The sequence below is a fragment of the Lepisosteus platostomus genome, chromosome 1 (assembly GCF_059453375.1).
Source record: "Lepisosteus platostomus isolate fLepPlt1 chromosome 1, fLepPlt1.hap1, whole genome shotgun sequence".
NCBI classification, from domain to species: domain Eukaryota; kingdom Metazoa; phylum Chordata; class Actinopteri; order Semionotiformes; family Lepisosteidae; genus Lepisosteus; species Lepisosteus platostomus.
Genome location: NC_142611.1, coordinates 12,071,363 through 12,143,451, shown reverse-complemented (window position 1 = coordinate 12,143,451; position 72,089 = coordinate 12,071,363). Strand labels below are relative to the sequence as shown.

The 72,089-nt window shown below is 39.8% G+C and overlaps 2 protein-coding genes, 2 long non-coding RNA genes and 1 pseudogene across 6 annotated transcripts in view; 3 read left to right on the top strand and 2 right to left on the bottom strand.

Moving 5' to 3' along the window:
* Positions 1-9,044, bottom strand: part of LOC148677713 (uncharacterized) — a 13,013-nt gene extending 3,969 nt beyond the window's left edge. Inside the window, exons 1-2 of the long non-coding RNA XR_015935304.1 lie at positions 8,909-9,044; positions 7,352-7,451 (exon numbers count right to left, since the gene is read on the bottom strand). This is a non-coding gene — a long non-coding RNA (uncharacterized LOC148677713). The remainder of the gene's footprint in view (positions 1-7,351; positions 7,452-8,908) is intronic.
* LOC148677714 (U2 spliceosomal RNA) lies at positions 1,489-1,657 on the top strand (annotated as a pseudogene).
* LOC148677712 (cysteine-rich protein 1) lies at positions 8,966-18,678 on the top strand. Its single transcript, XM_088624471.1, has 4 exons — positions 8,966-9,182; positions 14,048-14,142; positions 15,244-15,298; positions 17,261-18,678. The coding sequence occupies exons 1-4, from the start codon at positions 9,140-9,142 to the stop codon at positions 17,305-17,307; spliced, it is 240 nt and encodes a 79-aa protein (XP_088480597.1). The 5' UTR covers positions 8,966-9,139; the 3' UTR covers positions 17,308-18,678.
* A 14,950-nt stretch (positions 18,679-33,628) lies between these two features.
* On the top strand, positions 33,629-58,259 carry melk (maternal embryonic leucine zipper kinase). 2 transcript variants are annotated; one of them, XM_088624437.1, is made up of 19 exons: positions 33,629-33,944; positions 35,452-35,551; positions 36,585-36,670; positions 40,866-40,982; positions 41,632-41,775; positions 42,309-42,377; positions 43,432-43,524; positions 44,928-45,026; positions 46,236-46,304; positions 46,967-47,065; positions 47,540-47,626; positions 49,355-49,483; positions 50,023-50,157; positions 50,465-50,705; positions 52,612-52,650; positions 53,397-53,496; positions 54,998-55,163; positions 57,028-57,131; positions 57,824-58,259. In XM_088624437.1, the coding sequence occupies exons 2-19, from the start codon at positions 35,488-35,490 to the stop codon at positions 57,999-58,001; spliced, it is 2,019 nt and encodes a 672-aa protein (XP_088480563.1). In that variant the 5' UTR covers positions 33,629-33,944; positions 35,452-35,487; the 3' UTR covers positions 58,002-58,259. The 2 variants fall into 2 exon arrangements, with proteins under 2 accessions (XP_088480563.1, XP_088480572.1); XM_088624446.1 differs by lacking the exon at positions 52,612-52,650.
* On the bottom strand, positions 53,394-63,509 carry LOC148677710 (uncharacterized). 2 transcript variants are annotated; one of them, XR_015935301.1, is made up of 4 exons: positions 63,379-63,509; positions 62,745-62,846; positions 54,943-57,637; positions 53,394-53,520 (listed from the first exon to the last, which is right to left on the bottom strand). It is a non-coding gene; the product is annotated as an uncharacterized LOC148677710 (long non-coding RNA). The 2 variants fall into 2 exon arrangements; XR_015935302.1 differs by lacking the exon at positions 53,394-53,520 and adding an exon at positions 54,316-54,551.
* Positions 63,510-72,089: the final 8,580 nt, after the last annotated feature.

Genomic DNA, 72,089 nt, shown 5'->3' with positions numbered 1-72,089 from the left:
GTACCCTGCTGCATTAGTGCAGCGAACTTCTGTGACCCCAGCTGAAATGACTGACACAGCGGGATACGTTATCAATTGTCACGAGGCAAAACTAGAGGCAACTTTTCCATTAGGCCTTTCCATCACAAGCCTAAGAGAAATAATTTTCTTTTAACCACTTCGGGTACAAAGCTCAGGGCTGCAACCTAGTTACCGAATTTTACATTTATTATTGAATCCAGAAGAGGTCAGGTGTGATTCTCAACCTTTCTGGTTGGTCTGGAGATTATCATAGCATTTTTGGCGGGATCCTGACTTTACATTAATTAGTACCATTATAAAGCATTAGTTTAGACTTCAAGCACAAATGAAATAAAGTCAAACAAATTAATAACATTATAGCAGCGGCTTTACAATTGCATTTTAACCCAGGTGCTGTGCCCTATGCGGCTTGCATTCAGCTCCATCCACCAGAGGAGTCGTAAAGAGACAAGACCTGCAAAGCATTTCACTGTCTGTCTTGGCGTTTGGTCCATGACATGCTGTGACTTGCACACTCGCTTTGTCAGACAGGATTCTCACAGCCATCACTGCACTCTGGGAGATGATGAGTGACTGATGTCGAAACAACCCGAGCTTGTATTCCGTAAGCATGCAGTTGGTTTCAGATGCTTGAGGCTTTGTTTTAAAAACAGTAAAAATGAAATGAATCACCTGGCAGACAGGTTGGGCACATGATTTGATGGATTTCGCAAACAACACATTAGCCTTGGGATCTCAGAATCCTGCTTCAGTCCATTAATAGTGTCCAGCACAGTCTCCCTGATTTCTTGCAAGCTTCTCTCTCTCCTGCTGTATTAATCGTCCTTTGCATTGTGGGATAGATTGCAATGGCGTTAAACGAACTGAACTAGCGGAAAGCTGGAAAACGAAAGATCAGAAACATCTGTGTTGGCTGATGCCGGCGTCTTCAGGTTTTCAATTCTCCTTAATTACAAAACTATTTACAATTTCATAATGAATCTTGCATTCAACGATTTAAAAGTTCCTGGAATTCATTGACTCCCTGTGAGGTAAAGTATCTATAAAATCTCAGTTTCTAAATTCATTAAGAAACTGAAAGCTCAGCTGCACCCTAAACCCGAAAGCAATGCAACCTATTTTTCAAGTTAGGAATCAGTATTTTTTTCCACACAACCTTCTCCAAGCATTTGCAAATTAGCAGTTGTTAGCTGATTGGTCGATGGGTTGATGCTAGGTCCATCTCACTAAGGATGTTGAAAACATTTACACCTTTCTCCAAAACATACAGCATAGGGCCACCTGCCATTTTTCACACTGTGAGCCCCATAGCTCTTACAGCACAGTTAACGTAAGGAGGCAACTGCAAATCTCACTGAAAACACCATAAACCCACAGGCTTCTGTCGAGACACCTGGCCAGCAGCTGCATGACAAATTGAACATACCAAATCAGTCTTGAACTGAAATTGGACAATTATACCTCTTCATTGTTCTCTGCCTTTTGGCTAAGCTCAAGTGTAGTACCTGTTCATATCAGTTAAATATCTGATACGTCTTCATTGCTGACTACTGGCATTTACAAGATTCAACCAAGAATTCTTAGGTCTACAGCAATCTACTGTATCTGCACTCAATACTGTGTGTTTACTGGCTGAGTCACTCACAGTCCCAAAAGCCATTGGCTTTCAATGATTTTTGAAATTTTGTTCAAGCAGACGCAGACTGGCAATGCTTGGGTAGCAGCCCATTTATTTTATGACCGCGAAAAATGTAACATGAAATCCATTTAACATCAGGAAATCCAGCCTTTGTTGCATCACGTTAAAAACACCACATCAGGAGAAGACAGGATATTACCTGAGTTACAGTTTTGGTGTTCAGCGCCTGTCACTAACAGAATTAGTTCAACACAGCCTGTCAGGGCTGACACACTCTCTGTCTGCAGAGAGAGCTGTCTGATTAACATGGGCAGGCTTTTGCATCACAGTGACAAGGTGACAATCGGGACACAAGTACAGAACATTCCATTCTTATTTCTGTCCAGTCACTTCTAGGAAAACGCGTAACCTACTAAACCAAAAAAATTAAAACACATTAAAATTAAGAGCTGTATTTATTTAAATTAAATGTTGGTTTGCTTGTGAGCAAATATGTGCTACAAAGAAAAAAAATAAATTTCTACATGAATTTGTTGGACATCATCTATCTAAAGATGAAAGTAAATATCGGATTTACTCTAGTGAATGTGTGTTGTCAATTAGGTAACACATGCAACCATCAGTGAGATTTTTCAAACTGAAATGGTTTTAGAGATTCTTAGTATTTAGTTTGCTGCTTGCATGTTTTTTTATTTAAAAATCTATTTATGTTTAAGATTTATTTAAGCTTTATTTTTAAGCTGTTATATACGATTTCAGAAAGGTTTCAAAACAACACAGGGCATTCAGCCTCCACAGTTATTTTGGTTGCTTGTAGCTAATAGGTAGAAGGAATTTATCCGGCTGTTTCTTGAAGGAAGTCAGAGTATCATCCTTTATCCTTCGCCTTCCATGAAAGGGAATGATAACTTAATCTGCTTCCTGTTTCCCTTAGTTTCTGCTTCTGTTGAAGCTCATTATTGAATCTGAACATTGGGTTGGCTTTGCTTATATGTTTGAAGATTCTGAATACCTGAATCAGGCCCACTTGCAAGATTTGGTCAGGACAACAGCGATTTAGTTCATTAACCTGTCAGCATACCGTAGGTCATTTCTTCAGGCCCGGAAATGTCTGTGAATGATCTATTCTGGATGGATACCAGAGCCACAATGTCTTTTTTGAAACATGGTGACCAAAGCTGTATAACATTCTAAATGAGGTCTCATGCAGTACTTAAGGCATTGTATAATTTCCAAAATAATTTGATTTATCTTGTTCACTTTTATCGATTCTAACATTTTGTTTATGTTTCTTATCCCTTTACATCTTTAAGATTGAGAACAATTACGTCAACATCAACATCTGAATCTTTTTCATAGTTTCTTCACACTCAGTGTTTCCCACTTTATAATTATAGCTTACATGTTTGATACCTGCATGTGATATTGTGCACCTGTCTACATTAAATGTCATCTATCATGTAATGTCTGAGTCTTTTCAAATTTCATTTGCATGTTTTGTATCATTTGCTGGTTCTCCTTTTTTGTTATAATTTGCTAATTTGACCGGTTTACTAACTATACCAGAAACTATATCTCGGATTTTAAATTAGGAAAACTAATTCAGTTGTACTCATACACATGTCTGTAGTAGTCTATATGAGCATTAACGTCTGAATTGCTTTACATGTATTACCATAATTACGGTTTTAAATCTGAGAATTAATCTTTTATGTGTAACTTTAAAAGTCTTTTCAAAACCTAAATATACATAATTATATATAACATATGTAAAGCATAATATTCTTGGGGTGTATCCATTGGTGCTGTTATTTGTTCATTAAAAATAAAAATGTAAATAGCCCCAAACTTCAAATTTCATAAAACATTATGAATATGAAATGTCTTAAATTAGATTTCAGGGATTCAGATGCAATGTGTTAAAAATAGTAAGGTATTAACATTAGCAAGGAAAGTCATATTCAAGACAAAGTTTTAACAATTGCCTTCAACAATTTAGACACATTTTTGTGTTTCTGACGGCTGAAATGTTAAGATTTAATTCCCTGAGATTTTATCGTCAGATACATTTAGGAAGAGGGTTTCTTTGCTTCAGAGAAGCACGGCTCTCTCACCACAAGCTTACTGAACTAGCAGCCACTCAGGGCTCCTAATGGAACATCAATGTTTTGTTTGTCATACCAGTCTATCAACACGTTAAAAGGGATTGAATTTAGTTCCCCTGCACACCAGAGAAATTAGCCGAAACACACTTTACTGGACATGCTCCAAGATACTAACACTGTTAAATGAACAATCTGTGTCTCTGAAGTCATGATAAATTTGCATTTATCAAATTTTGATAAATAACTCAGATATTTGTACTGGTATTGATATTGTACTGTACTGATATTGAAAGTGGTTCAGGTGATCAATAATTGTTCCTAGGAGAGAGAGAAATGCTCTATACAAGAAGTAATTGAAGCACTCTTCCAAGATAAGCGTAGAAACCTAATTTTGCTCAAATGTACTGTTAATGAGTATACTAAAGGATAATAATGGTCTGTGTATGTGATTTAGCATCATATCTTAATATGTTTAAATGTTTGTTTTATATATGTATAAATCCAACACTTTCTCATGCAACTATTTTATAAACCAAAACACTTCAAAGTGAAACGAGAGGAACCATTTGTAGAGAAGTAGCATGAAATAGGTTGGAACTCAGCTACAAATCTAATTTAAAGTTAAAGCTAGTTAAAGTCTGCAGCCAGGAACATTGGAATAAGACAGCATTATAGATATGGCTCAAGATCTATTATATTCCATATCTGAAGGGTTTGCTGAGCAGTGAAGTTTTAAAGTTTGTAAAATATAACCACTCAAGGAGACCGTCACAGATTAAAACTTTTCTAATAAAAGGCAAGGAGTTACTGCTATCTGCATCATAAAACTTTAATCCTTTTCTACTTGAATGCATCATTACAAAAATAAAGCACCTTGTCATAGATTTTCATCTGAACAAGAAGCACCTCTGCAAAAGAGCAATTTTCTGGTTTTCATCTTAAGATACTGGCATGCTATAGTCCTAACCCTGATCAACACTGATAATATTTCTTGTATGAATGATTTTTCATACATTTTTTTATATCATATTATATTTTAACAGATTTAGGTTTCAGTGAGGTGCTGAGGCATTAAGAGAGCAATTTTTATATTTTTTTTTATTGTGAGCATAGGTTTAAGACAAATGAGGAAAAGCAATTATTGTTGCATGTAGAGCAACTTGCCTTCTGAAATGGACTACTGTCAGCTGAGATAAAACACTCCACTTTTAATAAATTGAACACAGCCCACAGGGCATGGAATAGTCCACTGTGCTTAGAATATGTCCTGCATTCTGTGCAGATAACCACTCCCCAGTATCAGAAAGAGTCTGGCAGCTACAGAAGAAATAAAATAATTCAACCACTTTAGTTCATAGCAGAGAAGATTGGTGTGTATTAGATTCAGCTCCAACAAAAATGCTAAAGCAGGCTATTTGAGTCAATACCTGTGGACACATTATAGGCACAGCGAAATAAATAAATTTTTTTCAATATGCTCGATCTTACATACAGCCCATAAGCCAACACCATGGATCTTACTTTGCCTAACTTTTTACTTTATTTCAATTAAATTTGTACCGACAGATATAGTCACTGGCACTTGTGAAAATGCTTCTGGGTGAGGTCTTTTAAACAGCGAGCTAGTAGGAATAAGGTGAAAGAATCAGTTTGGTCAATTAATATATTATGCAGTGCCTGTTCATTTACTTGATGTGCTATAATTCTTGTTTTAATTTCTGTTTCTGTTATTTAAAAGACTGAAACTTGATTTATGTTTGAGAGAGAGCCAGGAGAGACATTAAAGAAAGACCATCATCAGTAACATCAGACTCTAAAACCATTCTTTATCAGATTAATCTTTTACCACACATTGCTCCTTCCAGCTCCTAATACTTTCTTACGATCTGTTAAAAATAAATCAGGCACTTCTGACTTCACTTAAATTGGCTGCATTACGATATACCATTCTGTCCACAAACAATTTTGTACTATGAATCTTTCGATCCTTCCTGTGGCATATTTTCTCAGTCTTTGTAAATATAAAAATTTGCTTCATTCTGCAAAACGCATACATAGAACAAAAATGGTCTAAAATTGATGAAGGCATGAGGCAGTAGTGTATAGAGAAAATTAAATGTGGTTTATCTTGACATCTATGCTGACCAATTTGATCTTTCTTTCTAGTCTTTCTGATGCTTGCTTACCTTTAAATCTTCTCTCTCATGGGTCAGCATTTCACATCTTTGTTATTTATTTAGATTGCATCTACCTTCAATATAATTTAACAAGGGCCTCAATTCAAGAACAGTGCAATTCATTTTATGAAAAATCATAAAGGTCTAATAATTACGTTAGGTAAAAAACATACAGTTCACTTAAGGATTTTACACACTACAGATACTCATGGAGAAATACACTAAAAGGAGTGTAACACAAATTCAACACAATAGACAGGGCCATAGAGAACAGGAGAGACAAGTACAGCAGTCATTGGATGAGCAGAGTTTGCGATTTGTAGGTCTGTAGGTAAAATCTGAGCAGGCTGTTTGAATACTGTTTCAAATTCTTTCCTTCTAAATAGTTCATTTGAAAAGCACGTGGTTTGATTAGCAAGCAGGTGAGCTTAGATGGGCTGAACGACTTTGGTAATTGTTACAAACGAGAGAAAACTATTTGGCCCATCTAGCCTGTTTAGTAGTTGGTAGCTATGCGGTCCAAGAATCCATCTGTTTCTTGAAAGAACCCAGGGATTCAGTTCAAGAACATTGCTGGGTATCTTGTTCCATTGTCCCAGCTATAGCTCCAAACTGTTTTCTGTACTTCTCACTACAGTTTTTACAGAAGCTGTCATTTTACAAAGAGCAATCTAAACAACAAACCTGCTTATGTGTCGATTGCTAAGGTCTTATTTAAAAAACAAAACCCTACAACTGTTCACAGATTTCTGTAGGATAAAAAGCCTTTTATCAAACACAAAGACACTAGCTGGTATAGTCTGCGTTTGGTGGAAAGGTCAGGATCAGGTTTCATTCAGGCCTAAGTTAATTACAAGAATTTATACTTGTCAAAATCAAACATTAATCATGAAAATAGTGTGTATATACACACTTTACATGTATATATGTATATCTAGAAAAATCATATATTGTATATAGACTATGGAACCTTACTGTAGTTATTCTTAGGAAATTGTATTTTTTAATTCTATTTAATTCCTGGGTTTGGCCCTAAAACAAGTGTCCTCTTATAGTCCAAAGGTTTGTTGCTGCTCCAGTTTATTATTTTTCAAATGCACCACATATGTAATTACAAATAAATATGCATGGCATGGACATTTCTAGCTTGGGCTAGAACAGCCTTCCCCCCTGTTCTATAAACAGTTTGTTGTCTCATAGCCCCGCATTGTGCAGAACGCTCAATAGACACCTCAGTGCTATGTGAACCTGCACCACTCCCTTGTATGCATAATGGTAGCTCTGGCACAGACCGATTATGGGGGGGAATCTGTCTTCAATATTGAGTTTCTGCTCTTTCACTGCTATACAATCATACAGAATTTTATCTCTCGGAAACACCTGAAATCTGAGCAAGACCCATCTGTTACCTGGCCTTGGTCATCTTCCTGCCACAAGAATAGGCTTCAGTCCCTAGTGAGGAGGCACTGCCTGGTTAGCCAGCTCAGCCTGGGTCAAGGATGGTGCCAGCTGTCAGGAGAGGAGACAGGAGGGGTTCTGAGAGTTCCAGAGAGACAAAAGGTGAAGTGTTCCGAGCTGTAATTCGGTGCGATTCCCAGAGCTGACTGTTTACTTCTAACTGTGCGGTGATTTTTCTTTTTCGATCTATGAATTTAATCTTCCTATATAACACCACACTTAACTCACTAGTGTCTAGCATCCTGTGTACATGAGTGATGAAGGGATGGGGGCTTGAAGATGTTTGTGTGTGTGTGTGTCCTTGTTTCTGTGTGTATTGAAAGGGAACAATGAAAAGGCGCCACTGAAACCTGTCTCACAGGTTGTTGCTCCTTCTAAAACATGGAAGCAGGATCCTTTTGTCTTTTCAACACTAAAACTCCACATTTTCTTTCACGTTAACTTTTACAACTAAACGGAAGCTGGGTCATTAATTCTGACGTCACTTTATTTCTTTGTTATTTCATTTACCTTTCTGGTTATTCTTGCAAGAATATATGTGAGCAATTGACCAACTTAACTACAGGTAATCTCTTTTTCCAAGAATCCAACCATTTCTCGAAAGAATCCTGGGTTTTGGCTTCAGGAACATGGTTGGGTAGCTTGTTCCATTATCCCAGGATTCCTTCCATTTGGAATAAGATGTTTAAGGAGCTGTTATTGAAGAATAAGTCAGTTTCCACAGATGTTATTATTTAACTGTTGTATACCCTGTTTTGCCTGCAAAATAATATGTCAGTTTTTAATTACTTAAAATATAAAAGAGCCTCTGTTTTAAAAGCTACAATCAAGTACGACACTCGAGACACCAGCAGAACCTTTTGAATCATTTCTGCTCTGGCCTGTTTTGTCTCTGCAAGGGCCATTCCTGAATGATCAGCACAGGCGCTTGCACACTGACAACGCACATTACAACAGCAGAGGGGCCTTGAGGTAATGGTAGGCAATAAAATACAGTAACAGTAGAGCCATCCAGAGCCATATTGTCATTGCACTGTCCAGTTCAATAATAACACAGAACGCCATTTTTTGTAAGAAAAGGCCAATTAAGGAGACGGTGTCATAGTGTTTCTGCAATTCATTCGGCACCAGGGATATACTGGAATAATGGGGGCCAAACAGGATTTTAATATTTTCGCACTGTCCTGAAAGCAATCGGCCTATGTTTACAGATAATACTAAATCCTTTCCTCCTCCTTCTGCTCTTAACCAAATAATCAGTAGAAGATTATAAATCATAATGAATGAGCTCCAATTTAAAAAGCTACCGTGTGACCCAAAGTCCCTAGTCGTCTGGTAGGTAGTTTCAGTTCTAAGAACACTTGTGAGCAATATTCTAGTTCCTGTTTGTATGTCACCACCAAAGCCACTTACAAAGCTGTAAATTGCCTACGTCAGGCTGGAGCACACTTTTATCTCTTCAGTAGAATCACAGCTACATTTTTTACCGACAACACCCTTGAATTTACCCAGCAGTCTTCCTTTTTTCTGCCTGATTTTGTGATGAATCCGAAGTAAACGTGAGTCTCGCGAAGATTTCTCTCTCTTCTATTTCAAAGCTGCAGAGACTCCTGAGCAGCTGCCTACACCATACCACATCCTGGCTGTTGAGCCGAACACATCAGCAAGCTGTCTATGGGGTAACGTCTTTCCTGTTCATTAGCAAACCTGTACAGACACAGAGACAAGACCGAAAAAAGATGGTGGCTTACTGTCCGATTTGTGGGAAGCCTGTCTATTTTGGTGAGTCCAGGCCTTTGTTATTTATAGGAATAGTTATTCAGGAGGTAAGCTGGAAACACAAAACTTTCATTCATCGTCTCCTTCTTTCTGCTTGTCGCTACTAAATATGTTATAGCTTTGCAATGTATGCAAAGGGCATAATTTCCCTTATCTGACAATCAAAATGAGCACTTGTGTTTTTAGTGCTCAGTGTTAAAAAAACAAATTTGAAAACAGTTTGGCCGAACATATTACAATTAAAAAATAGGACACGTGTTGGGAAAATGAGGGCAAAAGGTCTTAATCACATTTATTGTGTGGTTTACTGCTTCAACTGCTAATCTCATAATGCAAGGCTCACGGTTCTCTTACATGAAGGTGCACATAGCAAGAAAGAAGCAGAGAAACTGGTCAGAAGGCTCTTGATGAGATTATCAAAACCATTCAAAATACCCCAGCCTCCTGTGTCAGAGTATTTTTTTCATATTTCTGTTAGTCCAGAAATGTTTTATTTAACAGAACAGTGTTTTCACCGCAGAGTCAAGACAAAAGAATCACAGACCGTTACTTCACTACATTTTTTTACAGAGTGCAGTCTCAATCTTACAATCAATAAAATATGGCTTTTAAAGCAGAGAATAAACATCAACATATAACAGGGGACTCCAGACCTGGTCCTGGAGAGCCCAATCTAGTTATTCCCTATAGTTCTCCTTTGACATGCCTTATTTAAAGATCAGGAACAGTTGTTTAAGTAGCTGTCTAGTTAAGTGAGTAATGTTTTAATGAAGGAAGTAATGTTTGAATGAAGGGAACACTGGTCCAGAAGGGCAGAAGGACATGCTGACTGTTGTCAAAAAGATCTCTAAATGACTTTAAAAGATCATAATTAAATTGTTCCAGGTTTACTTATAAAACCTGCTGGACTGGGAACTCCAGGACCAGAATTAGAAACCTGATATATGATGCATGAAGACCAGTCAACATTCTGAAGTACAGACGAATTCCATGCTTTTCTCTTACTCATTTTAACTCAAGATAACTGGTCAGGACACCTCCAGGATAACTCTGCTGTTCTGTATTTCTGTGGAAAAAATCTGAATTTCAGACAAATGTCTGTACAAAACAAAAAGGCACAAAGCTTTGAACGATACTGTCGTCACATTTATATCTAAATTAAAAGAAAATAAGCCGATTGGCAGTCCGATATATCCTGAAGAGCCAAGCAGTTCATGCTGAGGAACCAGTGGCTGTATCTGTCATATAAACAGGCCTGAGGTGAAAAAAAATCATACATCCTCTTTCTCTCTTCTTGCGTGGCCTGTGTGTTATCTGGAGATGCTTTTAGAACAACTGAAAGGCAGAAGGATTTGCCTTCTTGCCGTTACAATTTCACAGCTTCGTAGTGAATTAGTGTGCATAGGTGTCAATTTACACATTTATAAACTACACGGAGACAGCTCTAAAATTGTATGCAAGGGGAGAAAACAGATTTTATTTAATCTTGAGGAACAAATGTGACATAAAAAGGAGATATCCTTTTAAATGTAACATGTGTCGCAAATGTTTCATGTCATATTACATGAAGTCAGTTAAGAAGGAAGGCTTCGAAATAGGATGTCCACAATGTTTTCTACTAAGACTGTAGTCCAGCAGGTTGTAAGAACACAAGAACAGTTACAAATGAGAGGAGGCCATTCGATCTGACGAGTCAGTGTGGTAGTTCGTAACTAAGTGATCCCAGGACTCTTGAAAGAAGCTGGGTTATTAGTTTCGACAACATGGCAGGATAGTTTGTTCCATATTCCTACAACCCGTTGTTTAAAGAAGTGCCTCCTGTTTTTGGTTTTAAAATGCTCTTTCACATGTGTCCTCTGGTTCATTCTTCACTTCCTTATTCTGGAGAGGTCTACCAGGTTGATGCTTTCAATGCCCTTGAAGATTCTGAGTTCTTGTAACAAGTTCCCTCCCGATGCTCTCTGGTCAAGGCTAGAAAGGTTCAGTTTCTTCAGCTTGGTAGTGTAGGACACTCCCATTTCTCCCAGAATGTATCAGGTTGGTCCCCACTGGACTGATACCAGAGCAACAGCATCTTTTCTAAAACATGGTGACCAAAATTCTACACAGTATTCTAAGTGAAACCTTATTATCGCATTATTCAATTAGACCATAATATCCCTTGATAGAAATTCTATGGTTTCAGCATAGAATATCCTAACATTTAAATTGCTTCCCCACATTATCGAGAAAATGTAAATGATTTTTTTATAAGTAGCCTCTCATTTTTACATTTTGTATTTATATTGCTGCCTGTACCAAAAACCCTGTATTTGTCTACAGAAAGTGCCATCTTCCAGGTGTTTGTCCAGTCTTGTATTTGGTCTAAATATTTTTTTTAAGTGAATTTGCTGCTTTTACGATGTTTGCCAATCCTTTTCTAGTTAGAAATAGGCCAGCATGGACAGGCTAGTGCCACCCCAGTGCCTTATCTCTTGGTGAACGACAGCTAGCACAGTAATAAGCTGTGCTGAACAATGTTGAAATCTGAGGAGACTGATGACAAACAGGAAGTGGCTAGGGTAAATTGAACAGGAAGGAAGTGCTTGCCTGAAGCTGCCTTAAACCAATAACCAAACTGCAGCTGAAGTCTGTCACTTTCCGCCAAGCAAGAGTATAGAAATTGTTCATTTAAAAGGTTAAAAACTAGAGTGTCGTTTTACAGTTCTAGGCAATTTCGCTATGGGAAAACATACCATTGAAATAAAATTACCCAGAGTTTATTAGGTTTGCCTGGTTCAGTTTCAATTAATTGAATCGAAGGTTCCAGAGCAAAAATATAATGCATCACAACCTACAGTATAGAAGAAAAGGGAGAATTTTATAGCTGAATTCAAGACCAGTTTTATAATAAAGAAGAATATTCTTGTATCATCCTCTCAAGGCATATTCAGTTAGGATAGATTCTGGTGTTATCTGGCCTCCTAAATAAAGATTGCATAGTCTGGTTTACCCTGAAAGTCTTTCCTGTAGATTTTTTTGCTTCATTTTTCCTTGCAATCAGCTAATAGTTTTTCCTCCAGCCCTTGTAACTAACAGCCTGGTCCTCCCTACAGCGCTACAGTGGGATTTAGGTGCAGTGATTGTAATGGCCAAAAATGACCTTTTTTCCTCTTTAATAAGTTCTTGGTTGTCTGCTTATGATCACTGTCAGGCTGAAATGTGAAGCTACATCCAAAGACTCACGGAACACTGTATAGTTTCAGGCAATAGTGTCTCTATGTTTCCTTCAGTTCCACTAAGGTATCTAAACCCCAAAATACTGAAGAAGGCCCACATGCAGACGAAACTTCCACATTGCTTGACAGCAAGACCTTATAATGACCTTTTCCTTGTAGACCTCTCATGTTCAGTTTGCACCTACAAACTATGGTCCCTAGCTCACATATTTTACTTATTAATATGATATACAGTATATACAGTACTTGTTTATGTATACTTTTGCACACTGAGTGTGTCTCCCGGGTGTGGTTGAGATCTATGAAGTACGATAACTAGATTTTCTTTCCTTGTAACTTATCTTGCTGCTAATTGCCCGTGCTTTTTGTATCCAGTAATGTATAGCTTTGTTATGTAACTTGATTTCATACTCAGTATTATACTCTTTCTTTGTGCCCCAATTTGAAAGTTTGGTTTCCACAGAATTGTTTGTGCTTAAACACTCTATGTGGTAATTAATGAACAATGTTTGTATTACAGTTGCATGTACATTATGTGTAGTGGTAAACTATATTACTGTGAAAATGCATTTGTTCATATAGAGTGTCTAGTTGGGCCCCAGACTTAAATCTCTATCACTGGCATATTCCCAAGCCTCTGATTTGCACTGCCCATGCTGGAAACATACCCTCTACTCCTGGTGACAAGATCTGGCATTGTCACAGACTTATTACACCCATAGTACTGTACGTGCATAGTTTCAGCTTCTGCAATTCACCTTTGCTAAAACAATGTTGAAAATATCGTATCTGTTATTTGGTGTTGATCTGTTTCCAGTTACGCAAAAATAATAGCGTGTATCTGAACCGGTTACTTGTGTGTATTCCTTATTTATTCATGTTTCCACAAGAGAGCATTCTTGTACTTTCATGTATTCATGTAGTTTATCACCCCGAGACTGAAAAGTGCTCAGCGCTGTGCGTGTGGAATGCCCCTTCCAGTGCAACTGTTACAAAACAATCACTCTCCAATCACAATGGAAACTCATACCACAAGAGTCACGCCGCTAGTTTCCGTTCTGTAGTGCTTTAGATGATATGTCATTGTCTGTCATTACTGGATAAGGATTCTTTTTGCTAGTACGTATGAGATTTGTAAAGTGCTCTTTGGCAAAGCACCTTGAATCAAAGTCATAATTCATGCAAGTTCATACACTCTACAATCTCTCCCTGTCTCAGTGTTTACCAAGGCCACGTAGGAAATCACCCAGTTTTCCTGGGATGTGTTACAGTTTCATCAGCACTTCAGAAGCAATCAATCCTACACAGGCAACTTTGGAGCATTCCCAAATTGAATTTCGCCAGGTTTAGATCTTTGCAGAGGGAATCATTTCCTATGCCCTTCATTTCTCCCCGTGGAGTGAGGAAGAGATGCTGGAGGATCACCCAGATACTCATTTACTTCAGAAACCGACCGATTCGGGGACTTCAAGGACACCTGGCGACCATAGCACTTCTGCGTTGACTGAGATCAATTCCCAGGCGGAGCGTCTGATGAATTTTGTTTTAGGTGGAGATACCTTAACTTCCAGACTTTTCCTGGGCGGTGAAGGCAGTCCTTTGCAGACTCGGAATGGTTTTCTAAATCGGACGTTCCTCTCGCCTTCTTAGGGGAGAAGAAACGCTCTCTGGGCAGAGACTACCACCCGCTATGTCTGAAGTGCCAGCAGTGCAAGAGACAGCTCAACCCAGGACAGCATGCTGAGGTAAGTGGGTGGGAACACCATTCTCAGGCATGATGCTGTTCTAGTGAGAACCATCTCAATACGGGACTTAAATTAAAGCTGGCTCATGTCCACTGTTTATTTCTGTCCTGCTCTGTCCGTGAAGTGCAATTCAAGGAAAATGATTTTTTTTTAAATTTCTAAAGCACATAACAGATATCTCAAATAATGGAGTGAACACCAATATTTTCCTAACAACTTATTGCTTAACCTCTTCCCAGTAGGAAAAACCCCAAATGACTATATAATAATTAGATTTCCCTTGTTTTAAAAGGAGACAAAAATGTCATTCACCTATGATGTCAACAAATGTGGAATATACAGTAATTAATAGAACTAAATTATGCCCAAAACACAAAACTAATTTGACGTTTAATGACAAGAGGGACAATTCAAGGACTTACTTGTCCCAATACTTTCAGAAAATTGTGTGGCTGTGGAGAGAGAGCTAGAGAAACAGGAATCCATTGTTGTACTGCAAAATAAAACGCAAGCCCATTGCTCTATTTAATAAGGGTGCGCTCAGGTTTTTTCCAGATTTAAAAATTGTGTATACTATGGGCACGACGTTAGGAAAAGACAGAATGCTCGGCCTTTGTTGTATTACACACTAACAAATTAGTCAGATGCTCCTTCTTGGTCATTTCCATATTTACATGCTTAATTCAGCTGTTAGTCTACAATACCTCAGCCTCTTGGTTTCTCTAAAAAAGAGAAAGGGAGAAAAACAGACAGGCATCCTGCAATGAGCACTGGATTAATTGACTTTAGAGTCTTGGACTTGTGCCAACCTCAGTTCATTGCATGCCTGAGAAAATGATCCCTTAAGAAGGACCAGAAATACTGGTTAGAAAAGTATCAGAATGCCTCATTACACCTACCATTTAAATCAACAGTTTGCGGGTTTGCCTTCTCAGTTCTGTAGCTGAATGCAAAGCACTGTTTGAGTGTTTTCTGTTTACGTTAGTTGGTTCAATTAAGTTGGTTGATTAAACTGCAAATCTTACACTACATTCAGATATTAAATTTGTTTATCAGAACCGATTCTCCAGTGCTAAAGAGAATTGTCCTCTTTTGTTTCAGCACGATGAAAAGCCCTACTGTAATTATTGCTACATGAAGCAGTTTGGCCCCAAAGGTAAGAAGTGCCTTTTTCTCTGTCAGTAAGGTGCATTCTGGGAATTCCCTTTGCTTCAGCAAGAAAAGCTATCAATAAGGAGGGCTCATAGCCAAAGTGTTGCTATGGACACCTTTATGGTTGGGCAACCAGCAGTACTGTGAGACTGAGGAAGATAGTAGGCCTCAATAATATATGAGCACTCAACACATAGTATTTCAGCACAAATATAAAGTCACTCGGAATTATTTAACACTCTTTGTTCATAACAATAATTCATTGCATTTGTAAAGTGATTTTAATCCTGAAGAATCCCAAAAGACATACTGTATACAGTATGTCCTAAATCCCATTTTACCCACCACTGAAGGGTCACACTCACTTGGGTCAAGTGTAGCAGAGGTTGTGAGCCAGTTACTAAATACACAACAGATTCGTATCAGTTAAACTGCTAGAGAAATTTGAGATCTGAAATGATTGCACAAGCCTGAAATGGAATGTTACCAGGACTCAAGGTTATCATGCCTACACATACTACATGGAATCACCATACGTGACCATACGTGGGCCCTCTGTTTGACCTCTCGTCAATTTGACAGTTCTGACCTGTCCTTTATAATACATCAAGAGCCTTTTTTATATCTCAGGCCCTGGAGGCTGTGCATTTTATTTGAGAATGATCGCTGGGAATACAATTGTATAACTTGGCTGAAGCTAGTGTGCTCCTGCGGAAACAACTGTTTCTTGGATGCCCAGAAATGGCCCAAAATACCTGCTGTATTTAAGATTTAATTTAATATCGGTGTACACTGTGACAGATTGTGCAGAATGAACAGGAGAGCATGGTTCATTTTTAATTACTGCAGGAATGAAAGATGTAAAGTTAACCATGCCGTGCACATCACTTGGCAATTGATCAAACACTAATCTTACCCACATGCACTGACATTGGCCTCAGTCAATTCTAAATTCCAAATGGCCGTGACAAAAAATACTGAGCAAAATCCTAACAAGCTAAAGACCTGTAAAGACCTGTTACATCTGCTGTTGTCAACTGGAAGATTTGCTATCCTCTAATTATTAATTTAATAATCACTTTTGGATCCCTTCCAAGTGCAGTGTGCATTTCAGAAATATTCAGCTAGCAAAGTGAGCTCATTGTGTGATTTGTCTATGGACAACTTAACCCAAAGGGACCAGAGGTTTGAGCTGCCCATTTCCTGGAGTTATCGTTCTGTTCAGCAGTCTTAGCAAAATCCACATGGACAGAGGATCACAACCTGCTTTGGTTCCTCTAGACATCAGCTGTGTCTGATTCATTAAATGGCTGCATTCTTCATAGCTGACTGAAGGCCCATACTGGTATCACTGAGACTGACTTGTCTTAGTTTTGTCTTTGTCTGTAATATATCGGACAAAGTCCACGAGATGTGTCTGCTTTGGTGAGAGATAGTTACTGTTGCTCCTGTAATCTTTAGGGTCAACATTGACAATGAAGTGTGGGTCACTTGAGGCAAACAGACTTTTTCATACTGTTTTACTATAAAGCTAACCAACCAATGTTTTGGAGAACCTGAAGGCTTGTTGATCTTTTCGTATTCATGACTTTTTCTACACTGTAATATTTGCTGTGGAAACTGGAAATGATTTTGAACACTACTGATATGAAAGAAATAGAGGTTCTCTCAAAACAAAACAACTGTGACAAGACTGTATGCATGCTCATAGCCTCCCAACATCGCTTTTCAAAGCTGATGCCTTCAGTGTTGCTGAAGACGGAGTTAAAACCCCAAAACACCATCTTGGTATTCACACTGAGTCTGGAAGATATCACTATTTGAATTCAGCTTCACAACAAGGGAGAAATCTTTTATTTTCATTACTTTTAAAAAGTTTCTCTTTCCACGGGTTACGGTTTCCTTGGGTCACCAAAACACAGCTTGGTGTCAGTAGATCTGAGGTGTTGTCCTCTGTCTCCTGCAGGTAACCGGAGGCCGATGCCAAGTTCTTCTCTAGGAACACCTTCTTAAAGGCGAAGAGAATGGTCCAAAAGGCTGTACTTTGGTTATGTCACTGTAGGCATTGTGAATTGCAAAATGCCGGACACGCAAAGAGTGTGTGTAAATGGAAACCTTTATTTACAGTCAATATAACCCTAGTTATCATTAATTGCATTTTGTTTTATTTTAAGGATGTAAAATATTGTTTTCACAGCATTTGGAACCTGTACATACATAATAGAGGTACATAGGTAAATATTAATCTGTCTGTAAGCATGCATGCCAGATCTATATTGCTCCTGTCTTTTTATTTAAAAAAAAGAGAATCCTAAATGATAAAAAATGCAACTATTTTGTAGAATTTTGTAATGGAAGACTGAGCTTGAAGCTGGTGACTCGTAGACACATTTTAGTTCATGTCTTCTGTATAAGCTCTAATCATATTCTATATGTGTATTGTTATAACAAGGGTGACTTTCACAGAGTCAGTGTTCTTGTTTTTGACAATGTGAAGTTAGAAGCTGGCTTTGATAACAGTATAATGTATAACAGATCTTTTCAGCCTTGGTCCTGGAGAGCCCTAGTCCAGCAGGTTTTAGAGGTAACCCTTGAATCAACGATTTCTCAAAACCTGGCACAATTCAGCTATGATCAGTTGAACAGGTGGCGTGTTCAATTCAGTAATTTAAAGACAATTTGGATTAAAACACGGAATATCCTTCATCGCTCAATAAACACTGTGCCCCCCACTGAAACATTACTGTTTAATCGATCTATTACTTAAAACACATGCTAAGTATTACATGAAAAAAAAAGTGAATATATAAATCATGCTATATAAAAAGTAGTTGCATACAAAGTAGTTTACATTTTAAAAAGTGTTCCTAATCTTTAACTAACAGGTGATTAAAGGTGACCGGCTAAAATAACTGGACTGGGTCTCCTCTGGAGCAGGGATAGAGACCTCTGATGTATATTATTGCAATAATAAAATTATTGCATAACACAACTGGGACAGGTAACCTTGTGTTGGACAACCACGCAAAACTCTGATGCTTTGTAAATTATGTATTTTTTTAAGGTTTCCCAGCCTTAGCCATATACTTTCAGAAGCAATTAGAAGATCTCCGTGATTAGGAACTGACAGAATCATTGTTTTAGTATCTGCCTTTAGATTTGTTAATATTATTGCTTGCTTGTATTTGTTATTTGAGTTTTGTTTGTAATCTGCATTTCATTTGTCAGAACTACAACCAAATGACAAGACCCAGCTCATTTAAATCTAAGGTTTCTAAAAGAAAAAGAAGTCTAAAACCAGCTGAGTTTAAAATTGTGAATCTATTAGGAGTATACTGTATGCAATGCAAGAGAAGAGTAACAATAAACTATTTTTCTTATTGATGGCTCTGTTGTTCATTCATAGTGATCAATAAGATTAAAAGATTACCTTTCTTATTTTTGTTTGAGATGTACTTTGACTAAATATGATTAGATTGCTTATGACATTCCAGCAAAAAAAAAAAGCAAATTCAAAGATTTCTGCTGAATATGTCACTAAGTTATCATTAGACTTCAGAGGATGTGAATAACATAATCAGGTATTGTTCCACTGGTTTTCAGTCAGATTGCTGTATAAACATTTGTTTCAGAAATTATTTCAAAATGTAAATAAGGCACCTAAATTTGCATTAGCTAAAAAGGCTGGGGATATATATGTTTTTATTTTAATAATAAAAATATGTTGCATTTCTACAGCAGTTTTCACCTCAAACGATACTTTATATAAATGATAATGATCCACTTTGACCAGAGCTGAAGTGTAGAAATTGAAATTGTTTCACCAATTGAATTAAGGGGAAATTTAGGGAGAAGAGATTCCCAGAATGGAATTTAACCAGGACACTGGGGTAACACCCCTATTTTTATGAAAAGTGGGATCCTTAATGTTTAAGTTCTCAGGACCTGGGCTTAATGTCTGAGCCAAAGAAAGGCACCTCCTTCAGAAGGAGGTTTCTGATCACCATAGTGGGGGCACTGCTTTTATGGAATGTCTAATCCAGAGAGTCACCTTCCGGTCCAAAAATCCCACTAACAGCAACTACATGGTTTTGTTTCTCAGAGGTCTCTCACGCAGGATCTCGCTTAGCCTCTGAGATTTGACAAGATCAAGCTAAAAGGTGGTAACACAGCTACTGTTACACAATCAAATCCAATGTACAGGTTATCGAAACTTTATTCAGCCATTTGTGTAGAACTAAATGAAAACATTTAGATAAACTAATGAGTTAAGAATTAGATGTTTAGATTTAAATCTTCATTGTTCTACTGGCAAAATTAAAAGTCAAGCCCATGCTTATCTTATAAGTAGCAGCCTTCTTTCTAGATACTGTACTTAAAAATCCCTGTAGAACAATGCTCGTTTTCCAAAAGAAATGTTGATGGGCACTTCAGAAGAGCACACAGTATAAGGGATTTATTAATCTGTTAGGTGTGAAGACCAAAAATACAGTCGTGTTATGACACAATGTCATCAAAGTCCTGTGTTGAGACTCAAGCACAAACTAGCTCTAGCCATGGTATATCCCCAGGTTAAAAACCAAAACATAAATAACATGTAGTTCATAGCAGTTTATTTGAAATAAAATAGAAATAATAGGATAGAATAACTGCTGTGGTATACTATTTCACTGAAATCACAACTCACAGCACAGAGATGCTTTCATTGTTTATTCTAGTTGTTTATTCTAGTATTTATGCATGCACAACATCGTACATATACAGTACCTTGGCAAAATATATATGCTTATTAATAATAAAACTAACTTTAAAACATAATTACCACGTTGTACCATTGCTTACACAACACAAATCCTTTAATACTCATTTCATCACCGCACTAGCACAGTAATGAACATATTAATTTTATAATTAACATTTTAAACTGGCCGAATCATCTATTGTTTTTGGCTCAGAGAAAACACTTGGATTGACTCCCTGGTGTTGTGGTCAGCTTGTCTCCACAGGAAACAAAATAGATTCCTGTTCTGGGAGCAAAACTGAACTCGTTTTGTTCTTCCACTTCTGTTAAGATTAGATCATGTGCAAGGTAGCAAACAAGAGGAGGTTATTTGTCCGGTCTACAGTAGTGGGCTTGATAATTAGCAGCAAACAGATCCAAGAACCTGACCCAGCTGTTTCTTTAAAGATGTCAGGGTATCAGCTTAGGCTACACGGTTTGTTCCAAATTCAAAAAACGTGTTTCCTGTTCTTAGGCTTAAACTCATTTTTGTATGTTTTCCACGTGTATCCTCTTATTTAACCTTTGAAACTCTTGAAATCACTCATTCTATTATTATTATCATTTGTAGTAGTAGTAATAATATTATGAGTAGTATTACCTGTTTGCCAGCATGAAGCTGTGTAGTTTACGTTTGGAGTTGTAGCCATTATTCCACACTGAAAGCTTCTAAAGCTCACTTCAGTTAAGCCTAGCTAAAGGGACGTTCCTGGGATAAGTATGTTATTTTTATTGTTCAATAAGGTGTTTATAATCCTGGCCCTAACATAAGGCTACTGAACTTAAACCAATGACTTGGAATTACATGAAACGTCCTGTGGGTATAGAAAAATAGGAAGCACCCTTGCTGCACATTGGAGGTGGAAAAGTGTGCCTGAATCCACTCTTCCTCGCCATCGAATGCAGGAGACATGCGGTAGGGAAATCTGGACTTATTAGGCTTCCTTAAAACTCCAAGCAGACTTTCTTTTTTCATTATGGCTAGACACGTTATCAGAGCTGTAAAAACCCAGCTGAACATCGGCCTGAGAAACATGGTATTGTGTAAATGAGGAAAAACTGGCTTAAGAAGATGAGCCCGTACTGTATTTACAATAGTCTTGGAGACATATTGCAGTATATACCATGGAACCATTGAATCTCTCATTTGTCCTCAGGTCCTCTGTAGTGCTGTCAGAATACCTAGCTTCAGAGCTCTGAATCAGCTCCTTGCAGGCGTCACAGGTGATGTTTTTAAGAAGGTATTCATCTGAGCCCTTCATTATCCTCCCTCTACAAAGAAGGTCCCTGTAACTCCGGAGCTAGCTGTGAATAGAGATGCCAATTTTTAGAAAGAGAAAATTACCATACAAGATCCCAGGGCTGATTCTGATGTGACATGGGCACCTTAGGCAAGAATGGATTAAGTTAGCCAGATCAAAGCTGAGAATGGAAATGAAGAAGGGCTGCATCATAATTTGAAGGTGGTTTCTCGGCTTTGCCAAAGAGAAACACAACCGCAAGGATAACAAGCTCACACCTGCTTGAGGATAAAAGATGGCTCATTTCAAGGCCTCTTCACAAACAGCCTTGCAAACAACACGAGTAGCAGTCTTGTAGAGACTCGGGCTCATATGAATGTCCTATTCTGAAAAACAGCTACAGTAAATCTTTTCAGCCTTGAACAGAGCAGACATGAATTGAAGTCTTCAAAAACCTACGGACTTTTTCCAAATCAGCAGTAAAACATGAACACACATGTGCATTTGCATTTAAAATAGATATCAGGAGGCACTAGTTTAAACAAAGAGTTGTGGGAGTTTGGAACAAGCTACCCAGCCAGGTTGATGAAGCTAATATCAATTATTTCAAGAAACAACTGTCATCATCAAATCAATTATCTACCAAAAAACAAATCAGCTAAATATGCCATGTAGCCTCGTATCATTTGCCTTGAGTTCACGAGAGGAAGTTATGGTGAAAATTATAAGATCGTAGTGTGATGTATGGATTTTAATTGAATCTTAGCATTAGATCCTAAGGTAACAAAAGCTTGAACAACACACATTACAACTTAAACATGTCAAAGAAAGGTCTAAACTAAATAAGTGTCATCCTTAAATTTAACTTAAAACCTTTATAAGTTGAAAATTAAATTAAATATTTTTCAAATGCAATTACAATTTCAACAATTTTGTTTCAAACTTTTCTTACTTTAAATTTGTGTGTCTATGAGTTTTGAATATGCAGTACTACCCTAAATCTCTTAGGTTCCACCTCAATTGAATAAGCAAAACTTACTTTCTGCCATCTTGCCACTATCACTAGTCAATATCACTGTGGTTAATATACTGATTTTAAACGTTCAATGCATAGTCAGTTTTGATCCCTAATTGTAATGCTTTGTTACAATCAGATTGTAAAGCTCCCATTAGAAATCAACTAACATTATTGCTTGGATAAACATTTAACAGGCAGTTTTCAAGACGAGCCTGACAGAAACAGGGTGGGATTAACATTCATGATCGACAGAGGAAAACCAGAGAGGAAAGCATGATACTGTAACGCAACGGGGGCTCAGGCGGGCGCCCTTGCCGCATCTGGTCGGCCCAAAGTATAGGTGGCTCGAACCCGGGACTTCCGCGTCTCTCTGTAGCGACCTAGCCCCGTGAGCTAGAGAGAGATCTCTCCACAGCCCAGTAGCTGTGGTCCTGCTATCACAGGGAAGGGCGGTGACGTCACCCGCTCTGGTACGCCGGCTCTTACACAGTGCCTGTCGGCCGTAAGCGTTACAATACCATGTCTGCACCCCACAGTTAAGAGAAGAGCTTTGGATAAAATAAAGCCATAGTCTTAGGTCCAGGAGGGACCCGACGGCATAGGCTTCACCACAGCGTCCTGACCATCTGGGTCTGGGGCTCGGAGCGCCTCGCCCCATTAACCCTTTTTAATCTCCGTCCGTGCACCAGATCCCGCTGCGGTTTTTAAGCTTTGTCTCATCTGTCCTGGATGGATCACCCGTCTCTGGACTCTTGCTATTCGCTCTGGATTATCCCTTCGGACTCCTTTGGACTTGTTTGCCTTGGCCACCCCCCCCCCCCCAAGCACCAGTGCGCCGTCGTCATGCCCCCCTGTTCGTTTACCTGCCCAGTTCCTAGTCGTCTCTTCCCTGTGCCCGTTTCACTCCCTTCCGGATTCTGCCGTCTGCGTAGGGTCCTGATCCATGCTTCGTGACGATATATATATTTCAATTACTTTTTCTTATTTATTACCATTCTCTGCTCAATAACTTACGTAATGTCACAAAATATTTTCGTTGCCAATAACATACAGTATGAATAACATGGGTAGCCCATATAAAATCCAGGGGAACTCAATGTGGCTCCTGGGCGGACCTACAGTACACTGTAAGGCACTTTGAACCATGTAGTCAGGATTTTACCTGTTTGAGTTTGGGCTCAGAAGTTATGGGATGTCTTTAAGCAGTGGCGCGCAGGGTGATCTCACAGTATTGTCAGTGAAAGCTCCACTGCTCCTTGAGCTGGTGCTAATCCGACTGTGGGCACTATGGGAGTCACACTGAGAAAAGAGTCAGAAGACTCTGGCAGGAACTGTCCTTATTCCTGCTGTGCCAGTAAGTCAAGCCCAGTTCATGAACAACTGGTAGGTCAGATTTGGGGTGTAAAAAAATATACCACAAAATGTAATAAAAAAACTACGACCAGGTGGTTTCAGAACCACTCCGAAGAAGCAAAATTTTAAAAGGTGAAATGTGTAACACCTGAACCATATTAAGAAATGCTTCCCTCATGTACAGCTATTTTTAAGAATTTTTTTAAGCCTCAGACATGTTTTATGCTTCCCAATCCCAATAATGATTTGGTTCCAATTATTCCATTACGTTTTGTTCCTATTGCAAAAATATTAAATGTACGACTCAAAGTGATTTGAGGAAGATGACATTTGGAGATAAATGACTGCATTGAGCTGAGTGATTCATTACCCTTCAGATTAAACAATGTAGAACTCCTCAATGAAGTCAATATATTTTATTCTCAGCTTTCCATAATTATTCATTCCTTTTTTTTCCACAGTCCTGCCATTTCTAACAGAAGATGTTCCATGACTGCTGAGCCATTAAAATGACAAGAAAGAATGAACTTTTTTGATGAGCACAGTGATTTGTTCAAAGGGATAAATGAACTTTGCCATTATATTGGAAATAATTTGGAAATGTATTATAATCAAATGCAATGTGTTACCTAGATTTAGTGAAAAAAAACAGATTTTTATATAGCAAAATAGACTTTATTTCACAAAAAACATCTTACACACTCTAAGAAGTCATGCAAACTTTACGACATTACAAAAGTTCTTAAAAAGGGTGATTGTCCTTTATCAATCTGAGCAAAGTGGATACTGGAACTGGTTTTGGACCATGAAAGAGTCCCTCCAAGCCCTACCACTTGCTGTTGTACATGTCATTCCCCTGTCCCGGCTCCGAAACTGCGGTTGTCCAGTCCTCCACAGGAGCCCAGAGCAACAGGGTTTTCCTCCTTAGTCCCTGTACAGGGCCCACAGTCCCTTCAAGCGCTCCTTCACCCTCAAGAAGCCCCACCTGGAGACATCGCTCTCCAACCTCCCTCTGAAGTCCGCCAGGATCCTCTCCTCCAGGTCCCTTGCTCCCCACTCCGTGTTGTGCCGGATGAGAGTGTTCCTCGCCTTCCACAGTCCTTGTTTTGTTAGAGACACCAGCAGCCACAGCAAGTACCGTGTCCCTTTGTCCACTCTGGTCAGTGCCAGCCCCAGCAGGATGCTCCGATAACATAGCACCTTTCCCGCTCCCAGGAGTTGATTGCGTTGTCCATTCTTCCTCACACTGCTTTGGCGAAGGGGCAGCTCCAGACCACGTGCTCCTGCGTCTCCTAGACACGTGTTCTGGGGGAAATGCGGGTTCTTGGTGACCGAGTGTCGGTAGAGGACCTCCCTGGTCATCACCCTCTGGTGGACTGCTATCCAATTGAGGTCCTTCAGCTTGTTGTCTAGGTCTTTTGGCTGCGTCCTTTTCCAGACTTCTGGGAACTCGCAGTCTCTCTCTGATGACCACCTCACCTCTCTCCGGTTTCCTCCTCACCTCCTTGTACAGGGTAGGTACAGAGTTCTGGCTCCACTTGACAGCGTGGGTGTAAGTCTCCGGTTGCTTTTCTTCTTTTGGTCCGGTGTTTGTCCTTTGGACCAGGTGCCTCATCTGGATGGAGAACCACAGCCTGACAAAGTACTGGTACTTCTGGCTGATGGCTGTAGCCAAACAGGTGTTATCTTTACCAGAAAAGAAATAGTGCCAACAGTTTGCAATATCAGTGAAACACAGTGCTGTTAATTGGCTCTTTTGCACTTTTCAGATGCCAATAGAAATTACACATTACTAACTTCATTAATAATGAGCAAGATGCAACCTTATAACTTCACCGAGAGTCCAGCCCATGTGGTTGGACCACAAAAAGTTATCCTAGGCTCACCTCCAAACGTCCAGCCTATATGTCCCAAGTGAGCACTGAGCCAAAAAGCCAGTCCTCTGTCCCAGAGTAGTGATGACACCTTCATTAGGAGACGGTAATGAGGCTGCACTACCCTGGTGTGTGCAGCGCCAGTAGACGGGAGAATTACTCCACTAGCTGGGCTCAAAGCGATCACCAATCGGCGAGCGAAAGTGAAAATGAAAGTCCACAGCACAAAAAGAAGACCCAGAAGTCGTGGTCAAAGAGCAAGCAAAGGTCTGTACAGAAAAATGGTTCCTTTCTACAGTGAGCATCACCAGATCATCCATCCATTGTCTAACCACTTTATCCACTACAGGGTCAAGGGAGAGATGGAGCCAGTCTCAGCAAGCAACGGGCGCAAGGTGGAGCACATCCTGGATTTACCTACCAGTATGTCTTTAGACTGTGGGAGGAAACTGGAGCACTCGGAGGAAACCCACACAAACACGGGAAGAACGTACAAACCCCACACAGATAGACCTCCAGGACCATGGGCCCCAGCGTTGCGAAGAGGCAGTCCTAACCACTGAACTACCATGCCGCCCATCGCAGAACAGTCTTTTAAAAAAAAAATGAAACCTGTTACTGAGAAAATGAGAAGACTGAAGACTCGAATATTATTACAGTATATTCTCTTGAATATTCTTTCAGTAGGGTAACATCAGCCTGTCCTCAGGTGACACAATGCACGTTCTTGAACTCTCCTACAGAGATGAATATCAAACAAGTATAAACAGACCTTTCCAGTACGATGAATGCATTATTAGTATTCTAGTCAAAAGGTTCCAGAAATTATATTGATTAAGTGGAAGAGATTCCCTGCAGATGACTAAGACCTTGGAATACTGATTGATGTTGATGATTTCTCCTTCTTATCCACAAAATTTAGTTAGATTTGCAATGTAAAGCTCTATTAAGCGTCAACAAAGAAGCTTTCAGAAATTGTATAGAATCAGGGTTATAAATGAATAATAGATCACAACAAAGAATCCATCCAGACGTTCTCTGTAGTTTTCGGATCCCGCGGTAGATTGTGTCCTTTGATGTCATAGTTCAGGAGAGCTCAGAGAACAAACAGGGAACCCTTCCATGTATAACCAATTTTCCAGGACTCACTGGAAGCAATTAAAAACAATTCCACCACTAACGGTTACAATTTCAAAGAAAATGCTGATGTCAAAACACACTTTCTCTTTAACCTAATTGACTTACCTGGTTCAATTCACTGCGTCAATCTCGCATTTACTGTGTAAAGGACAGAATTATTGTGGATCTAATCTAATTAGCATCCAGTGTAATGAAGTGCTTGCTTTTGTGTTGTTTTCCTGAAATAAAATAATATAGTGCTATAAAAAGAAGCATAAAATGACATTATTTTTGGAAGCTGGAAAATTCCTTAGTTTGAGGCCGGAGAAAACAGCGGATAAAAACGTCCACCCGGAATGCCATTATATTCTCACATGTCCACATTTTTAGATCAAGGCACCAAATAAAGAAGGCAGTGTACAGAGCCCCACAGATAAAAGATGAGTGGTTTAATTAAGGAAGGCAATAACACTATATTAAACCATTCTCATTAAAAACAGCTTTCCTTAATTACAAGTGCCTAAGCTATCTCTTGTATTATTTATTTCAAAAGAGTACATTAAGATTTCGAACACTGTATCAGCTGTAGTTAACTCCACTGGGCAAACAGTGCAGGGTCATTTATATTTTAATTAGCAATACATCCCATTCAATGGACAGAAAATATAACACAGGATACTGGAAAATGGCACTGCCAATTACTTGCACCAGGATGCATGAGGTTCATTTCAAACCCTTTTTGCACACATGACATATACACTATATACGTGTGAACTGATCGTTTTTACTTGAAACCATCTCAACCGGTAACGTCCTGTGTCCTCTGTGCCTAGTTTAATATAGCATGGACTATCCCGGGAACAAGACGTTTCTGTCATATTCATATGCTGATTATATGGTAAACTGTCACTGAGGTTGTCTAATTGCATGTACAACCCAGCGGTGAAAGAGTGAGATGGATTTAATGAGCTCTTGATATAACTGGCTGTCATGTGTCAATCAGGTAGCTGAGTGGTGGATGAAGTAGCTCACCTTCTATATGTAAATACTTTGGGATGCTTTGGGATGAAAACTACACTATATAAATGCTAGGAAATCTTATTCTTAACATCATCTAATAAACAGTGTCGATATACTATTTGTTTGAGTCAAAAATGATTCCCGTATTACCATGATCTAGAAGACATACTTCCCTGTTAATATTGCATACAGCACCAGTGGGAACCAAAGACATGTGACCTCCATTACAGCAAAGTGTTAAAAAAGCTGCAGTTATCTGAAAGATTCGATTCACTGCCTTTTCCTTCATTTTCAACCTATCTGTCACTTATTCGGTACTATTTAAAAAACTGGAATAACCAAATTTTAGGCTTCATAGATTCTTCTCTGAGATTCTTCAATGATTATTCTTTTTAGATGGTTTGAAAGCATTAGTTGCTGCAAAGGGATATGCTCTCAAGAAATAAATACAGATCCTAATTACACATTCATGATTGAATCTTCATATCAGCACCACAAATGTGAACCAATACAGCAAATACATTTTATTGCAAGTAAATAGCATGTCATATAATTTCGGATTTCCTGTATATGAGTAATACAGCTTTATTTACTGTATACCCTAAAAAGTTCTAGGCCCTGTCACCTTTCCATCCAGTTCCTAACCTCTTCATCAGGTTCAGGGTTGCGGCGGGCACACACAGACACATTCCCACACACTCTCACACCAGAGCCTATTTTCCCAGAGGTACATTACCCTACCAGTGTTCGGAGTGTGGGAGGCAACAGGAGAGCTCAGGGGAAGCCCATGCAAACACAGGGAGAACATACAAACTCCACACAGATAGCACCTCAGCTCCAGAATTGAACCCAGGGCCCCAGTGCGGCAAAACAGTAATGCTCCCCACTGCACCACCCACCCAATTGCCCGTGTTTTTCAAAACAGGATTGTAGGTAGGCTGGTCCTGCATGTGAACATTGTAAATCAAAACGTAAGGCATTCTAACTTCATAATAAAATGATAATGCTTTATCTTCAAGAGAGGGTATATACTACATCAGGAATCCTAGGGCATATATTCTAAATATGTGTATTTCAATTAGTATTTGTGATTTACACTGTCAGTAAATCAGTCCAGAGAATAAGAGAAGGCACACCTTCTGCATACATTTTTATATTTCTTATTTACTAGATTCTTAATCCTCTCTAAACAAAAAATGGAGAATTATTTTTAAAACGTTAAGATGCAGCACATTTGGGACATATCTAAGACACACCACATCTGAGCAGTCACTGAAAATGAAGTGTAAGATGCATTTTATTCCCAATCACTGATTGGTCATATATTAAGAATCAGTTCTTCTTCTGGAATAACAGATCCCACATATGTACAATGTATCATAAGCATATATTTAATGGTAATGGCAGCAAAAGAAGTTACTGCATATTACAATAAATGTAACTGGTTCACCCTAAGGAGAAACATACATGCCCCAGTGAATTCTGCCCATTTTTTCCCCCACAGTTTATTGTTGCCTTCAATTTTCGAGCAGCAGCCCTGAATTCCATTTTCAGAACTCCAAAAAAATAATAGGACCGGGCCTGGAATGAAGATTTGCAGGAGAAATCAAAATGTAGATTGAGGATCAGGACCAATTTGCTGCTTCCAATGAGCACAGCACATCTTCCCCATGGGAATTTACAACCCCACTTAAAACAATAAATAAATAAAATAAAAGGAGTTTCACCTTGGCTTTGATGAGTATGTCCAGGCTTATGAAGGACAAAAGAGACATGCATTAATAAATGAACTGCAAAAATAAAGGGGAGGGTCTGTGTGTATTGTATAAGTATCACAGAGGAACTGCAAGGCATGTCAAATTGCTTTTCCAATTCGCTGTAAATTTGGCCCTCCAAAACTGACACTTTATCTTTGAATGTAAATCTGCCTGAAAGCCAATTGCTATGCCCTGTCAGAAGAATCTGTTTGCTCCCTGGATAGCATAAGGTTGATGAGGAGAGGATATGCAAATAGGTTTCGCCTTGATGAAGGCAAAAGAGTGGGGGTGGGGAACATTACCAGTTTCACATTTGAAATGCAGAAGGATCCCTACCAGCTACCCTCATCAAACCCAACCTGGTCTTTGATCACCGGCTCCTTTCCTGCTGAACGCTGCGAGGCAGGGAGAGCAGGCAGACCTGCCAGTGGGGCTCGGCTCAGCTCGCCGTCCCCCGTCTGTGTGGGAATGGAAAGGAAACGGACAGCACCGTGCCGTCCAGTGGTTCGGATCGGCTGCCAGGGCCACGGTGAAGGGAAGAGAGAAAAGAGCACACCTCACAAAGGGAAGAGCGGTGGCACTCGCTCTTTGAACACCCCTTGAGCTGTCATGTGACACAACTCCGACAGCCGGGCCCTCTAATTTACATCTGTTTCAACTCCAGCATAAATTCATAATTAGGGTGGGGGATTGACGCAGGCAGTGGTTTTGCTGCAGATTGCCGCTCGCCCAATTTCTAAATAGGAACAATATGGAATTGTCATTCGTTTTATTCTAACACGGGCTAATTTGATATTCATGAGGGTTATACAGGTACAGAGGCGCGCTGGCGTTAACACGGTCAAATGCAAATCGGAATTAAGCGGACAACATTGTTACAGATCTAAAAGCTAATGAGGAAAAGAATACCAACAGTTACAGACATGTGAAAAGGCAGCTTTAAATGCTAAGAAGGACGCATGGTCTCAAGCATGGTAGTACACCCCCCCGATACGGTTTTGGGCTGCGTTTTCAAAAAGATATTAAAGTGAACTGAACAAAATGTACAATAAAATAACAGACTGAAATGCTTCTTTAAGACACATGCAGCCTATTTGCTATATACTGTATCTTACATCCTTTACCTATATTAATATGTCCATATATAAAAATGTGTCGCAATATATGAAAGTTTTTGTTATATCAATTTTTTTTTACATGATTCTCTCGAAAATATTACCGTATGACTACAGAAAGTACTGTAGGACTAACATTTATCGTTATAAAATACAGTATGTACGATGGATGAAAGAAAGACACATATCATTCTAAATATGTGTTAATTAATAACAACTTATTGCTTCTGTTAGTTGACCCAAGCCTTACTGTTTGACTCGCTTTCTGGATATCGTGTAATAAGAGATGAATTTTACATGCTTTGGGAGAAAAGAAAAAATATTTTGAACCTGAACGTCTTTGATAACTGTATGTACATATGTACAGTGGAATAACTGCTAATTGAAGGAAGCAGACCAATGTTTTAATTTATTAACTGTATGCATAAGCATATAGATAAACATAGGGTTTCGACATGTTTCGTACAATCATTTCAGATGCAAACAAAACCATCGTCAATCAGGGATGATGAATACTATTATTTTATTCAACTATATTCGGACAGTGAAGAAATATTCACACTGTCTCTTCAGTCTCTTGCTTATCCTCATTGTATTGCAGTCAGCTGTACAATCACCAGTTTTCAAAATCCGTAAAGACATTGAGGAAGACAGCCCTGTAGTTCTTCTGCATGGACAGTGAGGCACAAACCAAAGGGCACAGGAGGAAATGAGGTGGAAATGCATTGAAAACCAAGAACGGGGGGCACTTCTGTACTCAAAGAGTTGTGGAGGGAGCTTCTCCACCATGTTCTCAAAGCTGATGCCCTGGCCTCTTTCAAGGAATGGCTGGGTGAGACCTTCAGATCCACTGACTGCTGACTATCAGACTAACCTGTTGGATCGAATGGACTCCTCTCACTTGTAACTGTTCTTAAGTTTTTGACATTTTGTGGGCGGGGGGCAGATTAAGCCTATTGCTGGCAAGGGCAGTAAAGATTACCCTAAAACCATGTATTAGCCTGAAATACTCGGAGAAAAAGGAGTGGACATGAAGGCAGATTAAGCTAATGAGGCTGTAACCAGATGGTTTATTTCTGTAATTCCCTTGCTTCAGTTACAGTAACAGTGCGTTGGAGCTATTTGCGAGGCTGTGCAGATTAGAGCTTTCATGCTAAAAAGGAATCAAGAAATGATGATTTAGGATTTTAACTTTTAAACAGCTGCGGCCTGCTTTGTGTTACTGAAGCTACTTAGACACATGCACTGCAAGCAGCTGCTTAAATACGATCTACCATTCAACTTCTGCCAAAGAGTCACAAAACAGGTCTCCTGTGCAGGACTTTCAGACAGAACTCACCTTCCCTGTTTACTTTTTTCAAGTATTTTTTTTTTCTGAACAGTGCATTTGATGTTCAAACGGGGGAATAGAATTTAGGCTTCAAAAGGGTTCTCTCCAGAAAAAAAAAAAAGATTAAAGGCAAGCTTGTGTATTAAAAAAATGCTTAGGTTGCAAGTTCAGGTCCTTTGTGATCTAAAGCTTAGTATCCTAAATGTGATTTGGATCTTTTGTAGGGAACAACAAATGACAAGTTTATTACTGTGCGATATGGCCTACATATTTGGTTGATGATTTCAACACAATCTAGTGATCAGGTACAGTAGCTGAACGGGGACAACTTACAATCATAACATATTAGCATAATAATGTGGTTTTCAAACTACATTGTTATTTCAACAACAGCCTGGACTTGACTACTTAAACAGAACTACCAATAGTTGGTATTTCATGAAAATCAGTCATATAAAAAGACTCACGATACATTTCAAGGTGCAGAAGTCCGTGAATATACAATTTTTACTGGGATTCCATTTTTTACCTAGGGAGAATAGTTTCCATTTACTTTGCATCAAGGCATCCATTTTAATAGCTGTTTTCAGTAACTATCAAGCCTACTGACTTAAGGTGGAACTTTGAGTATTTCAGACTGTGTGAGCCCAGGGGTCAGGAAACTGGGGCTAATGCCACTCCACCTAAGAGCAGTGTCAAGTACCCAGCACCTTGTTTTAACATCTCAACTAAAGGATAGCTCTCCTACAGCATATAGTATCTTGAGTTATCATTACAGGGGCATAGCTAGCGATCCCTCTCCATATGGAAGAATGCCACTTATTAGTCAAGCAGCACAATTTATGATAGCAACCTAATTTTCCCCGGAGTTCAGGGATCCCAGCTCTGACCAAGCATAGCCTTGCTTAGTTTCTGAGATTCCAGAGATTAGTCTACAAGATGGCAGTACTTTATTCAAGAAGTTCAAGTGGGTAGCTGCGTCAGTATGCAGAGGCAAACACGTAAGGGTGTATTCTGTGCTGAAAAAGAAACACAACGTTTCAGCTGTGGAGCCTTCTTCGGGTGTGTTTCTTTTCTTCTCTTTTTAGCAAGGAATAAACCTTTACTTATTCCTTTGCAGTACTTTATTTGCCAACATTATTAACTGGCTTTAATGCGATATTATTCTTCTTCTCTTATTAAGATAAATTATTATCTTTTATAAAGTTGACAGTATAAGCTCTGATAGACTCTTTTTCTGTTATTAAAGGTGTATCACAATATGGACACAGGATAATGTTTCATTTAATTAGTAAATCTTTTTAAGTTGTTTTAGTGTTAATTTTCTTGTAAATCTATCTTTTGATATTGTTTAGTTAGGACCTAAATGACAGAACTCGAAGTTTGGCTTTGAATTGAGAGAGAAAATTGTTATCAACACTGATTTAATATGCATTTATACAAAATCACTATTATAAAATATCGCTATTGCTTAAAAAGAATTACAGCGTTGCCCACCTTTTATCAGAAATTCCATTATATTCAGAGATTAATATAATTACGTGTTTTTGTTTACAGTTACTAACAAAACTCTATGAAAAAAAAAGATTACAGAAACTTTTATTGTGCTTAAGTTTTAACTAGAGGAATTCCTGTAGCTACAAATCGTACCCAGAGAGCGCAAGGATACTGAACTGAGCCAGCTCCCTATGAAAGGCTTTTTAATTGGACGATAGAGTCCGGAAAACGGAAGTACGTCATCTTGAGGGAAATTCAAACTTTGACTGTATTTCTGATCAAGAAAACAACGTCCCTCGTTTGTGTTCAGCAGTAAAAATACGAGCTGTAGTTATTGTGAAAAAGTTATTAACAATATATATATATGTGCTTGAGGCAGAAAGGTAATTGTAAGTGAAGCGGCTTTGGGGACATTATATCTTTTGCTTTTCGTTTGACCTGTGCTGGTTAATGTATTTCTGCACAAATGGAAACAAAGTAATTGGACTGAAACATCATTGTCAGCATCCGAGTGTTATACTTAAAACGGCGATCTGAGAAACCGAGGTCAGTTGAATTGGCTACTTATATTTCTTTGTTTTTTAATTGTTTTGTTGTAACTTATGTTCGTTGCGTGTTCAGTCCTATGAAAGCAGTGGGAGGGGGGTAACACGACACCCAATTGGTTTAGAATAAAGTTATTTAAACGCAAATTCAGTCAGTTTATAAATACAGAAGTAATCGGATTCCACATGTTACTAGTCCTTACGTCTGCTTTTAATGACAGCCCTAGCGACATATTCAGATTTTCAGTTGTTAGACCACATACAAAGTCGCGCTGAGCACTTTTCGCATATCGCTATAATTGCATGGAAGAGCTGTGATTTTTAGTGTTATGATTTAAAATGTTTGTCTTGATATACGGTGTTATCATCGTAGTCTAGATCCTGATTTAAGTTGAAAACGAGAGACCAAATACATATTTTTGTGACGGGCTCTTATTCCAGTATCGCTTATTCCATTTCTGTGGTTGGGCTGCCACCTCGTGACCTCGTCCTGCCATTTTATTGTTCATGTGGGGGCGAAGGTATTTTTTTGTTCGTGTTTGGGAGACTACCATGGGTTTGCCCTTATACTTCACTGACTTACCTTCACGTCTCACCCTGGAGCCCGTAGTCATCTTATCTGAGTCTAAGCAGATCCGTCTGGTCTTTTGTCAGACAGCAGGATAACAGAAATGTGAGGCTTGGGTTTTCCATTTTGACAAAGAGCAGACTTACAAAGTTACACAACGGAAGCACGCAGCATCCAAGTCATAATGGTTTATTAAGAAGCGATTTATGCTAAACCTGACTTATAAGCTGGTTTACAGTAGCAGGCAAGATAGAAGCACGCACACTGTAGAAGGATAAAGTACAAGCGTTCATTGAAATAAATATGGCTTTGTAAGAGAGTTTAAATTTACAGTGTCCAGCAGCACCACCACCCCAGAGTATCGAATATGATACCTTGCTTACCTTTTACATTATTTTCTTTAAGACATGTGTATAACATAAAAGATCCAGGGCTCATTTTGCTTAAACTGGTTTTTTTATTGGCAGATCTGCGTTAGTTCAGCTCATTACAAGCACCAGTGAAAGGTGTGTGAAAGAGGTTATTAGGTCAGGAACCTTGTTTGATTACAATCTAAGAGAGTGAATTAAATTGTGAGGTTTTGTTCTTTTTTTTAGATTGTTTTTTCTGTACTTGACAACATGGCTTTAAATCCTATTCAACACTATTTTGATGCTATTTTGTTGAGGCTCATTTGTTTTAGATTTTTGTAGTATACAATGAGTAATTGATCTCAGACTATAGTTTTTATTTCAGCTTCCTTAAGATCCTTACATTGGTGTTTTTTGCGACAACATAATTGTCCAACTGATGAATATGCCATATGCTGGTTAACTTTTTGTACATGTTGTGGGAGTTAATGGCTTCCTGAATTAAAGTAGCGATTATGTTAGTATTGACAGTTCCTTTTCTACTACCATCCTGTATGTTTAAATAATTTAAATTGTTGCTTGTGTTTCAGTTTCTAATATTTCCGGAGTCAAGTCTTTCCAGAAGGATGTCTGCCGACAGTTCAGCAGAGCTGCTCAAATACTATGAGCTGTATGAGACCATTGGCACAGGTAGGGCTTCGGTGTGGCCCAGCCATAATTTCTGTGTATAACATCAAATTTAGAAAAACTGAAAGACTAAATATGTGAAGAAAATAGTTATAAGATTAAGGTAGCAATGATGAGTTGATTGATATTTGTGGTACCAAAACACAAGATATTTCTTTGTGATGGTTTAAATCGGTAGCTTTTTTTCTTACTGAGCTTGGGTGGCTCAGCTCTGTCCAGTTAAGAAACAAGATTCTTGCTGCTTGTTGTTTATTCCTCTGTAAAATCCTAGGAATTATGTATGTTCCCTCTACCAGACTTGAAAAGCAGTTATCTCTATGTGCAAGAGCACCTGGGCAAGAAAACGCATTATAATTCCATTTAATGTTTCATCCCTGCTGTTTCCTCAAAATTTTCTCCAATTCATATTGCATTTTTTTGTGTTTCACTCCAATTCAGTTTTCTCCTCAATTTAATTTTCTAATTGCACGAGTGCTTGGCTACCTCTACTGCCTCTGTGTTGCCGTATATAGGGACAAGTTTTAAGGTGTTGAAAGACTTAGGGCACCATAGATACGAGGGCCTTCAACTTGTAATTCCATGAGAATGACATGATACCTTCAATAAGAAAAAAATATTTAAGTAATAGATAGTGATATCTTTACTCTATTTAAATGCATTAATTAAAGATTGAAGTAGTGCTGATAATTCTGGTTTAGTATTCATTCATTAAGGCAAAAGTTATGCTTTTAAATTTAGCGCGGAGACAATGCTTGCTGTTATAGTTGTATGGAGTGTGGTTTGAAACGTTGCTTCTGAGCTAAAGCACCACTGCTAAGGCTTTTTTTTGCACAAATGTTCACCATAATTTGACCGCAGTTTGCTGTTTGGAGTACAGACTTCAATGTCTTTGACTTGAGTCATCAGGTTGGACCATTTTTTAAAATATAATTAGATATAGAATGTGAGGTATTTGTCTGTGTTGGGGTGGGGGATGTGGACAGGCAGGGTCTCACCGTTTTCAATTTTGTTTTCATCTCCTTACTGATTGTAACAGGTGGATTTGCCAAAGTGAAGCTTGGCCGACACATTCTGACAGGGGAGAAGGTTGCAATAAAAATAATGGACAAGAAGGAACTTGGGGTAGGTCTCTCGCCTCCATTGAATTAATTGAGTTAAATTGGTCCACACTCTGTTGGAGAAAATCTATGACCAGCCTACATTTGTTTTGAGGATTGTTTGAATGGAGTGTTTAGTGTATAGGCCGTACAGTGTTTTGTATGTTAGCTTGAGGCCTGTGTTCGATCCCGGACTGCGGCACCTTGTTGGGGTTGTGCATGCTCTGTCCATGTTTGTGTGGGCTTTCACTAGGGCGAGATTATGTATGTATTTATTTTTATTTATGTATTTTAGATTTATTTTGTATAATTTTTAGTCTATTCTGATGTCTGTTTTTGCTCGTCTTGGGCTGCACTGCTTTAACACATCAATTTCCCTTCAGGATCAATAAAGTCTTATCTATCCTATCTATCCTATCTCTCTCTTCTCCCAAAGACCTACTGGCTAGGTTGATGGGCATTTCTAAATTGTCTGTATATGTGCCCCAGCGATGGACCGGTGTCCCATCCAGGCAATAGTCACACCTTACGACTTGTGCTTCCAGGATAGGCTTTGAGTTGCCACAACCCTAACCGTTAATATGTGGTTTCTGATCGGGGATAGGTGGGTCTGAGATGCTTTAATTAGTCGTTCTCCAGGTTTGTGAAAACGTTTGTGGTTGGAGGAATTAGTAGACATGTGTGAGGTTACATTGGTTGTTGCTGGCAGGAAAAAATAAACATAAAAGGCACGGAACCTACCCCCTCCACTGTGATATTTTATCTTCAGCAAAATGGTTTTAAAAAGGATGCACGATTGTGTGGAATGTTACCAGTCCCTGGTGATTCCAGTAGGGGATGGGAGAGGATCATTCTGTAATGCAGCTGACATAGTTAAACTGTATTCTTCCCTAAATATGAAGTTGCTTTTAATATTCGCTGTTTGAAAATGCTCTTCAATCGCCTGAACTCTTGAAATCCTTAGACTCTCAGTGCTGAGAACGTGTGTAAACCCCAAATATAATTAGTGAATTCAAGTTTTACCACTGCTAAAATGAACATTTCTCGCTGTCTGAACTTTGCCAACAAGCACCTAAAAGACCCACAGGACTACTGGAAGAATTTGCTTTGTCGTCTCATGAACTAGAGGGCTTGCCATCATTGAGTGAACCATGAATTCAGTGTTGGGTCAGCAAATTCTGGAGGTGAAAGTGAGGCCGCCCGCCCATCAGCTGGAGCTGAGCTGACAGTGGATCATGTAGCAAGACAATGATCCTAAACATACAAGTGGATCTACAGTAGAACAGCTAAAGAAAACATTTCACATTTTGAATTGGCCAAGTCAAAGCTGAGACCGAAACCCTGTTGGAATGTTAAGGCAGGATCTGAAATGAGCTGTACATGCAAGGAAACCTCTCATTGACTTCAAGCGGTTATTTAAGGGAGAAGGGGCCAGAATTTTTAGAATCTGATATGAGAGGGGGAAACATCTATTTGACGGTGGATGTTACGCCAATCCACAACAATGGGGGCAAAACTGAATCAGTTTGTATAGACCAATCAGTCTTTCTTTTCTTGCTGGTAAAGCTTTGGAAATGGATCTCAATTAGAAGAATACCTGGTAATTAAGGGCCTGGAAAAGCAATTAATTTGAGCAAGTTAATTCCTTCAACAAGGATAATGGATAATGCAAATTACATGATATGTTTAGATTTCTAGGGTCCAGTGTGTAATAGGGTCCCTCTTAAAAGATTGATTCTAAAATTGAAAGTCACAGGAATCCTAGGTAAATTACTAGTCCATTTTGCTCATGAAACTACAATAGGTGGAGAGACAAAGAAAACAGCAGCAGTTGAGCTGCAAACAGACTTGGATAAAACCATGCACTGGGCTGACACTAGACAAATTGCTTTCAAAACTGATAATTGCAAAGTGTTCCATACTGGCAGTGGAAACACACTGTATACTATACATATTGAATGTGTGCTTCTGAACCGCAGAACCTTGCATACAAAAGAGATCTAGGTGTTGCACTGTAGATTCTTCTATGTCCTCAAAAAGACTTTGTAGAGAAACAATAAAAAGGCTAGCAGAGAGCTTCGGCAAAAAGTATGGAATTTAAATTAAGGGAAATTATGGTTAAGCTGTACCATGGACTAGTTAGACCTCATCTTGACTATTGTGTTCAGTTTTGGTCACCCTACCACTGTAAATACATAACAGAAGATTTCAAAGAACACCAAACATGATTCCTGGTCTCAAGGGACTGTCTTAAGCGGATGGGTTGAGGGTTCAGTCTAGATCAGAGGAGAGTGAGGAGAGATGTGATGCAGGAATTCACAATCCCTCTCAGTTGTGAAACAAGCACACTGAGTCACAATTGGAAACTAAATTCATTTAGGACGGGGAGTAGGAAACACTCCTTTACTCTGCTGTACTGTATCATTTGTTGGTGATTGTTTTCATTGTCTTGTTTGACTGCTGGAGTCTTCTGTACAACAAATTCCCCCCAGGGGATAATAAAGAGTTGTGGGTCACTGGATTTCCTTCGGAGGGAGTTGGTTGATGCCCAGACTCTGGGCTCCTTAAAGAAACAGCTGGGTGTAATTCTAGATTAATTTAGCTACTAAACTTCCAAAGCACCAAGACGGGTTGAATGCCTCTCCCCCATCTTATTTTTTATTTTCTGAAGATCTAATTGTGTTTTAGGTCTCCAGAATCAGTAGGGGGTTCTCAGACTTTTGGCACTGTACATTGACGTCCATACGGAGGGTGTTTTTTACTATGATGGTGGATCTGAATGGATCACATGCTGTATGTTGTAAACATTTGTGTCACCATTTAGATTGTTTTTGCTCTGTTTTTATTGAGCAGCACAGAAATACATTTTAAGCACTTTTTTTTTACTTTTGCACTGCATTGGGAGATGTCAGAATTCACTTTTTCTGCCAGCAAACAATGACGGCACACCTGGAATTAGAAGATGTCTTTTAAAATGTTTGAGAATATTTTACATAAGGATCCAAAACTGCCAGAAGCAAACTTAGATCTTTTGTTGTTGCAAAGATGTATTGTGATTCTTTTCTTCCACTAATAATCAGCAAAGATATCTGCAGCCATCCAAGATTGTGTGCAATGAAAACTTGGGCGGATCTGTTCCCTTAGGGTTTGTATGGAGTGTATAAGGATTTTGATGTTCTTTGATTTTGCTGTTTTCTGTGTGTTATTATGCATTGAAGAATAAATTATTTCAAAGCAGCTAAAGGATTAGTTTACACTACAGCTGTATGTCCTTGTTAACATCTTAGGTGTAGTATATTTGATCCCCTGTTCCTTCTGTAAATAAGTCTGTATATCCAGCCACAACAGGTTCTGAAACATATCCAGGAGATGCCAATTAGTGCTCAACCAAGGCTTTATGCCTGTGGGTAAAGCTCAGCAGTGTGACACTGAATGTCTCCCCCATGGACTTTCCTCCCTTACAACTTTTAAGGCATATTGTTTTGTTGAAAACATGTTACCTGTGTTGAGGATGGCAAAAAGACTCCACTTGCATAGTGATTTTGAACCGTTCCTGATTTAAATAAGATAAAATAGGATCACTTTGTTGGCCACATACAATTTCTTGCATTAGGAATTTGTCTTTTCACATACCCCAGCTCGCTCTCCAGGCACACAGACGGGGAGAGAGAAGCTGGGGGTCAGAGCACAGGGTCAGCCATTTATATGGTGCCCCTGGAGCAGCTGGGCTTAAGGGCCTTGCTCAAGGGCCCAACAGAGTAGGATTTCTCTGCCGGCAACGGGATTTGAACCGGCAACCTTCCAGGCACAGGCGTAGATCCTTAGCCAAAGTGTCACTGTTTTATATTATTTTGTACAAATCCCTTCAGCTCTGAAAACCCGACATGGCTTTCGCTGCTATGGAACTGGAGCCTACTTCCATTGCTGCTGAATGCTTGTAACTACTGAATAGCAGGAGCATAGTCTAGTCCTCAAGAAAACACCTGAAATGTCACAGTTAAATTTATAGCAGTCATTTGAACAGGCTTAATTTTTTATAATTTTAGGACCCATGGTTATTTACACCTTCAAATAAAATGTTCTATGTTTCCTTTTGTTGGAATGCAAGTTGAAACAGTTCAGGTTAATTCAGATTTCTGAGCTACTGTGCCATTATCACAGCATCTGCGTAAAAAAGGCTGAGGTGCTAAAAGCTGGTCTGTCTGGTGCTGTGTGTGTAGGATGACTTGCCCCGTGTGAAGACTGAGATTGAGGCCATGAAGAACCTCAGTCACCAGCATGTCTGCCGCCTGTACCATCTTATAGAGACGACAAAGAAGATATTCATGATCTTGGAGGTGACAAGCTCATTTTTTTCCCCATTTACAAAGAAGTACCTATCCTTGGATATACCACAATTGTCATGTGCAGCACAATAGAATATTCATTCATCCTAATAGTACACTGAAGGGAGTGATAATATCAGATGTTTATGAATATCCAGTGGCAGTTGTTGTAAAAAAATCTACTTTGTTCTGTAACATTGCCATTTGTAAGGTGTTTTACTTAAGCAGTGGTTTCACAGACCTCGGCTGCCACGAATTTTGGCTTTGGTGGGCACTGGTTACCCTCTGAAACCAGACCTCAATGCTTCTTCCTAGTATGATTTTTAAAAAGATTACAGTTCAAAGAAAATCTCAACTGACAGATTTGTATGTGCATGACCCAAGGATTTGTCTTTAGCTACAGCAGTACTTAAACAAAAGACAGACAACTAAAAAACCACTACCTGAAACTACATGACACAGACAGGCCATCCTCACTTCACTTCTAGATAGCTTGCTTTTGATATTCAGATTGTATTGTATTTCCTTAATATTGACTGATATGCTTTTTCTACCTAAATATACTAGTACTCTTTAGCTCACCTCAAGCCATGGTTTATGCAAGCAGAGTTATATTTCATCTTCTGTGATGGTTTAAGAACGGTTCCTTCCTGTGCCGCAGTACTGCCCTGGAGGGGAGCTCTTTGACTACATCATCGCGAAGGATCGCTTGTCTGAAGATGAAACCAGAATATTCTTCCGCCAGATTGTATCGGCCATGGCCTATGTTCACAGCCAGGGCTTTGCACACAGGGACCTTAAACCAGTAAGCTTGGGGGGCGGGCAGTGCAGCTGTGTCCTGTAATTACTGTAATTTGTCCTGTATTTTCTATACTACTGTCCTCCTTCTTCATGATGATGCAATACGTAATGCAGTAGAAAATGTGGAAGTGTTGACTGTCGACAAGTGTACATCAGGAGGAGAGACGTGGAGTGGATATGAATTGGGAAAAGTGGTTGTGAAGAGGGATGACTCTGTCCCCTTTCCATCTTTATATCTGAATTCTCTCCAGTCCAGTCTTCAGCTGCACGCTATTTCTAATTTTTTTTTCAGGAATTGCTTTTATCGGAAGAGTCAGAATGTCTATTTCAAGTAGAGAGGGATTTAAAATGTAATTTAGCAGTAAGAAAGCCACGAAATGACATGACACTTGAACTTTCACTCCTTATACATCACTGTAATCAGGAGATAATCAGGAGAACTGATTATCAGTTTAAAAACACAGGTTAGGCGTAGCTTCTGTAAACTAATCTTCTCTGCTTTTTGCTTTATCTTCATTCTTTCTCTGCTCTCTACAGGAAAACTTGCTCATTGATGAAAACCGGAATCTAAAGCTGATTGATTTTGGTCTGTGTGCAAAGCCGAAGGTAGGTTTTCTTTATAAAGAATGCTGAACTTATTTTATATGAATATGATGTTGCAGTATACAGGGACACCTGTTTGCAAAAAAACATTTTAAAGTGTATAAAGCAAGTTAAAATGATGGTTGCCTTAAAGAAAGATAAATATTTTCACCTAAATTAAAACAAATCCTTAAAAATACTACTTTTAGGTTTTTTGTCTTTATTTAAAAGATCAATTGATTACTAAAACAATGATTTTTGGATGATCTTTGATTTAATCATCATTTAAACATCAACATTTCTTAAAACTGACAGATTATTAACTGGCTCAGATTTGAGATACACTGGATTAATTGCCTGAAAATTAACCCAACTGCAGTACTTTAATAACACTCATGTAACAGATTGCTCATTCTTTATCTGCACAAAAAAACTTCTAGATTGAACAGGTTACAGTCTTGCATTAGGATTCACAATACGTCTTGACCATTGTGTGCATTTGCCAGAAAGAAATGCAGTGCTGTACATTAACTGGCATATGTGTGAGCACAAAAATCATTGCATATTTATGTACAGGTTATTACATTAATTTCGGAAAGATGTTATTCCGCTCGTGTGCATTTTGTAACGATTACTCAGCTGTTCCAGAGGTGGTATCCTTTGGTTGGACTGAACTGAAAGTAGGTAAAATCATTCACAGGCTTTGGAATTGTTTTTGTGTTGTCAGGCCTATTTTTTATGCACTACAAGATGTGAGTAAAATGTAATATGTGTCTGGCATCATAGCGATACGGTTAGGGTTTTCGCCTGTTCCACCTGCACTCTGCAGATGTTAACAAATGTGTCCCCTGGTTTCATTTGACCTTTTTAGGAAAATTGATCTTTATTTTTGCTTGGTAATGCCACGCTGACCAGTACGCTCCCTGTTCCTTTCCTGCTCTATAATGGAAGTTCTGCAGAGTTTTGACAGAGCCCTGTTCTTGACAGAACTTTGTTATCCCTGTTTTGCACCCCTTCCGAATGTCCTGGGGTCTGCTTTTACGCCCCAGACCTAACGCTGGTTCACTTCCTGCTGCAGGGCGGCCTGGAGTATCACCTGATGACCTGCTGTGGCAGCCCCGCCTACGCCGCCCCAGAGCTGATCCAAGGCAAAGCTTACATCGGCTCTGAGGTGCGGACTCCTCACAAGTCGCTTTGAAGTTTGCAGGGGCCCCACTGGGCTGGAAAAACACCAGCTGTCTGTTCCGAGATATTACAGTGCAGCTCTGGATACCGCGTGTAACAAACTCCTCACGATTTTTGAGGCTCCATGTCAGTTCTTTTTTTTTTTTAATCCCAGAGTCAGAGTTTTGCACGTTGTGTTTTGACACTGGCTGGCAAAATTCTGGGCACTCCTGGCCATGTCACTGAAGAACAAATATTAAAAGACGAAACTGCAACAGGTGTTGTATATTAAAAAAAAAACTGAAATGGAGGGTATGTTTGCCTTCAGTGTCCTGCGTTAGGCAATTAGATACAGTGCATTCAGATATTTTAGCCATCGTAATTAGCTGCATGCTCACTTCACGGAGCACATTGTTCTTATGTTGGCTGAAATGTTCTTTAGCAGAGCTCCCCCCAATGCATTTTATTGGGTTTGCAGTGCCAGTAATGGAAATCTACTGATTAAAAAGTCTGATTAAATAAATGGACGTGTTTCTGGACATTTCATGTTTGGCATTTCCTTCGTTTTGATCGCAGCCATTCTACTCTGCAGAACTGCAATGGAAGGAAAGCAGATAAGCAAGGTTTAGATATTAGGATCACAGCACAAGTATGGGAACCTTGTGCTCAACCTTTTGCTCAGGGTCATGTGTAAACCTACACAGTGACTTTTAGTGATGTTACACTATACGCAGTTGGGGCTCCATGTCATTTGCTAAGCCAGGTGTATATGGGAGATGTTTGGTGAAACAGCGGTGCCCCCTGGCTGTAGTTCTGGTATAATTAATAATAATTGCTTACGCTTATATAGCGCTTTTCTGGACACTCCACTCAAAGCGCTTTACAGGTAATGGGGACTCCCCTCCACCACCACCAATGTGCAGCATCCACCTGGATGATGCAACGGCAGCCACAGTGCGCCAGAACGCTCACCACACGTCAGCTATCAGTGGGGAGGAGAGCAGAGTAATGTAGCCAATTCATAGAGGGGGATTATTAAGCCATGATTGGTAAGGGCCAATTGGAAATTTGGCCAGGACACCGGGGTTACAGCCCTACTCTTTTCGAGAAGCGCCCTGGGATTTTTAATGACCACAGAGAGTCAGGACCTCGGTTTTACGTCTCATCCGTCACTATACTGGGGCATTAGGACCCACATGGACCGCAGGGTGAGCGCTCCCTGCTGGCCCCACTAACACCTCTTCCAGCAGCAACCTTAGTTTTTCCCAGGAGGTCTCCCATCCAGGAGGTCTCCCATCCAGGTACTGACCAGGCTCACACCTGCTTAGCTTCAGTGGGCTGCCAGTTGTGAGTTGCAGGGTGATATGGCTGCCCATATCTGCCCATTGTGACGGCTGTGCCCTCTCCCAGGCTGATGTGTGGAGCATGGGAGTGCTGCTCTTCGCCCTGCTGTGCGGGTACCTACCCTTTGATGACGACAACATGATGGTCCTCTACAAGAAAATAACAGTGAGTCCTTCAGCCCTCGAATTTGCGCAAGCGACTTCTATTTCACACAAAGGCAAAACTGGAGTTCCCGCCCATCAAGTTCTCTGGGATGCTCTACCAAGCATTTGTAAATTAAGCTAGCTTTGTATTGCATGTGTATCTCAGGTATTTTTCTTCCACACTATAAGAGGTTGCCCAGAACCGGGAACTCCTAGTACATTTTTGTCTCTTCTTTAAACCCACCCCCTTTTATAACACTAGAATTCAGTTCAAAGTGGAAAACAGACAAGTATATGCCTCCTGCCATTGTTCATATAGAAAAAGGCACAGAGAGGAGATGTAGCTCCGTTTCAGTAGAGCAGAGTTAATATCAAGTGGTAACTAAAAATCTTTTTACTCAACATGGTTTCTTTGATCAGGTAGACTACCTTAATTTTTATTGATAATCAACAAAACCTAACTATCATAATAACGGCAATCAATTCCTATGACATGGCTTGCTATGGTAATTAGACAAGATAAACACTATCATACCTGCGCTTGAATTCATGTCACACTCTTACAGACTGGTAATGCTCGTGTGTTAGGATGACCTCATGATGCATAGGAGAACACTGATACGTGGCTCTGTAATAAGATAATGGACTTTTCTCTCCTAATGAACAAAGTAATTTGAGCAGTTTGCTGTGCTTTCTCGATCCTTTGCTTCTTCTTAAAGCGTGAAACTGGACTATAGCAGCACTGGACTGAGTAGCAGTCTGAAACCAGTGTGGTAATTCACTCAGGAATGAAATGAGATGCCTTGCTTTGTCAGTGTCAGCATAAATTAGACACACTTCTGCTAACAAGGCTAAGTTTGTAGCTATTTTGTAACTTTAAATTTTTCTCTTTAAGAAGAACTTGACTTGTTTCTTGGTGGTAGTTTTCCCCCAAGATAAACTGGCAGTGCAGTTGTCTTTGAAGGTGTTACCCACGTGAAGGCCCTATTGTCATTTTAAGAAGTACAATTGAGTACAAATATAGTTGAGTTTTCTTGGTAAACTGCAACCATGCTTTATCACGGTAACAATGTGATGGTTGCTCTTTCTGCAGCACTCAATTATACACGCTACCTGTTTCCATGACGATTTTTCTGCAGGTGGATGAAAGTGTCTCAACTGCCACATTGTCAAAAAGGGAAAAAATACCATTACTTTCTAGTTCGTAAGTCTGCTGTTTGTGCCGTTTCAGAGAGGAAAATACGACAACCCCCGCTGGCTCTCTCCTGGCAGCGTTCTGCTTCTCAACCAGATGATGCAGGTAATCTGGCTTGTGTTTCAGAGGCTCTGGGTATTTGTCCTGCTTAGTCATCTAGCTGTGCTGCAGTTCTTAGGAATTTGGTGTAGGAATAAACCTGCCACTGCTGTAAGAAATTCCTCTCTTTTTCTTTATTACTTTATTGTATGCTGTTGTTTATTGTATTGCTTTATTTTTTTTTACTCTTCTGTTGGAAAGTCCTTTACGTTTAGCACATTTTTATTATTTAACACAAACCATCTATAGTTTATAAGGCTTAATAGAGCCATTTTATTGCAGCAATTGTAATGTATATTCTAAGATTAGGCTGTACTACCTTGGTATGTATTATGGATATTTCATGGGGAATTAAATGCAGCTAATCTTTAGAACTTTATAGATGACGGAGTTGGTATAGAATTTCCTTCATGTTTTTTGCTTTCCTTTTAGCTTCTGTATTTTTAATCATTAAAACCTGTCTATACAGTTTTGCATAGTGTTGTAACAAAGTTGCTCTATAGAAAAATCATAGTATTGAGCATAAAACAAAAGAATTATGTATTGGTTTGCTTTAGGTCTCTGAGAAGTTGGTGATCACCTGTCAGACCAGTGTTCTTTAGAAAGAAAACGTTTTCTTTCGTGCTTGGCTGGAAGTAAAAACCTCAGTTTCCCTGTTTGTCCTCTAGGTGGACCCAAAGAGGCGCATCACAGTCAGGCAGCTTTTGAATCACCCCTGGATGATGGAGGGCTACACCAGTCCAGTAGAATGGCACAGCAAACAGCCAGTGAGTCTCTTCATCTTCAGAGCTACACCTCTCTCCTAGAAGACTTTTTTGCTTGATTGTGCTGACTGTATGGTTTCATTTGCAAAACTCCTTAAACACGCCTTAAACACAACTTTTGAAAATTCGATGTGATCATTTCTTCTATAAAATTTGCTTTCTTGAATCTGAAGAAAGTTTTCCATGTGACTAACAATTTTAACAATGTCAATGTGTATCTTTGTGATTTTTGAACTATTGTCTAATGAATAAATCAAATACACTTGGTTTTGCTTCCAAGTGAAAGTTAACTTGGATGGGAAAACACTACTGTACTGTCCACGTTTTGAGTTTGTTCATTTTCACTTTTACTTTGTCAAGAGTGTGGGGCTGAATCAGACTAGTTTCAGTGCTATTGATTCAACAAACCCCGATCCTCATGGCTTGGCAAGACCTGAAGTTCCAGCCAGCACTAATGCTCAATTCTTTCTGTCCCAGCTCGGTCATATCGATGAGGACTGCATTACAGAGATGGCCGTGTACTACAAACGATCAAGGCCAAGCATGACTCAGCATGTTTCGGAAGTAAGCATTTCAAGACCCCTTTCTTTGCATTTGGAAGCGTTGGCTCTCACAATGTAGGGGGGTATTCCTAGACTTTGTCTGATTTAATCTAATTCCTTGTTGCAGCCAAATTAGAAGTGATGTATGCTCGCTGTGCTTCAGGCGAAAGGTTTTTAAAATGTGATCTTGTTGAAAATTGTTTCCAAAAACTTGAAAAGGCCTCTGGAGGGAGAATATTTCTACTTATAACTCTAGCTCCAATAGTTAATCATATTCATAACATAAAAATGAAATGCCACTAGCTCATTTGTTGCCAGTACGTATTTGATTCAAGGATCTCATCCAGCCATTTTTTGAAGGAAATCAGTGAGTCGACTCCAACAACTTGACTAGGTTGACATTTTCTTATGACATTTTAGATAATATTCTATTTTTTCCATTCTATCCTGTATAAAGAATAGTTCTTAGTGTATTGTACAGTCTTAGCATCTCTTGATTTAAATTGTACACTGATCTTTTTTTCAATTGTCTTTTCTACTGTATGTGCCGAGATGGAGCAAACTGGACTAAGCCGTCAGTTTAATCTCCTTGTAAAGGGTACTTTTTAAATCTGAAGTAATATGTTTTATATTTCCTTTTAAATTTATTTTAAATAAGCTAAACCATGTCGCTTATAAAAAAGTCCATTCTTTTTCTTTGGATCCTTACCCAGCTATGTGAAGTTTTATAGAGTGGAGGTTAACAGGCTATAGAGTACTTTGTTCCAGTTTGTGACATGTTGCTCAACCTGGGAATTACACTTTTTTTCAATTTCAATAACGGGAGGAAAATGTTTCCTTTTCTTCCTCTATAGCAGTTTGTTTTATCTTATGTTTGTAGCTGTTAAACTACAGCAGTTTGTTTTATTTTACTATTATCTCTGTGGAGTTGCATAAGCCTATATTAAATAAGCACTCCCAGTTTCTTATCCTAACCACTAGATGGCAGCAGGGCACAGACAATACGAAACTTCACGTTCTCCAGAAGGGGGTGGGATGTGAAAAAGGATATATTGTTGAGTTTATACCTTTTTAGCTGTTTTTTTTCTTATCAGAGTAATTGCAAGGCTGACTTGCATTAATAAAAGACATGGGTGCATGCTTTCTGATATTAACGCTTCCGGCGTCTGTATCTAAAATATTTTACATCTAAGATGTAAAGTATACGGGCAGAGTTTGTCCCAGAATTTAAGTAAAATGCTTTCCGCCCCCCAAAAATGCATTCACAATATGCTTTTTCTTTTTTTATCAGCACAGAAAGCAAATGGGAAGCAATTTGATGTCTTCAAGGCACCCTATTCAACCAGTCTGTTACACGAGAATTTCTGCAGACAAGCTCAAAATGTATCACCGCGTGCAAATGGCAGCATCCTGTTTCATTTAAACGTTCAAAGTGACCAGTCTGTGCTGCTTTGAAAAGCTTTGATCTGTTGATATGGAATCACTGATTATTTAAATGGAACTTCGAGCCGTGGTGTTTGAAAATCTAATTGCTGATACTGCCCTGGTTAATTTGAAAAGGTGTCTTTATGTAGGCAGCAGTTATAGTACAGGATACTGTTGGGTGCCAATGACAAAATCCAGTGCACCTACGTGGCGTATAAGTGATCCAAGTCTGTGAACTGAGCCGTAGTTGCCCTTTCTGGCACTTCACGCATCGTTTCTGTCTGTATTGGGGCCAACCCGTTTCCTTGCTCTCGTCTGCTCGTAGTGGAAATACGACCACACAACTGCCACGTACCTGCTGCTGTTGGCTAAGAAGAAGCAGGGCAAGCCTGTACGTCTGAGAACGCTCTCGCCTGCAAACCTGGCTCCCAGCACGCCAGTCGGAGAACTGAAGGTAACTCAGCATGTCCTTCATGAGCAGGACACCGTTTTGAAAGTACTTCATGTCAACTCCATGCAACAGACAGCAGCACATTTGCTTATGGTTAAACAAATGATCCTTGGCCAAAGATATTTATAAGGATCTGCTGCCATCAGAAACCTCGTCAACCCATTGAAAAGATGGAACAAAGTTGTTTGCATGGAACACTGCTAGTTTGTTTTTCTTCAACTGAGAAGGAAGTCTGGTAGATTTTTAAGGCAAAAAGGTTTTCAGAACACATGAATGCAACTATCGGCTTTGAAGCTGAGGTTAATTTGCCCTCTTTCTTGAAATAAGATGGATCCTTGAAGACTTTCAACACTTTGTGTAACCTGTAGGATATGTGAGAACTTAACTGTTCTGCTTCTTTAGAATTAGATTAGAAATGGAGGAAATGGGCATTGACATAATAGTATTCGCAGATAGATCTGGTGGGAGAAGGACTTATTACAAAGAATTTATTTCTTATGTGTTCGTCTTAACACTGGATCATGAAGGAAAATGTTTTGCAGTCCCAAAAAATGCTCGGCTTCTACAATGACTCAGACAGTGCTGAAATCCCTCTGGTGTTTGGATCCATGGAGTTTGCCGACGAATGTGGTTTTGATGATGTTCCATACGCCCCACTCACTCCTACACCTCAGAAGGTATCATATGTGTTCTGTATTTTAACTCCTGTTCTAGAGGACAATTTCCAATTGTGATATGGATCAGATCTGTCAGCTTTTATTGTCTTCTTCTTCAGAATCTTGTGGTGCATTCATTTCTAAAGTTATCTAGCACCTGGCCGACCAGAAGTCATCTTTGTAAATGTTGAATCTATGTACATGGACGCTAGACTGATGAAAGGAACGTCGCTCAGAGAAAGTATTGGTCTTGCCTAACGACAGTATTTTAATAGGGGTGTGTCGCCTTTCAGACTTGAGCCTTGTCTTTTCGTCTTCTCTATTAAAGAGATCAAAGTACGCCTCGGACACGGAGAGCAGTGATGTGGAGTGGCCAGCCTTTGACAGAGAAAGAATTCACTCTAAGGCCTCCGAAAACAAGGAGAACATAAGTGGCACTGCAGCCAGCAAGAAGACCGGTGCCAATTTTGCTCTGCCAGCGCCCAGGACCCCAGCCAACAAGAAGAGCTCACGGGCACACAAACCCGTTCTGACGGTTCCGAATCCCAACGGCGCCGACGGGCCCAAAGGTAAGCAGACCAAGACCAGTCTCCCTCACGAAGGTGTGTCAGGTTTCATTTCTTCTTGGATCAGTACAAAATCTGTCGGGCAAAGATTATCCTGGCGAAATTAATGCAGGTACGTGCGGTGTCGGCCGTGTGCATGAGCACTTCTGCACCATACTGTGCAAGAACTTCCTAACCCACTTAATGACTTCCATTTTCTCCTCCCCAGCCGCTGATCATAGACAATATAGGAATTTTTGTCTTGATTGCCAATGGAGTGGAAACTCAAAATGAGAAACCCATTCTATGTAATAAGACCTACTGTCAACAATTAGGAATTTCTCCTCTTTTCACACCTCTGTGTGTGTGTGTACTGTGAATGCTTTATTATTTATTATATATGTGTGCATAGACTTGGGACTAGAGATACAAGGCAAAGTTAAAATGGACTTGTTTCGAAGTTCTGAGGTGACTATTTTATTAGCATCTCACAAAGTAGTATATCATAATAGCACCTACGATTTAGATGTACAAATTCCCAGAAATCTGTGTTAAGGGCTTTGAAATACTAACAAACTTGGCATCGGACACGTACAGTATATGTAACCCAAATTGACAGGATAACATCCAATTCAGAATATTTTGAGCACAACCAAAATTAATTACATTTCCACATCTCATGCAAATTAATTTGCAAACTTAGGCTCTTCTAAGTGGGTGTACCTAAAACTTTGATGAAGGCAAGTTCACAGACTTCATCACCTACTATGATATTTATTTACACTTTATAGAAGTTTAAGGCTAAAGACTGTCCCCAAACCTTTACAAGTATTGGAATCGGTGAAGTTGGCTCTACAGAACAGGGTGCAGGTATCACACATATCTCAATCCTGTTTGAGTCAGCTCCTTCAGTTCTACCATTTCAGTGATGTATAAAAGCTTTAACCAAGAGTTTAGAGTGCTAGCATTTTATCAACTAACAGTTTAATACATTTCTTTATAAACCAGATTATGGAGCTTTATTTTCTTGTATTCTTGGGAAAGTATTATCGTTATTCCAGACTGCATTTGCAAATAAATTATATTTCTAATGTGTAATTTATCGTGCCAGTTATAAACTTTTTACACGTTTTAATGTATTTCAAATTAGTAATAAATTACATAGGAGCATGTAATTATCAGCTTCATCAAACTAAAGAATTACCAATTAAAACAGGAGAAACAAAACCATTATATAAAATTAATTTTCATCTCTTAAGCAACCAGAATTTCATGAGATTTGGCCTGTATGTGGAGCCAATGGATAAATTGTTTACTAACCTAAAGGGATTATGTATGATAGGGATACTCAAACTGTGGTAGTTATCTACAAGAATCTTCTGGGATATGGCTGCTTCAAAATGTTTATTGTGGAAGAATAATTCTGAAAGTTGACATTTATTGCTGTTCAACTTGTAGGCTTGAGCAGAAATGTAATTATTTCCCTGTAGAGATAGAGAGAGGCACCTTTTTTCTTCAATAAATTATTAAACATTTAAGTTCCAAATCATGGAAACCTGTACTCCTCAAGTGACAAGATTGTGAAATAAGTACTGAGACCTATGTGTAGCTATATTTTTCATGCAAAATGTTATTATTTTTATTATTTTATATTATTTTAGTTCACATTCAGATTATGCATCTCACTATGTGTAAAGGTTTTCCCTTTCTTACAACCTTTTTCTAAATTGATACATATATATATATTTTTAAATTGTTACCTTGTATTCATCATGGTCTTCAGCCATTTCATTCTTGAAGCCACTGGTTCAAAAGAAAATTGTTGTTTCTATATTCTGGAATTTAAAATGAAGCCTATGGCCTTAGAAATGTAAGTTGCATACATTCCATGCCCTGCTGGGTTGTTGCAGTATCTGATGTATGTTTCCAGGTACTCCTCTGTGGAAATTGATTGTTCCTTTTCGAACATGTAAGTTTGTGCACAGGGATGCAGGTGTGGGTCTGGAAGAGCACAGAGTTCAGGAACTTCCCTTTAAGGCCTCCTTGCCTGTAAAGCTTTCTGTTCCTTCTAATGACTAATGAGAAATGATAAAAGGGATTTGTATATCTGCAGAGATACAAAATTCAAACTCAAGCCACAGTTGCTCTAACCAGTTCAAGGGGCCTTTAACTGGAAGAGGGGTCACACTGCCTTCTCGGCATCGGCTGTAGTTAGTTCTTGCACTGTGGAGGTCTTATGCCTGTTTGCCTGATATTTTGGTTATATTGCGTCCGTAATTTGAAAGAAATTGAAATCTTGCAGTCACTCGTTTATTTATTCAGCTGGATTTTGATTGATTTAGAACGAAACCCAGAATCACTGGAAACCACAGCATGTCCTGGTTACCTGTCACGCACCCCCATATCGAAAAGTGACCAAGCCTGTTGATATTTTCTACACAGTTATGAGTAGTAAGTAAAGATGACAAACACTCTTGAGCAATGCTCATCAGAGACACGGTTGATTGGGGGTGACAAGAATTGTACTGCTACCAGATAGTCATCTCTAATAGCTTTGGTATTAACTTATAAGAACCCTACTCCTTTCCTTGTGTTGTTTATTCAATGGTTGCTGTTATTTTTTACCACTGCTGACAGCTGGTGTGTGAGGTTGGTCAACAGTGACCACAGGTAATGAAACTGCTGATCTGAGGATGTCCTGTGTTCTTGTACCAGTAAGCAGTAGCAGCGGTGACAAAGAGGCCCCCACGAAGAAATGTCCAGACCCCGTGGCAGTAGAAGAGCTCACACTTATGTCCTTCAGCCCGGAGCGGAGGTATGAACGCCATGTTTCCTCCAACTGTCCAATGAAATTTCAGCACCATGAGTTAGCAGAAATAAAGACTGGAGGTCATTTTGAAATGGGTAAAAAAAGAGGACGATAATTTACACTATCACAAGCCATCATGTTTATAGTTCATGAATATTTTGGAGACTTTTCTTAAAATCAGTTCAGATACTGATAAGACATTATAGTTTTAATGCTCAAACAGTAATGCAGATCTGTTTGATAAGGTCTGGTCGTTCACATACAGTAGAAGGTGGAACCATATATCAGTTCGGCTGTCTTTCCCTTCTGAGTTAACTGAGCTGTGCATTTGTGATGAGGTTCAGTATCTAAAGGGTGCTAATTTAAGACCGACAGTCTAATTTTAAAGAGCTGAACCAGACCTTCACAGGGGACTGGGTGAAGAGTCACTAAGTTAATGATGAACAAATCTTCTTGTCCTGGTTTTCCACTGAAGACATTCGGGTAAACCAGATTCCATTGGGAGCATATCAAATCGTCTGAAAGGTGTTTTTTTAGATATATTTAAGTCCACAGACTTCAATCTGTTCTGTCAGTCATTTTATTTGAGGGGATTCTATACAGAGATCTGATCTGTAATGTGAAGTGCTTTCATGTCCAGCTAAAGGTCATTGCTGCACTGCCTTTGTAATGTATTTGTGTAGGTACTGTCAAGACCTAGTACTCTAAGTCAGTGGTTCCTGATCCATTGTCCTGCAAGAACTGTGTGTTGCCGGGTTTTCATTCCTGCTGACCTCTGTATCTCCAGTGGTATCTGATCTGCTTAATTTTACCTTACTTGTTTCTCCAGTCAGTGCCAAATGTTGAAAACTACTACTTCAACAGTCCTGTTTCTGCACTCAGAACTTTCACTGCCTCTCAGTTTGCTTGCTGTTGTTTCTGACTATTTAGCTCTTTCTAGTTGGTCAACTAGTGGTGAACAGAGATGGGAATGACACCATATCAGACCTAATCACAATAAGCATTTTTTTTCTTTCTTCAGCAATCAGTTCATTTCAGGAAATACGCCTGGATGAGGGGATCTGAAACTCACAAGGTTGAAACCAATTACAAATACCATATCACCTTTAAGAACTGAAAGCAGATTTACATGTATGCCCCCAACACAAAGCTGAAATCAATTTGATTAAGGACTCTGGAACAAAAACCATAAGACGGTGTTCCACTAGGACCAGGGATGAACCTACTGTTCCAAATTATTATATATTATAATTATCAAATTAAGTACAAAATAGCAGTGCACAATTTGTGTGATCATCCAATGTCTTTTTTTTATGCTGGGTGGATGGATTTGTTGTTTAAAAATATGCGACTATTTCTTCAGTTCTAAGAGTGAGAACCTCTATTTGTACATCTTCCTTGACAACTCAGTTTCATAAAACCTGATCAAATCTGGGCACGGGCTTCTCCTACCTGCCTGAACCCGGTGTGTTTCTGTCTCCTCCAATGGGTGTGTTCTGATCCCCAGGTCGCGCTCTCTGGAGATAGAGGTGATTCAGGCTCAGGTGGACAGCGCCCAGAAGAGAAAAGGCACAAAGGTGTTTGGGAGTCTAGAGAGGGGCTTGGACAAGATGATCACCATGCTGACCCCCAGCAAGAAGAGAGGGTCCAGGGATGGACCTCGCAGAATCAAGGTTAGAAACTGCATTTTTTTTGTTTCCCAACAAGCATGGATCCAAAACAAATTTGCTGGGGTTTTCCTTAGGGAGTATTTGGGAAATTTTAAATATCCATCCATTATCTTTAAGCTGCTTATCCTGATGAGTGTCGTGGCAATGCTGGAGCCTATGCCTTCAGGGAGCCCTGCCTGGAAACCTGTTTTTAAACACATCCATGGATGAGGGAGTTTAACTTAACTAGGCAGGAGCAAGTCTCTTTGTTCTGTAACTGGTTCTTATCTTCTATGATTTCAAACAAAGTTGGCTCCTAGAAATCTGCTCTATTAAAGCTTCAGTTCAGCTTTTCCATGCTATCTCATTCCTACCTGGATGACTTGAGTCCATGATCATTCGTTTACACGATAAACCATATTAATTCCATCGTCTGTTAATCTAAGGAACATAATTTGCTCTGTCTTTTTACACTTTTCTTGTAAGTGCTGTGCTGACCACTATTCATTCCTAACTAAATATCACCTCAATTGAAGTTATATCTTAGTTGTTATATTGTGTTCTCTAAATCGGCAATGAAAAACTGATACTTTTGTTAGGGATGTCTGTGGTGACATTGAAGCTTGGGACTGTTGTTGTATGCTAACATTTCCTTCTGTGATTAAATAAGAGTGACCTCTTCAAGTGGAAACATACAATGAGAACATAGTAGGGCTGAGCCCTGTTGTAAATAAAACCACTATCTACAGTATATTCTATATGTCATTTAATAACAGACTGTTTTGCGATTGTGACATTTTAAGTTTTTTGCCTCTCATCACCTGATAAATCCTCTAGCTTTTAGTAAGGATTTTTTAGTTTTTCTTTTGCAAATATTCAAAATAATTTGTTTAGCATTTTATCACCATGTATTGTATATCGCCATTTTATTCAATCCTGTTCTTGGAGGGTTAGCGTCCAGGTCTGTTAAAGCTGCAGCACCTGAAGAGCTGGGGAAAACTGTTAAACTGGTTCAGTAACGGGCTGATTCAGGTAGTTATGACGTCAGCTGCACTGAAAACCTTATAGACACACCAGTCCTGCAGGACCAGGACTGGGGCCTGTTGAAGTACTGTATATTGCTGGTTACTCTCTGTACATTTATTTACCATGACTATGCTCTAGAACAGAGAGATCTCTGTCCAGCCAGGCTCTGATATACCGTATCTTGCAGCACATGTCTAGTTCTTGAGGACTACATGTGTCAGGGTCTCAAATGGTGCTCCTCTGATGTAGTCCAGAGCTTTGCAGACCGAGTTCTGAGTTCTGTTGGCATTTTAATTTTGATTCGTGTGCCTCCTTTTCACCAAATACCTCATTAGACACACCCTAGAGTATACACATTCTTTAAATAGTTTTAATGGCACATATGGTTTAAAGAACCGATGCTTAATGTCTCCATGAAGGTGCCCGGTTCTTGATTGGTTTAGACTGGAGCAGGTAGTGTTGGCATTTTCTGTAACAGTATTATTTCCTCTGAAGGGATTGACTGACCCAGCTGCTGAACATTTGCTCTTGTAGTATGTAAGGAGTAGTTTGAACAAAGCCAATGAAAGTTCAGTGAAAGGCTGTGCCCCTGCCCTGGAGCGCTAACCCATGGTCAGAAATCCTGCTCCTTTATTGCCACGCTGTTCGTTTGTCTTCCATGCCATTTCTGTTAACTTCTCTTGGAAATTGGGGTAGACTTCAGAATTATTTTTTTACCCCCATACTTAAATTATTCAACAATACAACTTTTGTGCTGTGATTTCTCATGTATTTGTTCAGTTACACACTGCTGCCTACAAGTGCCTCATGTGCATCGCTCTTCAGCAGCATTGATTTCATTTTCCGTATTTCCCTTTATAAGGCACAGTACAATGTGACGTTAACAAGCCAGCTAAACGCAGATCAAGTCTTGAATCAGATCATCAGCATCCTCCCTGAGAAGAATGTCGACTTTGTACAGAAAGGGTGAGTGGATTCCCACTGAATTATTTTCCAATGTCAGATCATTTCATAAGTGAAAGCACTAAAGGTTATCTAAAACTAATTTGGCATTGGTTGTGTGACTCCTCTGTCCCAAATTTGAATTAATCATTTAACTACATTAGATACGATTGGGTAGGATTCACATCCATAGCTATACAGCAACCAATGATAATTTATTAATCAAACTGGAAATTCAGCCTTTCACCTTGTATCTAAAATTGTGGTATCGAATGTGATCTGGGCCAGATTGCCATTTTCATGGAGTTTTGATGAAACAGTATGTAAAAATCATAAAGTCAATGTATTAATACAATTCTTTTTTCAGAGTTCCTCCCTGTAACTAACAGCGCTCCTGTGAGCTGGCAGTTTTATCAGCAAGACATTTACCTTAAACCTGCTTCTTGCGTTGTGGATGTGCAGAATGAAGAGAATTGAAGGGCTTGATGGTGTGCATTTTGCAGGGTGTTTGCATGTTCTTTTCTTCTCTCCTGTCAGAGAATGTGACAATATGAGGGTTGACAGTAAGGCGTTCTGAAACTTGGCCTTTGCAGTTCCAAAAATCAGCTACATAAAGCAGAAATCATGCAGAATTCAGAAAGTTAAAACGGGAAGTTTGAAATGGGATAGACCCAGGTCATTTATGCCTTGTCTCTGCTCTTTTTTCTGCACCGCAGCTACACCTTGAAGTGTAAAACCCAGTCTGACTTTGGCAAAGTCACCATGCAGTTCGAGCTGGAAGTGTGTCAGCTGAGCAAGCCAGAGGTGGTGGGGATCCGGAGGCAGAGACTCAAGGGAGACGCCTGGGTCTACAAGCATTTAGTGGAAGATATACTGTCCAGTTCCAAAGTATGACAGGAGTCTTGTGAGGACGAACTGTAGCACATCAGTGCAAAGCTCTGCATTACATTCTAAAGTGACCTTCCCCATATATTGTATCACTTCAGCATTACACCCTAAAGTATAAAAACCTTTGTTGTTTTCGTGTTAGATTGTTTGTCTTGTTTTCTATGTTCTAAAGTGTTTGTTACTGTTTATTCTCTTTTTTTTAAGCTGGGTTAACTGAAGAGAGATCATGTATTTTTAACTGAATAAATGTATAGTTTGTTGCAATTGTTTACTAACAGGAATCTGTGGTCTGTTAACTCTTAAGGCCATTTAGAATTCCACTTGCAGCTTTTGGCCAATGCATAACCATATTGTGGGAACTGCACAAGAAATGCACATCTCCTTCCCATATGGGCAGGCTTTCATTTGCATAACTTTGCTTCTGTCTGCTCTTTAAGGAGGATTTATGTGGCTCGTTAAGTAAGTCACAGCTGTGACTACCAGAGTTAAACTTTATGTCCAGTAAAATGAGGTTGATTAAAATTACTGCCTCATTTTGGTGCAGTCTCATTTAGCTGCTTTGATAATCTAACCATCGGTAGTACTCACATGGCTCTCCACCACGCATCCAGCTGAATTTGACTACAGCCAGTACTCTGAAGGATGGGCCACGTAATGCTGATGCTAATTAACTGGCTTTTGATCAGACGCAAGTGGCTGGCATGTCCAATTATGACACATATTGTAGAACACCAGTGTAGTTCTGTTTTGGAACAGCCAGGGCGATGTTACAGATCCAACCGAAAGGCACGTTTCCGTTTGTTCTAAATTAGCTCTTTGCTTCCGTTCTTCAGCTGCTCTTCTCTTTTTCATCCACATCTTCCTCTCTGGAACAAACGTCCTTCTGTAATAATGGCTCCTGCTGGCAGAGGTGGTGCAGGAGCACCGAGGAACTGAAGAACAGCCGCTACCTGTCAGAAACCTGCTGCCTTCTCACCTGCCCACACTGGCCCCTCTACTCCATTCATACCCCAGCATTTCACTCGCCCCCTCTCAGCAGGCGTCATCGGAGCAGGGTGACACCCTCGGATAGGCACTTTCCCTGTTTGCTTGCTGTTGCAGTGTTAATGATACGAGTTAACAAAGAGGACTAGCTGGCCCAGAGCTTTGTTGGTATTATTAAGATCCAGATTTTTTCCTAAGGTTGAAATCTGTTTAAGATTATTGCTCAGTCCTTGAAATACAGGACTGGGGTCCTCTATTTATAGGTATAACACGGGCATCTTTTGTACTAGTTTTCTAACAGCATGTGGATATAATGGGAAACGTAACACTGCCGTCATCTTTCCCTTTAACTTTTCATTTTCAACTCTAATCTTTAATGGTTTGTTCCAATGTAAATAGGGGAAAAGGGAGGGTTTCAGGGAATTGTGCTAGTTAGGATTGTGAACTGGTTAATGGGTTGAAAACTGAGTATTCACGGATTATCTGTGATTATCAAGTGTCTGTATTAAAACTATCGTTCTACCTCATTTATTTAAATTGTCTAGGTTCTGGCCTAATTAGAAAACATGTTAAGTATGCAAGCAATACCAAAATGCCAGGATAAGTAAACAAAACAAGCTAAATAAGCCTCCTCATATTTGTAACCCTTATAAGATTAATAACCGGATTTTAAATAGTAGTCATACACAAAAGACTAAATTTCTCATTACTTTCAACAAAAACTTAAAACAGAGCACATTCTAATATAATGTACACACACAAAGAATACAACAGCATTTAACGGAATATCCTAGATCACAGCTGAGGTATACAAAAATGCACCACTTATAATTTATTGAGCAAACCATCAATTTAGAATGAGACAGAATGTTAAATTCAACAAACGGGCTGTGAGGATTAGAGAGAATTTAATCAGGACTAGATTAAACGGGTAAAGAGTTTATAACATATATGCAAATGATAATCCTTTACCCCGGTAAGATGTCAATTAAAATGACAATTGGAAGAGCACACATTTATACAGCATGGTGTTTTTAGGAGCTAGTAGAGGAAAGTACTTTACGTAACAGAGGAAGAGTAATGTCACAGCCATGTTTCCATTTTGAAAGAGGGAGTCCTAGGGCCTGCTCCACTCAGATACAATCCAAAGATCAGAGGTCCAGGTTTCTATAAGGCCTAGAAAGTAGAGGTAGAGGGTATAAAAGCCCTCTTGTCTTGTTTTCAGTAAGAGCTCTATTCACGATTCTAAGGGGCTGTTACTATCAACTCCTTCCTAATTTACTGTCCCGGATGATCTATCCAGACTTTTAAGATGAGCCTCGCAGAAATAAAGCCACTGCTGCTGTAAGAGCTGAGGACAAAACGCAGGTGGCGCAGGAGTGGCACAAACACGGAAGACGCGAGCCGGAGAAGTTTTCAAACAAGAGTTTTCCTGCGGCCATTTCGATCCCGGCCAGGAGGGCCAGTCAGTTAAATAAGAAGCGCTCACTCAGCTTCTTTATCCCCAATGGGGGTTTCCTTCGCATCTGATGACGGCGAAGCAGGCAGCGTAGTTTTAGTGCCTCTCATTCTTCAGGAACCCCACGCGTCCCCGAGACCGGCCACATATGGCTTCCCGTCCAGAGAACTGATGATGGTGCAGCTGGCTTTTATTGCCCACCAATTTGCAGGCCCCTTGTTTGAAGCCTCGCGGGCCAGCAGAGCACCAGGAGCCTGGCAGATCACACACAATTGATCTGTTTCCTAATTGTCTATTTATCACCTTCCAGGGATTTTCCCGACCTCCCACTGAAGGGGCGAGGGAAGAGGGCTTGAACGATGAGCCCTGCCGAGGCATTTGCTCACTTTAAATGAGGGTCTGGCCGCTAAATAACTAATTTAGCCTCGCTATCAGCCTGAAAAAGTAGGTATTCAGTGTAAAGTGCTGGCGAGGGAATTGATTATTTCTTCCTCTTAGTGTGCATGATAAAACTGGCGAGCTCCGGCCAGTGCCAAAAGCGGGAAGCACGTCCCATGTGGCCAGGCAATTTTTATCATGGAGCATCAGTACCGAACGTGTAAAAAAGGCAAAAAAAAATGTTATCGCAATACCAGCTCGGGCTGGAAATTTGCATGCTGCATTTTTTTTTAACTAATGATTGAAAACAGCCCTCCCCTGAAAACGGAATACCACCAACCAACCCCCTGAAACCACACTCACCTGAAAGAAGATACAAGCAGTTCGAGGAAGATGATTATGAAGACGACACGTCTATCTGTTGTATTTTGCAGAGGGTGCACTTTTTCCATTAGGACCTCCCATTATAAACTGACTGTCCCTTCATCTTAATTTGATGACACCAGGCTAAAACCTATGTATCCAATAAAATTACTGGTCTATCTACCATCTAGCATTTTTCTTTTTAATTATGATGGGAGGTGTTCATGTATTTTTCTTAAATAAATCGATATAATTACTTTTGTAGGTGGTGTAAAACAAAGATTGCTGCCACTAAGATTTTAAAGGCTGGAAGATAATGTTTGTGGGTGAAAAGATTTATCTTTTCAGTGGGAAAATTCCACTGGCTTTACCTCAGTATCTTTTGGGAGGGGCAATTCTTTCTTAAAGTGCAAACGTTTAAAAGTTTTGCTGTGCCTTCCTCTCCTAGCTGTATTACAGAACCGTCACTGTAACGAGACAGGGGTTTGTCGTCTTGCTTTCGAATGCTGCGCGCAGTTCCAGTGTGCTCTGCAGAGGTCACATGAAGTTTTGTCATACAGCCTCGGAAACCAGAGTGACAATGATTAATGTCCAGGAGAACATCTAAAAGAGCAGCAGGGTCCCCAGTGTCCTGCCTTGTGAAGACTTTGGCATGGCGCTCAGGCTAGTGAAATGAATTGCTCCAGACCTGTACCCTTCTCTGCCAATAGCCAAGAAATGTTCATCTCTTTCTTCCTGAAGGCTGGCATGGGCTATGTTACTTTGACTTCTAATAGTATACATACAGTACAGTATATACCATATGTGTAGTAGTATGATAGTAGACAAAGCAGCAAGCCATGAGGAAGCAACTGGATTGAGCAGTACTTTACTTCTTTTCATCGGGAATTAAAGCATTTATTTTGTTGAGAGGGTCTCTGTGAACTTTGTACACACTTTTCCTGCAGAAGATGCACTATTTTATAGGGGGGACATTCAGAACTGGGTTGAACTGGATTGGGAGAATGCTGGACACAAGGGCTGCTGTGTAATTCTATACTTTTATATAGGAATGCGTGCTGCGAACCTAAGTAACCAATTGTATTAAAAGAAGTTATAGGGAGGCAAATAGGGAGGTGGGAAGATGTGCGTGATTTTGAAACACCGTTGTACGCACAGGTAAGCGTGATAGGTAACAGAAAAATATTTAGGGACTGCTGTAGTTAAATAACCTAGAGAAAAATACACCGAGCATGTTTCGCTCCCATGCGCATGAAATAACGTTTTTTTTAATCTTCTGAGACGGACTCCTCACGGTCTTCTAAGGGGAAGCGGGGACATTTTTCTCCGAACAGTTTAAATTATTATTAACGATGTTATGAGCACGCATATGTTCAAATATGATTAAACACAGTATGCAGCCCAGCTGTTTCATACGTGTGCCCTATCTGGGTCATCGCTACGTCCGCAGGAAAAGTTGTTCGTGTTGTGAGATGGCACAAGATATTCTGGACTCCCGTTATCTGGGTTAGCAGCCGATCCAAGCCTCCAGCCATGTGCTTCTCTGCCCTGCCTTGTCAAAATACCTCTGATCAGGTCGTGCAGTGCAGCAAGTGGCCATTGATGGCGACTCCTTTTTGCTTCTCGCAGAGTGCTGTGCCGTGTCACTGTCTCACCGTGAAAAATCCCTGTAAAAAAGGAGCGACAGGACAAGCGCTCTCATCAACGTTATGTGTTAGACCTAGAGCATAGCCAGTATCCCGCCGCCTGAGTGAGCACCACGTCAGAACTCGGAAAAGACTTTGAAAAAAGCAGCTGAAATTCACGCTTGTTCAGTCACTGTTCTCCCCACCTTTAATTCTCCCTTTCTCCCTATTTTTGCTTAATTATATATAGCCTAGGTTAAAAAAAAGAGAATGTAATAAATGGATTTTTTTTAATATAAAAAGAAGCATTTAAATATGTTAAAGACACCTCCGCCAGGTTGACAGGCACCTCCCGGCTCTCGCTGGTAACTACCTGCCAGCTCTGCCATTGCGATTTTAATAGAAATCAAAGTAATTTTGCCGGAGAGAAGCCCTAAAAACTCTCAGGGGAGGAATCATCAGGCAGAACGGTCCCTCGCTGAGGATTTATTAGCAGGCAGGAAGGGGGAGGTTGATTAGCCGGCGCGGCTCAGCAGACACGCTGTCAGGCAGGCCTCTTAATCCAATCAGTTACCTGTCGGAGGGAAACGCTCCGTGTTCCTGAACAGAGCAAGGAGAGCAGAGCCGCGCCTGTCCTGCCCTCACCTTCCCCACACCCACTGCGTCTGGCCGCCGTCCTCCGCACTTCCCTTTCCCCGGAGCACGCGTTCCTACCTCCGTTTTTAAAAAATAAACACCACGCTGGGCAATGTGGAGGGTCCGCGAATCCCTCATTCACATGCCTGCTTGAAAAACCCTAATGAAGAATCCACGGATTATTTTAGCAGTACACCTCATTTCAGTACCACAAAGTGGACATAATACGCTAACATTTGTTTTCTTTTGTTGTTGCACATTATGACTTCCCTCTTACACTTGATTAACTATGAAAGTATTGGTCTATTTATAGACATCTAGTACTTAGTATGCTCCACAATTATTCAAACAGAGCTTTTGTTTCTTATTTTCTGCAATCTGCTACTGTACATTGTGTACATTGAGTATAAATGTCACGAAGAAACAGCTACTTGTTTGAATTTGTTTCAGACAGCTTGTACAATACTGTAACGTTTAGAAACTGGGCCCCCTTGCAAGAAGTGCATAAGAAGCTCATCAGTTATTCTCTGTGCATCACCTAGTTGGAGAACGTGGTATTTTAGTGTCAGCACAGACAGTGTGACAGAGTCAAGGAGCTGCTAGATAGATAGCTGTTTTAGCATACTCAGGCTGAGATTAAAATGGAGTGGGGCGTTCCTGTAAATAGTTATACATCATACTCACATTGGATTTGGAAAATGAGGTCTGCCTTATAACCCCATTGAAAGGTACTGATGAAATGCACAACCACTATAAATATACTGTGGGAGAGGATTCTGACTGGGTGGAGAAAAGTAGATGGAGATATTGTATGCAGTTGGAGTTGAGCGAGGGACAACTTAGAGTGTAGCAGTGGTTACTGTGTTCACTAACAGATGACATGAGAAGCATTTTTAGTACATTACGCTGAATCATCCTCTTGATTTTCCTTTTGGGGTGGTTAGGAAATATTAGTACAAATTAATAGATTATGGTTATTCTTCGGTTCCTGGTGTATTACAGTAAGGTTGCAAAGTGGTCCTTGTAACTGTGAAATACCCTTGTGCATATCTTGCCAATCGACAGTTTCGTGGTATGCATTGTTGAATCAATGAAACATCAGTGCATGCTGCGCATTACAGTCTAAATTACACGCCTAATTCTCGTATGCTCACGATGACACAGAAATCAATCTGAATGGAAAAAAGTAGATTGCATTGGCCTCTTCAAGGTCACTGACCTTTTGACTTTTGACATCTTCCAGATCTTTGACATTAAATAAAAAAATGGGTTGTTTCAATTCGTTCAGTGAATGCACAGTTCAGACTGTGCTGGTCTAATGATGGTCCTCCTGTTGGGTTAAACTTTGTGAGACAACTATTGAGCATCAGCTTCAGTTTGGTGGTGAGCTGTCCAAAATGCTATTTCCATTGTGGAGAATTTTAAACCTCTTTAAACATATTTTTGAAACCTCTTCTATTTCAAGCCTGTGAGTTTCTACATCTTACGGGTGCACTTTAACCAGAGCTTGGCTCTTTCAACAAACACATTGCTGTACAGTTTTCATGTAAACCATTCGGGGTCTGCATGCTTTTTTGACATCTGAAACACACAGACTTCATACAAAACCAGTATTTCAATTAGTGGGGCTGTCGCGATCCTGTAAACAGTCACTCAACACAGATGAGAGCTGCAGGGAGAGCTGTGGTGGGCTATGTGGATTGTATAATTCAGCGAAGCCACAGAGAGTGAGCTCACTGATTTCCTTAATCAGGTCTGCTCGATCCGTGAAATGTCATTGCCGTGAAACATGGGTTTCTCAGCACCTGCGGGGAAGATGTAGGAATGACTCGGAAGTTGTGTCACGGTTCAGGCTCCTAAAACAGCATGAAATTGAAATTCTCTTTATTAAAGAGTGCGGTTTTTCTAATTTAGCACCGGCGGCCCAGCTCCCTATTTTCTTCTGCGACACGGCTGATATTTTGCTCTGTATAGGAAAGGTGATATTAAAAGATTGTCGGGCTCATCATCAATAGAGATCTTAAAACGCTTTGCATTGAGATCCACTGTGTGCGGGCTCAGCGACAAACAGTGGGAGAAATGGCCCCCAGACTCCAAAGGGCACAAAGTGATCTTGGTTTCCAGCCATGTTCATTGTCGGCCACATCTCCACAGAGGTCATAATGAAGTAAGGGTGGGACTCAGAAGGCAGCCACAAAGGCAGAATCACAAAGGCAACATGAGGGAATTCAGAACAAACTACACTTTAACCATCTCAGCATAAGGGCTGACTGAAAGCAGAAGTGGTGGAAATCTGTCCATTGCACATAGTGGATGTTTTACACAAACTCTATTTTATTTTCATGGTGATAATACTTTTCTTGCACAGATTTTGAAATTACAGTATAAATAGCATTAGTTGTGCAAGGGATAAAAAAGGTTTTTCTTTTAAATATTTTAATGAAAGGCATGAGAAAAGACGAAAAAACAGTTTCCAGGCCTGCAAAACATGAGCCCTGTACACAACGAGTTGTGACGGGGAACACAAACACAACCAACAGATACTGTAACACCTGAATATGGAACAGTAACAAACTTTACAAAGCTCTCCTTTTATCTTTTAGTCTGTTGCTCTGAAATACCTGTCCAACCCTGTATTTCTGTGTGTATTCTGTACTAAGCGAAGCTGCTGTCAGCACCAGGATTGAATCATACTTGCATATCCCATAATTCATGTGCACTTCAGAGCATGTTTACTATAATTGCTGTCACTTTGTCTGATGTTTTAACAAGACGCTTACTATAATGTACAGCTGCACCGAAGGCTGTGCTTGTGGCTTCATCTACAATTTTTGTCTTGACATCTTCTTTCTCTGTCTGGTATTTCTCTGAATCTACATTGCTACAGAAAATGCACTTAGAATTGTTTTTTGAGTCCCCATTTGTTACATATTCCGAACACTTCAAAGCTCCAATTACACATCTGTTGAATGACTTCCTGAGCTGTGAACACAGCTTTCCTGAAGAACCAAAAACCTCAATGATATTTTTCATGCTGTCTTAAACTCTCCATATCCTGTTAATACTGCAGCTTTGATTTAACCACTAGAAAACAACAAAATATCTAATTTCAATAAAATATCCAGTATGCATAACAATAAGCATGTGAAATTGTGATTGTAAAACATTTTGAGACAGATATGGTGCTCTGTATACAGGCTTGTCAAAAAAAGACTCTCAAACATGTACCTTATATTGTTAAATTGCAATTCATTCATTGTACTCCAAAGTCCCTAAATCCTAAGTACTGTAAAACGTAAAGAATTATGAGAAAGAAGCTTTCGGATCATTTGGCTGCTCAGAATGAGGAATGGGGTGTATTTGCCTGGATACCTGAAGCTGATTTTCCAGATCAAAGCTGTTTCTCTCTCCAGGAACAGGCAGGAGTGGCTGTGAGTGTCTGTTTATTGTGCAGCGTGTTGCTGTCACTTGTCCTCCACCAGAGCCAATATTATTCAGAGCTGTGTCTGTCCCCCAACTGGTGCTTAAGCCCAAGAATTAAGATAAGCCCAGCATTTCCGGATGTTAGAAAAGAAGCTGTTGATGATGCCTCGTCATAAAGAGGACGAGTAGACGGACACATCTACCGTCTCCCCTGGGTTGGTGAGTAAGTAAATTATATAGGTGAATTATCACTGCCCAGAGGTGTCACCCAAGGATCATACAGTATATAACATTAGCTCCTGGAGGGCTCATTTTAAACCAATACCTGAAATGAAGTTGTTTGCTGATTCATTAAGTCCAACAAACTGCATTGATCTGACAATGCTAAACACTCACTCATCATAGCAAGTGGCGGGTTAAGATATGCCATGCAAACTATACCTACAACTCTGTACAATAAAAACATCATACAAGTATATACTCACCCCAATGAGAGTGAAATCTGCTAGTTAAATCCTCTATTAGAAATTGTCTATGAGCACTAACACAGGTTGTGGAACAAAAATGATCATTTTTGCTCCTGCTCTTGTATCACATGGTCTTGTATTAGCTTTCCATATTTCCACACAGCCTTTCTCAGGTCCCGGCCTACACCACACTTCCCCAGGGTGAGGGACAGTCTTCAAGCTGCAAAGCACAAGTCCATTAACACTTTACAGAGATACACAATGCCACAGCTTAGCCTGAATGGCACTGCAGGAGCAAACTGTTGACATGAACATAAGGGCATTTGGAATGAATCGGCGGTAACCCGAGTCCCCCTCATTCCTGTAGAGCAATTAGTCTACAGGAGCCCAGGCTGCATTCTTGTCTCCTGCCTGTAGGTGTCAACAACCATTACAATATCCGTCCGTGTGCACCGTGACACAGCTTTCATGTCATAATTAGTCGAACAGATCCATCATCAAATGCTCAAGCACCAAAAAAAAAAAAAAAAACGTTTGTGTTGTATGTTGTTGTGAGCAAATCCGATTTCACATTTAGTAAACCCGAGAAAATGGCCGTTTCCTGTCCTCAACCTTGAATGAGCAGTAACAAGCTTTTGAGAGGGGAAGGGGAGGAGGGGGGGGTGGAAGGTGGAGAAAAATGGGCAAACAGCAACTAAAGATTTATTTCATTAGAACGGCCTAATTATCATGAATACTGGACTTAACTACTCAGGCATAGAATTAAAAACCTTAATTATATTGTCACCTTTATCCCTTGTTTCTTCAGCCCACAAGTGAATCCATTTACTCTAATTGCCGCTGATGAGAAAAAAATTGATGGCTCTTCCAGGCACGGAGGGAAGAGAAAGAGAGCGAGAGACTGGGAAGGACAGCGAGAGAGAAAGGGGGAGAGGAAGGGAGGAAGATGTTCGACTGGTGGGGGGTGGGGGTTGGGGAACAGCTGACACCTTCACATCTGCACAGCTGGATGGCATCTGCATTTCTGGACATTTTAATTAGACTGCAGAACGCAGGTTTGATGGTTTGCATATTCAAGGCGGGGGCGCCAGAGTCGGTAGCCTGCCTCCCCACTGGAACAGCAAACCTTTGTTTTTTTTTCTCTCTCTCTCTCTCTCTCCCGTTCTAAATTAAAGACGGTCGCCACGGGCAGCGCCAGGTTCAAGACGAGGCGCGAATGTGAAAATGATTGTTCAAAGGGCCCGATGTCCGTCCGGGGCTTCGAACCGCCACTCTGTCAGGGTCAAGCAGAACTCTCCGCACAGGATAAGCCCAAGAAAACTAATTTGGACGGGTCACCCACACATTTGCAGGTGTGCCCAAATGATGCAAACAGAACTTCGACACCTGAGAATGACGGTCACCGGGTTCCCTTCTACTTTGAAAGAACAGAGGAACGGCTACCAATAACAGGAGGCCCTCTGGGCCAGCAAGCCCATTGGTAATTAGTAGTTGATCTCAGTATTAAATCCAGCCATCTCTCGATAGAAGTCAGAGTATCACCTTCAACAACATGGCTGGGCAGCTTGTTCCACACTCCTATAACCCTCTGGGTAAAGATGTGCTTCCAATTCTCTGTTTCAAATGCACTTCCACCTACAGTAGTTTCCACTTGTACCCTGTGGTTAGAGTGTCAGAGTTTCACTGTTCTTTCTGAAGAAATCTTCAGGTTTTACCTTGTCAATGCCCTGAAGTAGAGTTCAGGGCATTAGCCAGCAGTCATATCACCCTGCAACTCACAACTGGCAGCCCACTGAAGCTAAGCAGGTGTGAACCTGGTCAGTACCTTGATGGGAGACCTCCTGGGGAAAAACTAAGGTTGCTGCTGGAAGAGGTGTTAGTGGGGCCAGCAGGGGGAACTCACCCTGCGGCTCATGTGGGTCCTAATGCCCTAGTGTAGTGACGGGGACACTATACTGTAAACAGGCACCATCCTTCGGATGAGACGTAAAACCGAGGTCCTGACTCTCTGTGGTCATTAAAAATCCCAGGGTGCTTCTTGAAAAGAGTAGGGTTGTAACCCCGGCGTCCTGGCCAAATTTCCCATCAGCCTTTATCAATCATGGCCTCCTAACAATCCCCCTCTATATATTGGCTTCATTACTCTGCTCTCCTCCCCATTGATCGCTGATGTGTGGTGAGCGTTCTGGCGCACTATGGCTGCCGTCACATCATCCAGGTGGATGCTGCACATTCGTGGTGGTGGAGGGGAGTCCCCATTACCTGTAAAGCGCTTTAAGTGGAGTGTCCAGAAAAGCGCTATATAAGTGTAAGAAATTATTATTATTATGATGAAGTACTGCTAACAGAAATATTGCCAGTATTGATGCAAAAAAAATAACTTTAGGTGTGAATTTGTCTTAAACTGTTGTTCTAGGGGTATTGTACATTTTATTGGATTATTTTGATTATTGGGCTACTGGTGCACTAGAATATGTGCAAATTTATTTTCCCCTGTTCATTTATGACACCGAACCTTACAAAACACTTTGGAATAAAACTATTTATTTTGTTATGGGTTGAGCCTTTATTAACTTCTCCTGTTTGTGCTAAAAAACTGCATTTTCTGACCACCTAATATCTGTTTTATGTTGTGAAATTGATGCCTTCCGGAGGTGATTAATATAAATAGTAGAAATAAAGTCTTTCAGATCTAGATTCAAAGACATAAATCATACAAAGATGCACGCATTGGTTGCGTACAGATTCCTATAAAATGCAATTTATGGTTTTTAGCTTTATTGTGTTTCACTGCCTGTATTGCACCAGGGTTTTGCTTGCTATGCAGTTTGATTTCCACAGCCGCCCTTGTAAATTCACTTTCTTTCGTTGTGCTTGTCTATTCGGAGGACATTTTCACCAGGGCCACTGGGCTACCTTTTCAATAACAGGACAGCTGACAGAAAGCAATAGTCAAACACATTCTACAAATAAACCGAGGTCCCTTTTATAACAGAGAAAAGGCAAAACTCTCACTAAAGGTACTGGTTTCTGTTCCATTTAAGACATAATTCACTCAGTCATTTGAAGTGGGTCCTGCTGATAATCCAAGAAGAGATTATAGAAAAGAAAGGAAAGGTTGAAGATGTCAGGGCAAGCCAGAGAAATCATTTTCAAGAGGCTCACCCCAGGTCAAAAACCACAGATCAGACCGACTGTACCTCAGACGAAGGATTTAGAGCAGTTTGGCAGTCTGCTGTTGGGTGTCTGGAATTGCAGCACTCTTCAACATTTATTTTTTCTATCAAGGTAAAGTTTATTCTCCAACATTACAAAATATTCTCTACATATTTTTTGGGATGAGAAACATTTGTAACTGAGAGAGGGAACTGTGATTTGATTACCTTTATCTTGTCTAGAGATGATCAAGATGTTTGCATTCAAGGTGTGCTTTAGCTCATATCAGGTACAGCCTGTGCAGCAGGGAAATGCTCTTAATTAAACTGAGCATCATTGCAATTGTTTATCTGCAACCTACAAATGGTCTCTGACATAGCTTAGCTCTGAACTTGGCTTTATGGGGATAAAGTGGAAAAGCACAAAAACCTTTAAACCTGAAATTCGGTTTTCACTGCTTGTTTCCTGGCAATCATGTAAGGCACTATTTCCAGCAGAAAAATCTTCAATTACACTACTGTAAATGTATCAACAGCACTTGTGGATTCATGAGATTGCACCAGATAATTAGTGTGAATTAGTTACTGGTGATTAAAAAGGGGAAATAATAAATAATAAAGTCCCCTGAATGTAGTTTTGAAGAGCTTTTTAGATGATGCAGTGATACCAAACAAATAAATCAGGTTGCATTTAGTGAATTGTACAATATTAGAGACCTCTCTAAAAACATTGTTGAAAAAAGTATGAAGTGAATCAGCCAAATAATTTTCAGAGGTAATGTTAGGTGTTTCAAAATCTTTTTGATATTCTGGTTAGAAAAGTAGAAAGATATATTACTTATTTGTAGATAAAGTTCCAAATATAAGGCCCTGAAACTGTTCACTTTATGTTGCACTAAAGATAGAGGTCTTAATCATTATATCCGTTTTTAATAGGGAGATGATGTCATGTGAGTACTTCTTGTTCTTTTAAACAGGGAGGCGATATCACATGAATACTGTAATAAGGTTGGGACATCATTAGAGTACTTCATATTCTTGGGTGTTTTTTACGTAGAATGTAATATTCACTGTTTGCTTCAATGACTGCCATCCAATGGTTTCCTATCCTGACAAACACACCTTTTGCTCTGAAATGTTGGCTTTATAAAATGAAGTAAAGCGTGTGCAAATTATTTTCTTTATTATTCTTCAGTGAAATTCACTTTGTTAGTTTGGCAAGTGGGGTGCTAATTTGGGTTCTTTTTACTTTTGGGGGGGAGTATTCACATTTCCTCCAACAATCTGCTCTTGCTGCATATTTCAATTCGCCTCCTCTCCAGCCCCTAAGCTTTCTTTTTTGTCTTTCAGCATACTGGCAGCCAACTCGTTTGTTGTTATTTAGGCACATGGAGGCATTAACAGGTTCTGCTGAGAACACACGCCAAAAGGTCAAAGGTCAAATCATGTGCTGTGACGTTTTAATGTGCTGAGTCTCTGAATAAATGAAAACATAAACTTGAATTTGAGTCTCCCCACCTGAATAATCACATCATCTTTTCTTATTAACTTCGACGAAGGGTACCTGATACTCTCAGACCATTTAAGCTAAAAGATGATACAAA

Coding starts and splice junctions, on each gene's coding strand:
- LOC148677712 (XM_088624471.1), top strand. CDS start 9,140: ATGGTGGCTTACTGTCCGATTTGTGGGAAGCCTGTCTATTTTG. Junction 9,183..14,047: donor TGGGAAGCCTGTCTATTTTG/GTGAGTCCAGGC, acceptor TCGCCTTCTTAG/GGGAGAAGAAACGCTCTCTG. Junction 15,299..17,260: donor GAAGCAGTTTGGCCCCAAAG/GTAAGAAGTGCC, acceptor TGTCTCCTGCAG/GTAACCGGAGGCCGATGCCA.
- melk (XM_088624437.1), top strand. CDS start 35,488: ATGTCTGCCGACAGTTCAGCAGAGCTGCTCAAATACTATGAGCTGTAT. Junction 42,378..43,431: donor GTCTGTGTGCAAAGCCGAAG/GTAGGTTTTCTT, acceptor TTCCTGCTGCAG/GGCGGCCTGGAGTATCACCT. Junction 50,158..50,464: donor TCACTCCTACACCTCAGAAG/GTATCATATGTG, acceptor TCTCTATTAAAG/AGATCAAAGTACGCCTCGGA.